Source organism: Triticum urartu, chromosome 7A (assembly GCF_056163025.1).
Source record: "Triticum urartu cultivar PI428250 chromosome 7A, HENAU_Tu73, whole genome shotgun sequence".
NCBI classification, from domain to species: Eukaryota; Viridiplantae; Streptophyta; class Magnoliopsida; order Poales; family Poaceae; genus Triticum; species Triticum urartu.
Window position 1 is genome coordinate 561,662,364 of NC_141879.1, and position 72,089 is coordinate 561,734,452.

Below are 72,089 nucleotides of genomic sequence, written 5' to 3' on the forward strand. Positions count from 1 at the left end.
ATGATAGTGGATACCAACATCATAATACTTTACCAATTCCAACCAGCGTCGTTGCCGTAAGTTTATTTCTGGCTGTGTGAAAATATATTTGAGACTTTTATGGTCCGTGTATATTTCACATCGATTTCCAAGGTAAGAAATGCCTCCATTCCTTGAGTGCATGAATGACTGCTGCCATTTCTAAGTCATGAGTGGGATAATTTTCTTCATGCTTGCGAAGTTGCCTCGATGCGTACGCGACAACTTTGCCTTCTTGCATCAATACGCATCCGAGACCCCTTCGGGATGCGTCACAATACACTTCAAAATTTTTGTGTATGTCTGGCACAATTAGTACTGGTGTTGTCGTTAATTTCCGTTTTAGCTCTTGGAAACTTTTCTCGCAGGCTTCTGTCCATTCAAACTTCTTGTCCTTCTTGAGTAACTGCGTCATTGGCTTGGCTATGGTGGAGAATCCTTCAATAAATCTGCGGTAATATCCTGCCATTCCCAAGAAGCTTCGTATGTCTGTTACGCTGGCTGGTGACTTCCAGCCAAGTACGGCCCTGACTTTCTCCGGGTCCACTGCGATACCGTGTTGGGTTAGTACGTGGCCTAGAAAACCTAGTTGTTTTAGCCAAAATTCACACTTGCTGAACTTGGCGTACAATTGATGTTTCCTGAGTTCTCCTAGCACAATTCTGAGATGTTCCGCGTGCTCTTCTAGTGTCTTGGAGTATATCAGAATATTGTCGATGAATACCACAACAAACTTCTCCATAAACTTCATAAATACTTTGTTCATGAGGTGAACAAAATATGCGGGGGCGTTCGTTAGTCCAAATGGCATTACTGTGAACTCATACAGTCCGTATCTGGAGGTGAAGGCTGTCTTGGGGATATCCTCTGTTCGTACTTTTAACTGATGGTATCCCGACCTTAAGTCAATATTTGAGAATACCTTGGCCTGAGCGAGTTGATCAAATAAATCATTTATCCGGGGCATCGGGTATTTGTTCTTGATTGTGACCATGTTAAGTGCTCGATAGTCTATACACAATCTCAGTGTTCGATCCTTCTTTTTGGCAAATAAAATTGGTGAACCCCAAGGTGAGGAGCTGGCTCGAATATATCCTTTGTCCAGTAATTCTTTTATTTGCTTATTCAACTCAACCAACTCGGATGGTGCCATTCGGTACGGTTTCTTGTATATGGGAGTGGTTCCTGGTGCTAGCTCAATGCTGAATTCTATCTCTCGGTCTGGTGGCATGCCTGGTAGTTCTTCGGGGAATACGTCTGGAAATTCACACTACCGGAACCTTGTTTAGCTCAGAAACGTCCACCTTATTCAATCTCGGTTGCCGGGGTATTTTTCTTTCTTTGGCTGACACTCTTATTGTCTTCCCGTGGTGGTGTGTGAGAATTACGGTCCGGTTGAAACAGTCAATAAAACCTTTGTTGGTGGTTAACCAGTCCATCCCTAGGATGACATCCAGTCCTTTATTTTCCAATACAATAAGATTGGCGTGAAACTTCAATCCTTCGAACTCAATTACCACATCTTGACAGTAACTCTGAGTAACTTGCTCAATCCCAGGGGACTTGATGATCATGGATTTTTCCAAGGGAAACATCGAAAAATTATTTTGCAAAGCAAAACTTTTCGAGATGAATGAGTGAGAAGCTCTAGAATCAAACAAAACCATGGCAGGTATTGTGTTGACAGGAAACATACCGAGTACGATATCCGGGGCGTTCTGTGCTTCTTCTTTGGTCACGTGGTTCAGATGACCCTTCCTGTGGTTGTTGTTGGGGTTGAAATTGTTTCGCTTGGGTGCTGAATTATTGCCACCGTTGTTCGGCTTTGGGGTCGAGTTCCTTGGCTTGGGGCACTGCTTGGCATAGTGCCCTTCCTCTCCACAAGCGTAGCAAGTAACGCCTGGGCAATATGTGAACTCCTTGTCCCTTGCATGGAAATTCTTGGTTGGGCGTGAGACGTTTGTCGTAGGTTTGTGTGTCCCACCTTTCTGAAAATCTGTCTTGCTTCGGTGGTTGCGCGCAAGAGTAGTCTGGTCTCTTTTTCGCTTGCGGAAATCCTCCAAGCTACGTCTCTCATTTTCCAGAGTAATGGCTTTCTCCACTAGTGTCTTAAAATCTGGAAAAGTGTGCACGACCAGTTGGCATTTAAGCGCGGGCGCCAGACCATCAAGGAGTTTCTCCATCTTCTTGCTTCAGTCATACGCTCTTCATTGGCGTAGCGAGACAATAGAGTAAATTGACCGTTGTAATCTGACACTGTCATGTTCCTTTGTTTGAGGTCATCGAACTCTCTCTTCTTGATTTTCATAATACTCTTAGGAATGTGTGCACCACGGAAACCTTCCTTGAAAGCATCCCAGGTTATATCATTTTCGTTGGGGTGCATGTGCAGAAAATTCTCCCACCATGATGCAGCTGCTCCTGTGAGATAGTGCGGGGCATATAGTACCTTCTCGGGGTCTGAACATTTTGCAATAATTAATTTTCTCTGCATATCTCGAAGCCAATCCTCAGCTTCAAGAGGCTTGTCAGTATGAGAAAATGTTTGGGGACGTGTCTTCTGTAGCTCAGATAACTTGGAATGCTGCTGATACTATCCATGGTGATTTCCCATGTTGATGACTTAGTTCACCATTTCCCGATGTTGTTGCTGACTCTGCTCATAAAGGCGGCACATTTGGGAAAGTTCCGTTTCACTGACTGGTTGACTCGGCTGCTCTTGTGCGAAATTGTTGCCCGGTCGAGTGCCATAATTTTCCTCTGGTGGAGTTGGCATGGAGCGAGTCCAAGGACGAGACATTTTTCACTCTGGGGATATATTTTGTAAAACCCATAAGAAAAGGGAAAAGGGTCGCAAAAACAATTCCATAAATGCACAAGGCTGGAAATAAATTAAATAGCCAAAATTACTTAAAGAAAACAAATCGAGTGCACACGGAGAAGAACTGCTCATTACGCATCTTACACGCGGGTGGTAATTATACAATACATCACTCAGGATATGCGCACATAATCCTGACATGTTATTTAGGCTAGTGCACTTCTCCCAGTTCCTACATGATGCGCAAACAAGCTACTTCCCATATCTTACACGGCGGTACATCGCATGACGGCTAAGCGTACTTAGTCGGAGATGTTGATGATTTCCTTGGCCCTGCCAAGGGTGAGGCGTAGCGAGCCTGGGGACTCAACTTCCTCCTCACTAATAGGCTCCATACGAGTAGCGCTGCGCCGAGTAGATGTAGCGGGTGCCAGGGGCGGAACCACACGAATTAACTCTTATGCTAATAACCGATTAGCGATCGCACCTAGTGGCTTCCTACAGTCAGCCTGGCTCTGATACCAAGCTTGTCACGACTGGTTTTCCAATAAAAATGTTTATTGAGAAACCAATCTTTTGATTCCAGTATGAGAAAAATCCTCCTTACTGGTAGACAAATTCTTGATACAATAAGCCAGTAGCATAAAATATATTACAAGGTCGAGCTACGGTTGCTCAACCAAATTATTACAAGCACGCCAATGATTATACATAATGGCGGATATGACACAGTGGTGTGGAGGCATACTACTGACTCGAGGATAGGGTGGTGGTGGAAAATCATAGCGGGGAGTGAGATACATGACTCTAAAACTGGCATCTCATCGAGCGTCGAGGTGAGGCTCGATGAATTTATTTGGTAGCGGAAGCAGATATAATACAGTGACCAAATCTAGGGTCGCACGAGACTGACTGGGATTCCTCTAGGCGTCGGACTCGCTATCAAATTCTTCATCCATGAGGTCGCCTTCGTCAGCATCTGGCCAAATCAACAAGCCAGGTGAGTACTTTGAAAGTACTCGCAAGACAGTTCGGACGTAAGATATAACAAATGCATGCATGGATGCGTCATGATTAATTTACCAATGCACATTCAAAATTTAGCAAGCAAGGTAAGTAAAAAGGGAATCGGCGGTAGTCCCCCTGAAAACCCAACAAAAAGAAATAATAGGAAACCAATCGGGTGTCTGAAGCGATGCCTCGAAGGGTGAACAAATAAATAAAGATCATGCCGCAGTCGGGCGTCTAAGCGACACCACGTAAAGGGCTTAAACTGAAAATAAAAGACATGCGTGCCACAGTCGGACGTCGGGGCGACATCACAGAAAGGGCATATATTGAAAGTAAATAACCGCCGCAGTCGGACGTCTGAGCGACATCGCAGAAAGGGCTTTTATTGAAAGTAAATAATAACAATGCCACAGTCGGACGTCTGAGCGACATCGCAGAAAGGGATTTTATTGAAAGTAAATAATAACAATGCCACAGTCGGACGTCTGAGCGACATCGCAGAAAGGGCTTTTATTGAAAGTAAATAATAACAATGCCACAGTCGGACGTCTGAGCGACATCGCAGAACGGGCTTTTACTCACAAGTAAATAGTACTCATAATAAATATTCAATTCATGATAATAAACGGGTTAGTCCATCCACAGGAATAAACATTTAACCGGACTTAGCACTCATGTGATTCACCGGAGTCTCTGTCATCAAAACTGACATTTGTCAGGATAAGATAATACCGAACTTGGTCATGGAATAGATGATTCAAAGGAATATATGACTCTGCAGAGTTTGTACGAAAATTTTTCCCACAGCCAACGGATTTCCGTAGTCACGAAGGACTAGTTCCGTTTACGGTATTTCGAAAGAAAACACAGCTAACCAGTACACACCCATCCTACCTCTCGATGCCAGGAATCACCCTAGACATCGTCCAAGAAAAACTTTTGAGACAGGGAGATCACAATCTCGAATAGCATGGGATCAAATTTATATACGCGCGCTCTAAGGGGTGCCCCCCTCTCGGTCCCAATCGGAAACACCCATGCCCCCTGACCGGATGACTAGCTTTAATCCAGGGCCATGGAACCATCATCACGGCCTCTGCTTTTGGTGTGTACCGAGAAAGCGGTTTGCAACTTACTAAGCCATATTCCTTGCGGAAAACATGTGGTAGTACAGGGAAGGAAAAATGGAAGGAACTGGACCGATATGGGTTGACACTGAAGTCATATAGTCTGGCATAAGACTGGCATGCTACAACACTGCCATCTTACCCATCCTCATGCCAACACATGGCCATGCATACTCACATCCATCCACTTATGGATTTTCAAAACTCACTTGCCTCATCGTTGCATGAAACATGACATTCGTCGGTATGTTCATCAACATGCCATGAAACTACCTAATTTCAAACATGCCAAAACAATCATCATATCAAAAGTTCAAACATGCTTGCCTGGTTCAGAGTAGTCGGAGCCTAGCTCGGTGAAGTTCGCGGTCCCGTCACCTCCTTCGGTATCTACGGTATAAAGAAAATATATGCGCTATCGTGAATACCGTGAGGTGCACAAAAATTATTCCAAATATTTTTCAAATAAATCTGATAAAAAACTAGACAAAATTTCAAAGAGAACAGAAAAAGAATCAATCAAAAATACTCTTTTGTTTAAAAGTTATTAGTGTTTTTGTCCAGGGACCTTTCTGTAATGAAACAGAAACTTTCCAGGGTTTAACTTATAAAAACAGAAAACACTTCAGTCCCGAATACGTCAGTCCAGTGGGGAAGACGTACTTTGCCCAAAGGCGTTTCCAGAAAACGATTCAAAAAGAATAAAAAGCTGACGGGGCGGACCCACCCGTCGGGTTTGAAAATGAAAACAGAGAGTTGACGCCAGAGGGCCGCGGCGATCCACGGCGAGGCAGGTGGATCGGAGGGTACCTCCGTGTTCAGGGCATCATTCCGCGTCGGTTGGTGGTGGTGGTGGTCGTTGGTGAACACCACGTCGGCGGCAGCCCTTGCTCCGGCGGACGGTGGTTCGAGCGTGGATGGAGCTCGCCGGGGAGTGCTGCGAAGGTCAAATCGAAGAGGGGGTTAGCTCACTGGATGCCCTAGGAGGCTACGGACGAGGTTTGGGCGCCGGGAATAACCTCACCGTAGTGAATCGAGTAGGTGGCCGAGGCGGAATGAGGCGGCCGGAGTTGGGGAAGAAGGGCCCCTCGAGGCTCTTCTCGTGACTGAGCAGGGTCTGGTGAGGTGGTGGAGGTGTGCGGGGTCGAGAGCGAGCTCGGGGGTGCTATATATAGCCGGCCCAAGGCGGTTGCCGCGAACGGGATAAGTCCGGCGAGTGATTACGGCGGTGTAGTGGCTGGACGGATGGTTTAGGGCTTGAGCAGCGACTAGGTCGAGTACTTACTCCATCCTGGTGCCTAACTCTGCATGGTAGGGGCGGTTACAGCCTGTCCTCAACGGAATGGCCGTGCGGCACGTCGGCAGCAGAGAGCGCGCCCTGTGCTTGTCGGGCCACGGCGACGGTGCAGCGGGGCTGCGCTGGCATGCATGAGCCACGCGTAGGGCTAGGGAGCAAAGGGCCGCGCGGAACGGCGTTGCAATGCTGTTGCTGCCACTGTTGGCCGCTACGGGTGGCGTGGCCACCGCAGAAGCCGCTAGCTTCGGCGATGCTCGCCGCCTCCGATGCCGGGAACCAGCCAAGTGCGTGTGCGGCGCTCTGGACAGCAAGGAGGGGCTGCGCGCATCGCGCCACAGCGCACTGTCGACGCGTGACTGAACCCTGACGAAGAGAAACGACACTGAACTCTGAAACTCTGAATTTTTCTAGAAGTGTATAGAAACTATGCAGGCCAGGTGTTCGACAGAATGATTTTGGTATGTAGGGATTTCTCCTTGAGTTGAAACTTGGTGGGGTGGCCTCTCATTGCACCAGGGGGCTGCCTGGATTTTTGTGGAATTTTTGGAGCAGAGGAGATATGAATTTCACCAAATTTGGCAAATCTAGTCCAAACTTGCAGAGACTGAAATTTGAAAATTTTGAAATGAGGGAGAGTGGATCAAGATGGTTCTGGGTTGTGGATGCTAAGGACAATCCAGAGGAGTTGGTTTGAGATAAAAACTCAAAGGCAATATGGCACTTGCTTTGAAAATCACTTAGGCTCAGAATAAATGACAGAATTGATTTGGGAGATAAAATAATTGAATTAAAATCCAAAAATGGTTTGGACTAGTTGAGACAGAGAATTTAGATTGTTCAAAGGTGGAGGGAGGGATTTTGAGAAGATTTACTATAGGAGACATGGTAAAACCATGGGTGGTTTTCAAGATAAGAAAAACCTAAAAATTCATAGAGTTCTTTTTATAAGAAAAAGAATAATTTCCAAAAATATACTTTGAGAAGGGAACCATCAGAGAAAGAGTTTTAAATGATCAAACACCATAGTTTGAAGAAGATACAAAAATAAAAATCCTTGCCAAAGAAGTTTTTACGAGGAAGGTTTTCTGGAAAAAAATTAAATGGCCTCTTTTCAAAAACCAACAAAGTTTTTGCTGAAAACCAAATAAAAATTTTGGAGTGTCACACAATAATAAAGTTATTATTTATATTTCCTTATATCATGATAAATGTTTATTATTCATGCTAGAATTGTATTAACCGGAAACTTAGTACACGTGTGAATAGATAGACAAACAGAGTGTCACTAGTATGCCTCTACTTAACTAGCTCGTTAATCAAAGATGCTTAAAGTTTCCTAACCATAGACATGAGTTGTCATTTGATAAACGGGATCACATCATTAGAGAATGATGTGATTGACATGACCCATCCGTTAGCTTAGCACTATGATCATTTAGTTTATTGCTATTGCTTTTTTCATAACGTATACATGTTCCTATGACTATGAGATTATACAACTCCCGAATATCGGAGGGACACCTTGTGTGCTATCAAACGTCACAACGTAACTGGGTGATTATAAAGATGCTCTACATGTGTCTCCAATGGTGTTTGTTGAGTTGGCGTGGATCGAGATTAGGATTTGTCACTCCGATTGTCAGAGAGGTATCTTTGGGCCCTCTCGGTAATGCACATCACTATAAGCCTTGCAAGCAATGTGACTAATGAGGTAGTTGTGGGATGATGCATTACGGAACGAGTAAAGAGACTTGCCGGTAATGAGATTGAACTAGGTATGAGGATACCGACGATCGAATCTCGGGCAAGTAACATATCGATGACAAAGGGAACAACGTATATTGTTATGCGGTTTGACCGATAAAGATCTTCGTAGAATATGTATGAGCCAACATGAGCATCCAAGTTCTGCTATTGGTTATTGACCGGAGATGTTTCTCGGTCATGTCTACATAGTTCTCGAACCCGTAGGGTCCGCATGCTTAATGTTCGATGATGATTTGTATTATGAGTTATGTGATTTGATGTATCGAAGGTTGTTCGGAGTCCCGGATGAGATAACGGACATGCCGAGGAGTTCAGCTCGGTGACATCCTTCGAACTCTAGATCGAGCTGAGGCCGAGGGAGAGTTTCGTCAGCATGACCGAGTGGTGACGGTGATGATGAAGTTACCGACGCAGGGCTTTGCCTAAGCACTACGACAATATGACCGAGGTGGAAAACTGTGGAGGGGGGCAACACACACGGCTAAGAAATCAACTTGTGTGTCTATGGGTGCCCCCCTTCCCACGTATATAAAGGAGGGAGGAAGATGAGGCTGGCCAAGGAGGGGCGCGCCTATAGGGGGAGTCCAACTAGGATTGGGAATCCTAGTTGGAGTCCCCTTCCTTTTTCCAAGAGAGGAGAGAGGGAAGGAGTAGGAGAGGGAGAAGGAAGAAAGAGAGGGGGGCGCCGCCCCCTCCCTAGTCCAATTCGGACTTGCCATGGGGGGGCACGGCCACCCCTTGAGGCCCTTCTCTCCTTTCCTGTATGGCCCATTAAGGCCCACTACTTCCCCCAGCGAATTCCCATAACTCTCCGGTACTCCGAAAAATACCCGAATCACTCAGAACCTTTCCAATCTCCGAATATAGCCTTCCAATATATCAATCTTTATGTCTCGACCATTTCAAGACCGCAGATTGCGGAGGTGCCGTGCGTTCGGTACTTGATCGGTTGGATTGTGAAGACGTTCGACTACATCAACCGTGTTACTAAACCTTCCGCTTTCGGTCTACGAGGGTACGTGGACACACTCTCCCGCTCGTTGCTATGCTTCTCCTAGATAGATCTTGCGTGATCGTAGGAATTTTTTTGAAATACTATGTTCCCCAACAAAACCTCAGAAAAATATTTTCCCAACAGAAAAGTTACCTTGGTCTGGTGCATGACAGTGAGCTCTTCATGACCCAAACGGAATGAGTATATGGTTGTGGACGAAGTGTCATCGGTAGTTCCAACTTCTCCACCATCTCGATGCTTGCGGCATTAATCAAAGTCATGTGGGAGATTGTCATGGCACATGATCTCTCTTGTACCACAACACGAGTATGAAAATGTCCATCCCATCGGCCTTCCTCCTCCAACTGAAATCCATAACTTAGCCTCCATGATAATCCAGTCATCTTCTGCATAGTGTCGTGAACAACCTTGCTCTCACTACCACCTGATGTAGACCAAACCTCGATTGCGAGATCCAATCTGTTGTTATGGCCCGATCTTTCACGACACTCCACCTTCAGTAGTAGAAACCTCTGGCCCGCGCACGCGATGTACATGAAGTAGACGGTTTGAACCTTACGGCTCAGCACGAGAAAACCAATGTCAATGACGGTACTCACGCACAAGACAATTTCCACGAAGAGAAATCGCAACACAGAGGTTTTCTGAAGCTTCCTCTAAAACTTAGGGATTTTTAGGCAGCTTCCTCCAAAACACATTGTGTCTATCATAAAAATATAACCTGCTTTCACAATGACCGCACTATGGATATTGTAAGTGCATCTAGTGCCACCCCTAGTTGGTTTTGGAGTATTGACGACAAACCTAGTTGAGGGACTAATGTGTTTGTGAGAATTGCAGGATAACACAGGTAGAAGTCCCTCATTGATTCGGTTTTCCTACCAGAGATGACCCCTAAAAATGTATGAAGACATTGAAGTCAAAGGTGGTATGTGAAGACATTCACATTGAAGACTATGACAAGAGAAGACATCGCGTGAAGACTATGGAGCTTGAAGACTTAGCAGTTTCGTCGTTCTGTGTTTTTGTTTGTTGAGTCATAGGAACCACCGTACTGTTAAGTGGGGTCCAAGAGAACCAGTCAGAATGACTGAAGTGATGCTTAACCAAAATCCTATGTCTTCGAGTGAAGACTATGAGAGCAACTCTTGTCCAGAGTTGGATAAGTCAGCTTTGCTTGTAGCCCAAGTAAAGTTGCCGTGTGTGTTTGAAATCTGACCGTTGGAACACGTGTCAGTTCCTTAGTGACCCAGGGTCATTTCGGACAAATCAGGTCGGGTTGCCTAGTGGCTATAAATAGCCCACCCCCTACAACCATAAACGGTTGGCTGCTCAGAGTTAGAGTACGGCTTTTGTCGTTTGAGAGCAACCCACATCGAAGCCATTGAGAGAGAATTCCTTGTGAGGATAAAGCCCTAAACACCCAGAGCCAAAGAGTGTTAGGCATCACTTAAGTCTTCCTATCTGTGTGATCTGAAGACTTATTACACTTGAGGACTGTGAATCCTCTAGCCGGTTAGGCATCGTGTTCTGAGCATCCAAGAGTCATTGTGGATCGCCGGTGAACGAAGTCTGTGAAGGTTTGGAAGTCTACCTTGAAGACTTACCAGAGTGATTGGGCGAGGACTGGGTGTCCTTAGCTCAAGGGGAATAAGGTAAAGACGAGGTCTTCTGAGTTGAATCTCAGCCTCCCCAACCAGACGTACAGTTGTCACAGCAACTGGAACTGGTCCAACAAATCATTGTCTTCAACGAGTCACTGGTTTCATCCTTCCCTTCCCTTTGCTTACTGTTGGTCCTTGTGAAGTCATTGTATGATTGCATTATCTTTTGTCTTCACTGAGTGACTACCTGTTCTGTTCGGCTTCACAATATCTTCCTACCTGATCTTACTGCCTAGCTGTTATTAGTCATTATGCTTTCACTTCATTGAATACTTGACTAAGGTTTGCCTAGTGTAGTCTACCTTCCGCTGCATGGTAATAGGTTTATTTCTATCGTTTGTCTTCAAAACTTCCATGTTTTGAAGACTTTCACAAAAATCGCCTATTCACCCCCGTCTAGTCGATCACTAGCACTTTCAATTGGTATCAGAGCAAGGTACTCCCTTGTTCTGTGTGATTCGGTTTAACCACCTGGAGTTTTAGCTATGTCGACTGCAGGGATAATTAAGGTCTCCGCTGCTTGCCCCGTCTTCGATGGAACTGAATATCCCTACTGGAAGAATAAGATGCGCATGCATCTTGAAGCCATTGATGTCGACCTATGGTATGTCGTCAAGAATGGCGTTCCCAAGGCTGGTGAAGGTGTCACCGCTGCTGATGTCAAGAAGTTCGTTCAACTGGACTCCACTGCCAAGAACATCATCTGTGGTCATCTGACCAAAGGACAGTATGGCCGCGTGAGTGCTTTGGAAACATCTAAGCTAGTCTGGGACTGGCTCTCCAAGGTCAATGAAGGCGTCTCAACTCAGAGAGATCAGAGAATCAGTGTCCTTCGCAACCTCTTCAACCGCTTCAAGAGAAATGATAATGAGAACGTCCAGCTCATGTTTGATCGACTCACTGACATCACTAATGAGCTTCAAGCTCTCGGCGCCACTAAGATCACCAAGCATGAGGTCGTCAAGACACTCCTGAGATCACTCGACAGCTCGTTTCACACCGTAGCCCTGATGAGTTTGACATACTTGATTTCAAGACACTCAATCCGTCTGACATACTTGAGAGGCTCAACACACATGAGTTTCAGCTTTCTGAGAAAAGAGACATCTACGGTCCCAACTATGGGCGAACTCGTGCCTTGAAGGCAAAAGTTGTCTCCTCATCTGAAGAAGAATCTGACAGCAGTTCTGATGATCCTGAAGACATTGGAAAGGAGCTTGCTATGCTTGTGAAGAAGTTCCAAAAATTCACCAAGAAGAAAGGCTTCAGAAAGTCTTCTCGATCAAGCTCAAGAAATGATGAAGCTTCTGCTCATGAATACAAGAAGAGAACATGCCACAAGTGCAAGAAACCTGTCCACTACATCTCTAAGTGTCCGCAGTGGGACAATGAGAACAAGAAGAAGAAGAGCAAGGAATATGACTCTGACGACAAGAAGAAGAAGAAATACTCAAAGTCTTCTTCCAATTCTTCCTCGAAGTCTTCATCACACAAGAAGAGCTCATCTGGCAAGGCACGTGCGTTTGTTGCCAAGGAAATGGATCCAGAGGAGGAGTCCGCTTCTGAGGAGGCGGAGGTGGAGTCTGAGGAGGAGTCCGATTCTGGCGTTGCGAGTCTGGCTATAGCATACGTTGCCAAGTCCATCTTCAACATTGAAGACAATGACTTCATCTCCAACACCGATGCAAATGACAAGGACTACTCCGCTCCTACCTACTGCTTCATGGCACGCGGTGCCAAGGTAAACACACGCACTGCTCACTATCAAACTTCTAGTGAAGATGACTTTGAGTGTGGTTCCAAACCCAGCTACAAAACACTTGCTAAAATTGCAACTGAACAACAGAAAGCCATGGAACATATTCAAAAACTGTTAGACAAAAGCGATGATCTGTTAGACGCTAAAATGACTCGATCTCAGTCCTTAATTGAAGACATAAAAAATCTTCACATTAAGTATGAGGAACTTGAAAGTCATCATGAAACGCTCTCAACAACTCATGAAAAGCTTTCCTATGATTATCTTCAAAGGAAGCAAGATCTTGAGAAATTGAGAGCGGCTCATGAAGATCTTCAAAAGGAAAACGAGTCACTTCACGCCGAACAGATCAGTTCCGCCCAGGAAGGATTTGAACCACCATGTCTTAAATGCATTGAGCGTGATAACGCTACTTCTGTTGCTGAGTGTTCTACTGCTGCTACTGTTGCAATATCTTCAACTGTTGATGTGGTAACTAACCCCTCTGCTGAGGATACCACTGCTATTGCTGATGAGAATGCTAGGTTGAAGACATTGCTTGAAACAGGGATGTACAAAAGTCTCAAAGGGCATCAGACACTATGTGATGTCCTCAAAAGGCAGATCCTGAATCGAAACCCTAGGAAAGATGGTGTTGGGTTCAAAAGGAAAATGAATGCTGATGGCTCTTACTGGAAACCTGAGCAGTACCCCAAAACCACATGGGTTGCTGCAAAGGAACCTTCAGCGGATCCATCCACCCTATCTGGCTTCACTTGTGCTAATCCCATTGTTATTGATGAATCCTTTGATGCAAACTATAAACTGTTTAAGAATCAGAATGGTGATGTGTTTGCCAGGTATATTGGTACTAACTACAGGAATGGACCGCCTATGAAGAAGATCTGGGTGCCGAAAAGGTGTTTGGAGAATCTTCCTGTGAATGTCGTCATGACACCACAGGTGAAGAAGACAAACCCCAGACCACAGGCTTCATACGGTCCAAAGGCTTCATACACACAGAGGACTCACCTGAGTCGCACTAACGCAAATGTTTTGCAGGGATACCATACTCAGGCCTGTGAATATGAGCGCATTTCATCAAACCGCCATGTTCATAAGACCAAGAACTATTCTGCTTATTCTTATGAGTACTATTGTCCACCTGCAAGACTTTTTGCTAGGGCTCCAAAGCCAAAGTTCTCAGATGCTGCACTTAGACTCATTGCTTCGAAGCCACCCTTGAAGATGTGGGTGGCTAAGAAAGCTTAACTCTCTTTTGCAGGGAAAGGTCTCCAGCCGAAAACCAAAATCATCGGACGCTATTGTTGGGGACCTTAAACATCTTGTAGGGCGCAAGATCAAATGCCCAAATGGTCTTATTATGTACTTTGTTCCTGAATCGCTTGCTACCCGCCCTATCAGTCCAAATCTCGATCTAAGCTTTCATAATCCACTGGTTCGTCAAATGTTTTTGCTTCAAAATTCTCTTCGTGAAGCCTATCCCCCTACCTGCACTGTAGGGTACGACACCAGCTGCTTCAGAATGGATTATTGATAGTGGGTGTACCAATCACATGACTGGCAAGCGAAGCCTTCTTATGGACTCAACACTACGTCCATCTGACAAAAGTCATATCACATTTGCTGACACTGGTAAAAGCAAGGTATTGGGTCTAGGTAGAGTTGCAATCTCAAAGGATCAACACATGGATAAAGTCATGCTTGTTGAATCCCTTGGTTTCAACTTAATGTTTGTTTCAATGCTTTGCGATTTAAACATGATTGTGATGTTTGGAAAATATCGTTGCCTTGTACTAATGGAATCTGACAAGTCTCTAGTGTTTGAAGGGTATCGGAAAGATGATTTGTACATGGTAGATTTCTCAACAGGACCACAACTTGCACTATGTCTTCTAGCAAAAGCTTCTGAATGCTGGCTCTGGCATCGGAGGCTAGGACATGCTGGCATGAGGAACCTCCACACCCTTGCAAGGAAGAAGCATGTCATAGGCATCGAGGGCGTCAAGTTCAAGAAGGATCACTTATGCGGTGCCTGTGAAGCAGGAAAGATGACGAGGGCCAAGCATCCCTCGAAGACAATCATGACAACGACTCAACCCTTCGAACTGCTCCACATGGATCTTTTCGGTCCCACTCATTACTCAACTCTTACTACTATTGCTTGTCTCTACGGCTTTGTAATTCTTGATGATTATTCAAGATATACTTGGGTGCATATAATCCTCTACAAGACCGAAGTGTCGGATGTCTTCAGACGCTTCGCCAATCGAGCCATGAGCAACTATGGCGTCAAGATCAAGCACATCAGAAGTGACAATGGCACTGAATTCAAGAACACTGGTCTAGACACTTATCTTGATACTTTTGGCATTACACATGAATTCTCAGCTCCGTACACACCACAGCAGAATGGCGTCGTGGAACGCAAGAACAGAACACTTATTGAGATGGCCCAGACGATGCTTGATGAATACAAGACTCCAAGAAAGTTCTGGCATGAGGCTATTGATACTGCATGCCATATCATCAACCGTGTTTATCTTCACAAGCTTCTCAAAAAGACATCCTATGAGTTCCTTACTGGCAAAAAGCCAAATGTCAGTTACTTTAGAGTATTTGGTGCCAGGTGCTGGATCAAGGATCCACATCACACTTCAAAATTTGCACCAAAAGCTCATGAAGGTTTTATGCTTGGATATGGAAAGGATTCGCACTCCTACAGAGTCTTCAACCTCTTTCATTATAAAGTGGTTGAAACAGTGGATGTGCGGTTCGATGAGACTAACGGTTCACAAAGAGAGAACCTGCCAAATGTGCTAGATGAAGTTCCATCTAGTGAATCAATCAAACTTATGGGAACTGGAGAAATCATACCTTCTGAAGCTCAGCCTGAAGAGGAACTTATCATTCCGCACCTGATCGACCTGAAGACAATGATCAAACTAAAGACAATGCTCAGCCTGAAGACAATCCTTCTAACGATGACAATGATCAACAAGAGCAAAATCTTCGTCCTGTACATCCGCGTGTTGCAAATGAAGTACAGATTGAGAAGATAATTGATAGTATCAATGCACCAGGTCCACTCACTCGTTCAAGGGCAACACAGCTAGCAAATTTCTGTGGGGACTTCGCATTCGTCTCAATATCTGAACCCAAGAAAGTTGAAGAAGCCTTCATGGAACCTGAATGGATTCAAGGTATGCAAGAAGAGCTTTAACAGTTTGAGCTGAATAATGTATGGGAACTGGTTAAGCGTCCTGATCCCCGCAAGCACAATATAATAGGCACCAAATGGATATGTCGCAACAAGCAAGATGAGCATGGTCAAGTTGTCAGAAACAAAGCTCGTCTCGTTGCTCAAGGGTACACTCAAGTTGAAGGGATTGACTTCGATGAAACCTTTGCTCCTGTGGCCAGACTTGAAGCCATACGCATACTGCTGGCCTATGCAAATCATCATAATATTCTTCTGTATCAAATGGATGTGAAGAGCGCTTTTCTCAATGGCAAGATTGAAGAAGAAGTGTATGTTTCACAACCGCCTGGCTTTGAAGATCCAAAACATCCTGACATGGTGTACAAGATCAACAAGGCACTGTATGGCCTCAAACAAGCCCCTCGGGCTTGGTATGACACACTCAAAGACTTCCTGAAGAGCAAAGGCTTCAAACCTGGTTCCCTTGACCCCACTCTCTTCATGAAGACATATGATGGTGAACTGTTTGTGTGCCAAATATATGTGGATGACATTATCTTCGGATGCACCAATCAAAAATACACTGAAGAGTTTGGATATATGATGCAAGAGCAATATCAGATGTCCATGATGGGTGAGCTGAAGTTCTTCCTTGGTCTTCAAATACGTCAGCAACGCAACGACATCTTCATATCTCAAGAGAAGTACCTCAAAGATTGCCTGAAGAAATTTGGGATGCAAGACTGCAAAGGCTTCACGACTCCAATGCCAGCCAAACATCATCTTGGTCCCGACGACAATGGTAAAGAGTTTGATCAAAAGGTATACCGCTCCATGACTGGTTCTTTACTTTATCTATGTGCATCTAGGCCAGATATTATGCTTAGTGTTTGCATGTGTGCTCGATTCCATGCGGCACCAAAGGAATCGCATCACTTAGCTGTGAAGCGAATTCTTCGATATTTGGCTCACACCCCAACACTAGGATTATGGTATCCAAAGGGCTTAGAATTTGATCTGGTTGGATTCTCGGATGCTGATTATGCTGGTGACAAGGTGGATCTCAAGTCTACATCAGGCACATGTCATTTTCTGGGACGATCACTTGTATGTTGGTCTTTAAACAAGTAGAACTGTGTATCTCTCCACTGCTGAATCTGAATACATTGCTGCTGGATCTTGCTGTGCTCAGCTTCTGTGGATGAAGCAAACACTCAAAGATTATGGCATTCATCTGAAGCAAGTGCCACTCTACTGCGACAACGAAAGCGCCATCAAGATTGCCAACAACCCAGTTCAGCACTCGAAGACAAAGCACATTGAAATTCGTTATCACTTTCTCAGAGATCATGTTGTGAAGGAAGACATTGATATCATACATGTCAACACAGAAGAGCAATTGGCAGATATCTTCACCAAGCCCTTGCATGAGAAGAGGTTTTGCAAGTTACGGTGTGAGCTAAATATCTTGGAATCCTCAAATGTCCTGTGATCAGGCACACATCCTAACACTTATGCTTATTGATGACATAGATGTGCAACACACGAAGTAAAGTATATCTTCAATCAATGAAGACTTACATTCTGAGTGTGAATATATTAATGTGGAATTTGACTTCGGAGCGCCACGATAATTGTGCGTCGTGTCTGAGTCTAATACTTCCTATATGGTGGGTAACGCCACCACCAAATTTTTCTGTTTGAAGTGTTTCGCTCATGGCGTTACGTTTGGTATGTCCTCACATTTGGTTTGGCTTCAATCTCAACTTGCCTTCATGATTATCTTCACTATGTTGATTTTATGGTATGTCTAATCTATATATATATACTAGTGTTCTGTCCTCTATAGCATTCACTTATAGCTATGTCTTCTTGTTGAATCTTTTGAACTAAGCGAATGTGATCGGACCCTAACCTCTCTATGCTTTCTAACTCAAACTCTATCTCTCCAAATCATATGCATTCTATTGAAACTGTCGAATATCTTCTCTCCGTCCTTGTCAGCAGAAGATACAGAGACAAACATTAAGTCCGTTTTCAATGCTAATTCCTTCACCTGAAACCCGGAGAAGTGGGAACGACCACCCGACAAACTAGGCGTACGTGGGAACGTGGGACAACTCCAAGTATGTTGCATGTTTGCCACGTGTTCCTCAGATGTGAACCGCCAGGGGCACCTGCGTGATTGCGCTGTGCCGCACACTTCCTTATAAATACATGTACCCTGCGGTCAAGAAAACCTTCTTCCACCTCTCCACCTCATCAAACCCTAGCGCCCCCGCTAGCTCTCGACGACGCCGGCGACGAAGCACTTAGCTGCCGCGACTTCTCCGATGCCGTCCTCACACTGGCCGCGGACATCGTCTTCTCTGCTGTCGCCGTAGGTGTTCTCCGTCGCCAAGATAGGGAACGATGGATTGAACTCCTCGGTCTCCTACTCTTCCCACTTAGCAGTTCTTCGTGTGGTAAATATAACTCTATTTTTACCATCTTTTTTATCCTCAAAGATTCATCCTGTTTGCCAAAATAAGTTTTTGCCTATACAATGTTAGATCTATCCTGTCTGCATCTCATACTGCCTAGAGTATTCAATTAAGCTTCATATCTAGTTAGATTCCTCACTTGTACTTATTCGCGGATTCGTACAAATCTGGAACCAACTCTCAACATATAAGTGAATGTCTTCGCACGATGAGGTCAATGTCTCCTAAACTGATTTATCTTCAAAATCTTCTGAGAATGCATATGACCTCTTCCCCTTCCCTCGCATCTCTAATGCTGTCACAGGTACATGTCTGTGGGAGAATCCCTTGGTTCTCATAGTCTGCATTCATTTGCAGAATTCTTACAGCATCACATTAACTCTCCCGAAGCTAGTTCCTGTTTGTCCAGCAAGCGAAAGCCTTTGAAGCCTTTGAACATGTTGAAGCCATTCAGTTTGAAGTTCATGGCTGCAGAGAAATCAGTAAGGAAGGGTGGCAGACAGCGTTGTGGGGGAATGTCAAGAGATTTGCCTGATGACCTCTCAGAGCTTTACAAGACAGATCCTGAAGAGGATTACAATCAGCGCAAGACCCGAATCCAATGGATTCGAAGATATTGGGCAGAACAATGGTTCAAGTATAGATTTGTGACCCAGGAATATGCTGAGAAAAATGCCATCAAAAGAAGCCTAAAGCTTCAAAGCCTGCCTCAGCACCAAAAATCTCTCGAGCGAAGCCACTGGCTACTGCACCTCCTGAAGACAGTGTGCAGTCTGAAGATTTGTCATGCATCTCCAAGCCCTCGAAAGTAAAGATGCCTTTGCAACACACCAGCCAAGAACTGACTACTGCTGCTATTCTGTGCAACGACGCCATTGATCTGTCCAGCGATGAAGATCTTGCAGATGACGCTCTTGAGCAGCTGATCAAGAGCAAAGAAGAAGCAGAAATCTTCAATGATTTGCCTCTCTTTGATGTGGAAATCATCCATAACTTCATTGATGAGTGGTTTGACACGCCCAACCTCAGCTTTGAAGATCTGCAACTTCCAATTGGCCTCAATGTCGCCTTCACTGGCGCCATTGCTTCTGAGCTAACTCTAGCTCAGCGCATCGTTGAACTGAAGCAAAAGATCGACTATGAGAAAGCTTAGTTCAAGAAGCACATGGCCAAGCTCAGCGTGCAAGATGTCAAAAACTTCCAGATCATGCTGCACGAGCTCAAGGAAGCCTTTCTCAAGAAGCGTGAAGAAGCTAAAGGCTCTCGTGAGCGCATGAAGAGCCTGTCAAACACGTGTGTGCAAGCCTACAATGAGGCTGAGAAGCGCAAGTCTCTTGGTCGTCCTGGCATCGATCCCAGGATGGCTGCAAAGAAGAAGAAGAAGCCAGTTGTGGCCGAACCCGAAGAACCAAGGAAGGAAGCACATCCCATTGTCTTCCCAGCCAGCATGACTGGCTCGAAGCCAATGGTCAGGTCATCCGCTTCAGAACTAAAGAAGACGAGGACTACTGAGGCTGAAGCCAGAAAGAGGAAACATCCTGAAGCCTCTGATGCTGCTCCCTCCAAGAAGAAGTGCAAAACCAAGAAGGATCGGGCTGCTCCCACAGAGCCCTTAGTTGTTGAACCTATCTCAATGGTTCACCCTGCATCTGCACACCAAGAGCGCCAACTGATTGTCCATGAGCCTGCTTCCACAGAGGCTCATGAAGCTGAAGACATTCCAACAGTTGATCCCACCGCTGCTGAAGACATTGGTCACCATGACAATGTCGAAGATGATGTAGTTCTTCCTCAGATCGAGCACAACTTGGTATCATCGCCTGTTCTCACGAACAGTGAACTCATCAGCATTGGTCATCCTCTGACGCCAATTGCTCAGGATGCATCGTGGGCTGATCACCCACAACAACAAGAAACTCCGAGTACTCAACAACAACAAGTCACACCACCCCGACGAGAAGAGAAAGATGACTTTGAGGCCCAGCAAACTCCATCTCCAAAGGCGTCGCCAGCATTGCGCAGGCTTTGTAAAGGACCAAGGCCTCAAGTCCCTCTATCGAGTGTTCCAGAAGGAGAAGTGCACCACCAATCTGTTGCATGTGAAGTGTTTCCAGATGCCACTCCTACTATGACTGAATCCGAAGCCAAACTAGCTGACAATGTTCCGGCTGCATCAGTCGATGAAGAAGAAGCCCCAAGAGTTGCTACACCCCCGTCTCACCAAGATGTTGTTCTCAAGGAGAACGTGACCAACCCTCTAGCTTCTGAAGTGGAGGTTAAGATTCCTGAGGCTGCCACCACCAACACCACTGAAGCCAATGACGTAGTCATGGCCGAAGCAAATGTGGAGCCTGCACCTAAAGTCAATGTGGCCCCTGAAGCCCATGAAGACAATGCTAATGCCCCTGTTCCCCCTCCAAGACCTCACACAATGGAGCTGTCATTTGATCATGGTCAGCAAGTTATGGTTCGATGGCCCATTCTGACTCCTCCGCCTGCTGCTGGTCCACAATTTGAGTACCATGTCGAGCACAGGCCTCATGTCCAAAAGCTCATCTGCAGCAAAGCTTGAAGGAGCAATGAAGACTTTGGTTTTCTATATCTTCAATGGCATCAGCTTCAATGCTCAAGACTTCTTCATCAGGCAGTTGGCTGCGTCTGGCTCCGACATCTTTGGCTTGAAATTCTATGCTCCATGGGTCATGCGTCTGATCAAGCGTCACTCAGCCTTCAACTATCAGCCGCCTGCACGCAATCATCTTATATTCTTGCCCGAGGTTGATCTGTTAGTTGAAGCCATTTACCCAGAGCCTGCTAAGGATCCCATTTATCTTCATAATGCCGATCACCAAAGCTTCACCCAGCCCATTGTAGGAATTCCAGCAGTGTCTCGTGTTTATCCCCTTGATGGAAACACACGTGCCTCGCGTGCTCAAACTGACGCCACTGGTAGCACTATTGCGCAAAGGCCTCAAAGACGATCTCGTGTCCTCAATGACCGAGAACTTCTTATCGCGCTGCATCAGAAACAAGATAAGCATCATGACTGGCTTAAGCGTCAGATGCAAAGCCTCTTGGTGGATGTCAACCGCATTCGCAATCTTGCCACCAAGAATGCCTTTGTTGCCCATGAAACCTGTCAGCGTACATGGAAAGGGCTGACGCTTATGTGTTCTGAAGATGATCTTCAAGAGGATGGCTTCTCTGAACGCTTTAAGTTTGACTCCACACCTCCAAGAAGGACTGTGCTGCGACGAACTCCGTCTCTTGAAGACTCTGAGTTCTCTTCCTCCGTGGAAACTGTGAATGCCAGAGTGATCGATGACAAAGACGATGCTACTTCACCGCCCCTACTTCTGCACGCATCGACACTGCACCGAGTTCGTCTGCACCGCCTAACAACACCGACGACCTTGCTGCTTCACCTACTCCTCATGGGAACGAGTAGATGCTCTATGTCTTCAAACCTTTTTGGTCCTTACTGACAAAAGGGGGAGAAGCATATGAGTTTGATAGTCTTCAAGCGGGTCCATATGGGCGGTTCCTTTACATTTTGCCTAGTGTTTACAACTCTCGTTTTGATACATTTGGTTCTTTGAGATGTAACACTTAAAACTCGATGGTCGTCTGCTACTTATTTGCTATACTGCGATGCGATGATAAATTCCGCATGTGCGACGATAAATTCCGCACTTAGATCATTTTGCAGGCGTCCATTTTTCGTTATGCATGCCATTATCTTCACATACTTTTTCATCCATGATGAATTGTCATCATAAGTTGAAGAGGATCTCCACAAGTACAACCTGCCATGTGCATTTGCATACCAAAAGCAAATTACTTATATGCACATCTTCAGGAGGAGCCTTTGCCACTTATGAAGACAATAACCTATCCTTTACAATTTCACATATTTTATTCCCCGTTGAAAACTTCAACTAGTTTGTCATCAATCACCAAAAAGGGGGAGATTGTAAGTGCATCTAGTGCCACCCCTAGTTGGTTTTGGAGTATTGACGACAAACCTAGTTGAGGGACTAATGTGTTTGTGAGAATTGCAGGATAACACAGGTAGAAGTCCCTCATTGATTGGGTTTTCCTACCAGAGATGACCCCTAAAAATGTATGAAGACATTGAAGTCAAAGGTGGTATGTGAAGACATTCACATTGAAGACTATGACAAGAGATGACATCGCGTGAAGACTATGGAGCGCGAAGACTTAGCAGTTTCGTCGTTCTGTGTTTTTCTTTGTTGAGTCATAGGAACCACCGTACTGTTAAGTGGGGTCTAAGAGAACCAGTCAGAATGACTGAAGTGATGCTTAACCAAAATCCTATGTCTTCGAGTGAAGACTATGAGAGCAAATCTTGTCCAGAGTTGGATAGGTCAGCTTTGCTTGTAGCCCAAGTAAAGTTGTCGTGTGTGTTTGAAATCTGACCGTTGGAACACGTGTCAGTTCCTTAGTGACCCAGGGTCATTTTGGACAAATCAGGTCGGGTTGCCTAGTGGCTATAAATAGCCCACCCCCTACAACCATAAACGGTTGGCTGCTCAGAGTTAGAGTATGGCTTTTGTCGTTTGAGAGCAACCCACCTCGAAGACTTTGAGAGAGAATTCCTTGCGAGGATAAAGCCCTAAACACCCAGAGCCAAAGAGTGTTAGGCATCACTTAAGTCTTCCTATCTGTGTGATCTGAAGACTTATTACACTTGAGGACTGTGAATCCTCCAGCCGGTTAGGCGTCGCGTTCTGAGCATCCAAGAGTCATTGTGGATCGTCAGTGAACAAAGTCTGTGAAGGTTTGGAAGTCTACCTTGAAGACTTACCAGAGTGATTGGGCGAGGACTGGGTGTCCTTAGCTCAAGGGGAATAAGGTGAAGACGAGGACTTCTGAGTTGAATCTCAGCCTCCCCAACCAGACGTACAGTTGTCACAGCAACTGGAACTGGTCCAACAAATCATTGTCTTCAACGAGTCACTGGTTTCATCCTTCCCTTCCCTTTGCTTACTGTTGGTCCTTGTGAAGTCATTGTATGATTGCATTATCTTTTTTCTTCACTGAGTGACTACCTGTTCTGTTCGGCTTCACAATATCTTCCTACCTGATCTTACTGCCTAGCTGTTATTAGTCATTATGTTTTCACTTCATTGAATACTTGACTAAGGTTTGCCTAGTGTAGTCTACCTTCCGCTGCATGGTAATAGGTTTATTTCTATCGTTTTCTTCGAAACTTCCATGTTTTGAAGACTTTCATAAAAATCGCCTATTCACCCCCCCTCTAGTCGATCACTAGCACTTTCAGATATTTATACTAGTACAACAAGCCGATGCAAACTTTGTTTGACCAACACACTGGCTACACAACAAATTGGAAATAAAGACTACCTGCCTAAAAACAACAACCGACTGAAACAAACTACTAGCTGAGATAAATATGGACTCTATCTGAACGCCATCTTAAAGTGCCTCCCGTACTGCTGGTGGACCCCATCCAACTTCTTTCAAGGATAGTTGGGCACGTACACAACTTCTTTGGCAAGGAGCTTGTTCCTTGTGTGGCTGGAAGAGAAATAAATATCTGCCAGTTATCTTCTTGACGGATACCAACGAATCAGCAAATATACTTTCTCTTTTATTATATCCTAACACCTTGCATGCATACGTTACTCCATAAAATTTAGAGTCCCAGGTTGCATGTCCACTGAGATTATCAAAACAATCACATGCACGTGCTGGTTCTGAACGCGCTTGTTTTCCTTTTACCAGACCGGATTTGTATTTCTTTCCATAGTATTCTTTAGCCGAACAATACCCATCTTCATTAGTATATCTCCATCTTGGAAAACGTCTGTAGTATATTCAATACTAGGTGTAGACGTTATTATTATCATCAGCTATCATCTTAGTTAAAATACATGCGGTCATATCAATAAGTTAACACACATGAAGTATATATCCCTTTGTAAATGTGTATTCTTTTGAAACTTCTATAGTTTTTAGGAAAATTTCAAGCTCGAAGCTCGCGTGGGACCACAAAATCCTCACTCTCAACACACACCATTATTGACGGAAATTCACAGGGGCACGTGGGTGCGGGGGAACATACCTACCAATCCCTGCCCGCCCATTCGATTGCCTCACGATTCATGAAGTAGTTGGGTCCCACATGAGGGCACAATAAGTTTTAAGTTTTTATTGTTGAAACTTACGATTTTTCGTCTGACAATTCTGATTTTCTCGGTTGCGAGTATCAAGTTTCAGAGTTGAAACTTTAAGTGTTGTTTTGTTGGTAGTAGCCTCGTGGGCACTAAAGTCATGATTTTATTGGTCATTTGTTCTATTACCAAGATTCTTCAGAACGTAATCAAAATGGATCTTATTTGAAATCCCTCGTCTAAAAAATACGCATATGAAAACATAATTTAATTTGGACTTACTATCCAAAAGGTATGAAAGTTTGAAAATTAAAAGTCAAAGAAAAAAGCACGTGCGAGCGTCTTGGTGCCCCCGCACCTGCGTGCCCCAAATCATCTCCCCTATTGTTGACCGAAACAATGTAATAGCATCGACAACGCCTCGAGCTTGTCATGTTTTCCGACAAATAGTGGATTTTATTGACATAAAATAAAGCATTAAGGGAATACAAACACAATGGGCATGCATCCGGACTCTGCATAACTAAGATGGACACAACCAACACCAATGCACACACATAAATAAACATGTCGGTAAAGAGCAAAGTCATACAAGACAAAAACTCCAAAACTATGCCTAAGGGGGAAACGAGGAAAAAATTGAAGTGCTCAAAATAGTGACTGACAAACTACTGCAATGACCATATTTCCACCAATCATCTCTTAACACCATCAGGACAATGAGAAAGGTTCTTCAAGAGTAGCGTGTACATGAAGGGAACAACACTCAAGTGTTGCCGTCGCCGAATCCATCCACCAATTCTACACTTTCACCATGAAGAACATGTCCAAGCATATCCGTGCAATGCCTTCAACAATGTAACGATGCAAAAACATTATCATTGCCAGGTATAACAAACGCGGGCAGAACTAGGGTTTCATCTTGAAAATCAAGACCGGGTACTCGAGAAGCCCACCAAAATGAAGTCAATCATGTGTTGGGGCTACCACTTTCCGCGATCACATCAACTACCTGCGCTGGGCTATAAATCACACAGCCACCAATCAGAACCATACCATCTGTGTCAAAGCCGTCGTCCATAGATTGCATCTTACTGGTGAAGGCAAATAGGTTGAAGTTGATGAGTCCCTTTAGTGATCCGGTAAATAGATAGCAAAAAGGATTCTCATCTTTTTCCCCATAGATGACCCCGAGTTATCGAACCCATGAGAGGATCGTGCACCTTGAAGACATGGGTTTCTAACAAGCTTTTGTAGGAGTATTAAATTCTATTTTTTTGGTCGGAACATAATCAAGTTGCAACAGAGAACACTTATAATAGAAATAGACACGAGTATGAGGACTTAGATCTACAACCATATACTTGCAAACGGGATCATTGTGATATTAATTTGTGCCCTCGAAGACACCCAGCAAGATATGCTTGCAACATATGGAAGTGGGGATGTGTCCAAATTACATCTTGGCCGGAAAGCCCCATGCATCAAAAGTCAGTTGTCCAACTGAAGGCCCTATCCGTCATGTGGGGTTGCCTTGATAATTAAGATAGAATTAGACAAAAGCATTGGGCATTTAATGACTACACCTCTTGTAGCCGCGGAGATAGGATTCACGCTACCTTACTAGACCTTTTTGTCACTGGTGTTTAGAATAGTGCTTCACGGTCTCTCTGCTCTTACCCTCCTCGTGGCTCGAACTCCATGATCCTGGGTACCCGCGGTATCGAAGAACGCACGAGAGATAAGAGACAACTATGATGCAATTTTATTTCCCACATATGAGACGTTAGTGTGAAATCATTCCATCGATTGCTTCAACAAATCCATAGGGTTGCAAGGATATCCCATGACCTTACTGAATTACTCCCACATGGTGATCGAACACAAGAATAAATCATTGAAGAACACATCAAGACGAATGCTTCATTGATAATATGTCTTACAATGGTTGCTGGACACGATACATGATTACAAGGTATGGGTAGCTTGGGGATGAATGTTGCGGTGGTGGTGATGGTAGTGGCTATGGAGATCGGAAATGGTGACGGCTAGAGTTTCTGGATGCTACTAATGACGAAGATGGAGGTTTCGGTGATGCTCTAATCCGATTCTTGTGTTGGCCTTTAATAAAAGTTAAGAGTGTTGGACGCCACGGTGCCGTGTGCGCCTGGTATGAGTGACGGTACGAGCGAGTGTGCTGATAACAGACACCGTCTTGTGCTCTGGACTGCTTCTTGTGCCTCCAGCTTGATCTCTTTTATCTCCTCATTGCTCCTTTTCATATACTAGATGACCTATTGCGCTAATTGGCGTAGAGACCAAACTACATCCTGAAAGTTAATTGAATTATTTGAAACTGCATGCTGCTGAGCTTGGCCAATTGGTCTGATCATCTCAGTTTGCGGTCCTTTCGTACTTCCTTATCCGTTTGGTATAAGTATTGTTTTACATGTCATTCGGTGTAAGGTTGCTCCTTTAACACCAATTCAACATGTGTAATAGTTGTAATGTTGATCATCCAATCATTATTATGACTCTCTCATAATAAACACAAGCTAGGGAGTATTTTGTTGGCATTGTTCGTAACTACCAAATCTGATGATCAACAAACTCTCAACAACAAATCCATAAGTTCTGCCTGGCCATCCAGACATCTCCCACACTCCATGGTACATGACGACAACAGCTCGCAGCCGCCAGATCAGCCGGTAGGCAACGCAGGGTACCGATGAATCAGGGCGCAACTGCAGTTCTCAAGATGATAAATACGCACCTGACTTTAAGTGTTCATATGTGTGACGTTTGCACCAACTGAACCTTACTCCGCATAGCCGGATGGACGACCCTCCAGACAGGCGGGTGCATGGCGACTAACCCAGGCGCCACAACCCATAGTTTGAACCCTGAATAAATTTTCAATCTCCTTCTTTTCCTCACTTTCAATTCCTAGTTCAGATTTATTTGCAGGCGCAAATTTGACTTTTCTTTTCCCACGACAATTTTACCTTTACTACCATGGCAAATTTACCTGCATTGCCATGGCAAATTTACTTTAACATAGATGGCAAAAAAGTTCTTTTTATTGTTTGCATTGGCAATTTTTAGAATTTTTTTTTGGTAGGTAAATTTGTATTCATTGACATGGCATTATTAGTTTTTGTTTGCCATGCCAATTTTTCATTCACTTGACATGGCAAATTTACCTTTATTGCCATCGCACATTATTTTAGCATACATTGTAAAAATTTCCTTTCTATTTTTGCTAGGGCAATTTTTACTTTTGTTTGCCATGGCAAACTTGCATTCATTGACATGAGTCAAATGTATGTTATTTCTTTTTTTCTCTAACATGGAAAACTTACTACATGCACCATGGACAAACTTATTTTTTGTACTTTGGCAAGTTTAATTCAAGTATCATGGCAAAACTTAATTTATGAACCATGACAAGCATAATTCAAGTACCATGTCAAATTTATTTATCCATATCATGGATTTTTTTTCATGTTTTTTAATAAGCCACTAACAAGTTCTAGTACATTTAGCATATAATGGAATATTCGCACAACAAATGTATGATAATTTGATCTTCGTACCATTTTTATCTTTAGAGAACATGGCAATTTTACTTCTTTGTATCATGGTTAATTTACTTTCATTGCCACGACAAGTTTTATTTTCTTTTTGCCCTCACAAACTTTACTTTTTCTTTTCAGATGGAAATTTTACATTTACCACCATCGAAAATTTATCTTTATTGCCATGAAAAATTTACTTTAACATATATGGCAAAATTTTCCTTTTTTATTTTTTCCATGGCAATTCTTACTTTTGTTTTGACATGGCATTTTTACGTTTTGTTTGCCTTGGCAATTTTTCATTCATTCTACATGCCAAATTAGCTTTATTGCCATGGCAAATTTACTTCAACATACATGGCAACATTTTCCTATCTATTTTTTGCCATGGTAATTTCATTTTTCGTTTTCCATGGCAAATTTGCTTTCATTGACATGACAAATTTACTTCAAAGTACATGGCAAACTTTATTTCTTACTTTTGCGATGACATCTTCACCTTCATCGTCATGGAGAATTTAACTTTATTTGACATGGGAAATAAAGCTTCATTTTTGCCATGGCATTTTTGACTTCAACATACACTGCTAAGGAACTACTTTTTTGTACGTATCGTTTGGTAATCTTTCTTATCGTTTTAGTGCAATGGAAATTTAATGGTAATTTCGTTTCTTATAATTTTGGGATTTTGTTTCTGTTTTTGATAATTGAAAATTTTGCAACCCGGCAAATTTTTAGCTTTTGATAATGGCAAGCATATTTGTAAATATAAAAAAAATTCTTGGGGTCCAAAATATTTGCCTAGCGCAGCGTTGAAAGCATATTTTAGTTTATACTCCACACAAGATAATCACCCTGCAATGATGCCGAAATAAGAGGAGCGCGACAAAGGGGCTGCAAGTCAGCCCGAACCCGGCGCAATCGTGCAGCAAGGAAGCGACGCCCCCATGTGCAGCAGTAAAAGCTTGCGACCACACCGGCCAGCGGCCACTGCTGCTGCGTCGGTTGTCAGCCTACCGCTGCATGCTACAGCAAGCCACTGCGCCTCTGCGAAGGTCCTTCCATTGCTGATGCGGCCTCTGCTGCGTGTCTCTGCACCCTACCCCCGGTCGCCAAGCCGTTCTTCTGATTACTATTAGTGTTGCATTGCATTACTCCTCCCATTCCCATTCTCGCTATAAATACCAGCGTCCAGCCATTGGAGGCCCCATTCCATTCTGTTTAGCTAATACTCCTCCTACTCACCTCACCCCCTCCGGCCCCAGCTTTGCTTCTTTTCTTCTCCACCTACTGTGCCGCGCAAGCCCAATGGAGGTAAGTGTCAAGTGCGTATGTGTGAATCAGGAACCATCCAACAAGGATCGATCGGTCATCGGAGTAGCCGAGTAGGAGTAGTTTGAAGTTTCTAACTCAGCTGACTAAGCATTTGGTGGTTTCGGTTTTGCAGAAGGCGAGGAGGCGGCAGGTGCCGGCGTTCGGGGAGTGGAACTACTGCCACGGCAACGACGAGCCGCCGGCCGAGCGCTACGCCCCGGAGCCGGAGGACCGCAGCGACGTGTGGTTCAAGTACTCGCCGCCTCCGCACAAGCCGGCGCCCAAGAAGACGAGGAGCGACGTGGCTCGGGAGAAGCAGGGGAGGCGCGCGAGGGCGCCGGAAGGCGGCGGCCTGGCGCGCGCCACGTCCAGAGCCGCCTCCGCGTCCAGGGTGGTGCGGCCGGTCGACGAGGACCTGTACCAGGTGCCTCCGCCGGAGCTCGCCTCCCGCCGGTACCGGCCAAGACGGGTACGTACCAACGGCACGGCCACAAACTTGAATTGGCTCAGTATGGTTCGAAGCGGAGCTGACTTTCTCTTTGGTCGGATGACGCGTTTCTGCAGAAGAGGAGCCTGTGGATGGAGTGCCTGGGCCTCAACTCGTGCGTCGCCTGAACACTTGTGGATGGGGTGCTTTGCCGCATGCTCGTCCTTGACAATTAAGGAGTAGACCGATCGGCCGGTCGAATGCTAGCTGTGTGTTTTGTTTTGTTTTGTGATCTCTACGGCTGATTATGGCTTGTAATGCTTTCTACTAGCTACTAGTTTTTGTTTCCAGCGCAAGTTGTACTCCAAGGCCAGCAGCAGGTCTGGTCTCGTGCCTAGGCTGGGCTTGGTCGATGTGTGGAGAGTATAGATTAAGACTGACGTTCTTTGAGGTTGTTCGTGGCAAGTAATCTGGGGCCTTTTGTTTACAGAAGAAATCAAACAATCGATTATAGTGGAAATAATCGGTCCATATGAACGTGATAGCTAGAGAGCTTAAGTACGAACGACCAAACATCTTATAGACGGCCTATCCTTTGTACTCTTACCGTCAAAGTAGCACACACATGTGAAGATGGATACCCACAAATGAAAGATGAAGATAAAATTATAGTCTTCATCTCAAGCCCATTTTTCTTAGGACTACATAAGATAAACTGCCGCACCTGTTCAGCAGAAACCGTGCAACCAGCCAGGCGAATCCATATTTAACGGATAGCTTATGCTCAGAAATTAGATACATATAGGTTACTTCTATCACCAATTAAACAGACAGAACTAAAGGGAAAAGGTGATCAAACGCATAGATTAAAGCAAATTGGACACAAATTCATGCTGTTCACATTTAGAAATGATAGCAACGACATCAAAGTTGACAAATGATAAAGACAACGGTTCATCATAAATGGCTACCACACAGACAATCAATTAGGGAAAGGGTCGATTACAAAAGAGACTTAGGATGCGACTTTTTTGCATCTAAACTTGGACATAAGCATATGCTGGCCGAAGGTGACAATAGGGTGCTTCCCAATCTCCCATGGTCTTATCCTAAACCATGGAGCAAAAAGTTCAGAGTAATGAAAAGATTATCAATCTCAGACTGAACATCCAAATTGCGAAGGCTTACCCTTTGTCCCGATACACAGGGGATTTGAATCCCTCAGAAAAATTCGTCACAGATGGGCATGTCATCAAAGTTCCAAAGGTCCATGTTGTCGACGACATCGTTCTCCATAACAGGAGGCACCATTGAGTTGTAGGTGTTACTGTGAACAGGCGCACATTCTGCTCCTTCAGCAATAGTGGAAACGGGAGCCATGGATGATATATATGGAGTCTTGATGTCATACTCCCAGCCCAAGTCAGACCAGCCAAAAATGTTGCTTCCCTCGCCAAAGTACATGTTCATAGCAAGAGCTTCAACAGGGGCAACATAGTTCATCGTAGGAACAAATGGCACGTTATCAAGCTGAATAAGTGGTTGGTTTGATGCAAAGTCAGCAGATGGGTACATGAAAGCATTTGTGTTGGCAGGGTTGTTGACTGCTGGTGTGACGGTAGGTTCCTGTGTTGCGCTTGGCTTGGGTGCTTTAGGTTCCTGAACTGCCGGTTCCTCTGGAAAGTTAACCTTGGCCTTCTTGCCATGGATCCTGAGTGCTTGAACATCATAAGCTCTTGCGGCTTCTTCAGCACTGTTGAAAGTACCAAGCCAAACACGGACACCCTTGCTAGGATCTCTGATTTCAGCAGCCCACTTACCCGAGGGGCGTTGGCGGATACCCTTGAATTGGTTCTTTCTCTTCCTTTTTGCTGGCCTTTCTGAAGGACCATCAAAACAAGTCATACTCATGGTGCTTAAGTAATCTGCAATGGAAGATCAATGTCAATGGTAAGAGGGATCAATATAGACAAACTTCTCTCACAAAAAGTAAATAATTTCATCATGGACATAAATTTATATGTAAAATATATTGATCGTAATGAACACTGAAACATGATGGGTCAATTCAGGTGAACGCATCATCAGTCACCCACAAATAAAATAAAAATCACAACTAAATAAAAATCCAGGGTACTGATAAACAAAACTCATGTTATACACCTTTGACATCATTCTGCAATTATTAATCTACAAATTGCATTATAGACGATGCAGAATCAAGGATATATTTTTAATTCGGATTCAACGATTAGTAGAATAATCCTTTAGACTGATAAAAGAACCAAGTCTAGAACAATCCTCACACGCACCTACAACCATTTAACAAGGAAACAGTTCAAGAGGCCAAGGCCACCAAGCAAAACGGAGAAATTTAACCCTTTATGCGGATTTTCTACCCCTTTTGACTAAATGGTGAACTTATGGATCACCATCAAAGATTACGGGTATAAATCACAAGATCGTCAACCTATCAACAAAAGTCGCTTCTCCAAAAGAAAGGAACGGTGTCGGAAACAACTTACCAACCGAACACAACACGGAATGAAAAAAAGCCTAACCCTGCACCGAAATCACTCCATGATAGCACATCCAATCCAAAATCTCAAAAAAAACATGAGTAACGCGGCCGAAACATAGCCTTCCAACAACACTCCTTACTTCTACTACCTTCGTCCTAGTAACTACTCCCCCTCGTATTTTGGGTCATTTTTTATCATGATTTTAATTAATAAAATAATACTAGTTAATTATGTGGTCAAACTTTTACCCAACATACGAGGAGGCTAATAAACTCATACGAGGGTAGAGAACAGTCAATCGCTAAAAGTAAGGATACGTAGATTAAAAATTAGTCCAAGTGACCCGGGGTCGATACCATGGGAGAGGGGCCTCTTGATGGTGGCAAAGGGCTTGATCTCGACGACCTCCTCCTCGTCATCCTTCTCGGCGACCCCACCGGGCCCCAGCTCCAAGTCGGAGTCCCCGGAGTTGGCCTCAAACTCCTTGAACTCGGCATCAAAGTCCTCCTTGTCGTCGTCCAGCCTGAGTCGCCTGCGCCCACCGAGCCCTGTGAAGTGCCGCCCCACACCGTCGCTCCGTCGGGGCTTCTTCTTCTCGGTCCACAGCGTTGCCGCCATCACCTTCCGCGTCACCGCGGGAACCTTGGCGTCCGCAAGTTGCCGTCCGCCGCACATGGTGGCTGCTAGTACCTTGTCGCAGTCGTCGCCGGGGAAGGGGCCTCGCCGGAATATGTAAATGGGCAGACGTTTTAATAAAGCGGGGTGTCAAGGGTGGGTTTGGAGGGGGCAATGCCAGTCCCCTATATAGGTGGTGGCCGCGTGACTGTGCAAGGGGGCGTGCGATGGGGACCACGCGTCGGTGAGGGGCCGCGTGGCAGGCGGAAGGCACGACGAAGGTTCCTAAAGCGAACATTTCTACTTGGGGGAATCTTTATTTCCTCCGGGGAATGAACAGATGGGTGTACTTTGACTTTCTTTCTTTGGAGCCAAGTCAATATTTATTAGGTAAAGTTGTTGTACTACAAACCTATAGTATGACTGTACTACTACTGTCATATACTCTTCGTCCGGGTTTATTGGATGGGTTCAACCAACCAAACAATTAACCAAAAATCTTCTCATAAATAATTATGTGTAATGCTAAGATCTTTGCAAATCACTCATAGCTAGTTACGCCATTTTTAAGTCAAGATTATACTACAAACCTTTAGTCTGACTGTACTACTACTATCGTACTCCCGTGTCCGAGTTTATTTGATCGATTCATCTAACCAAACATTTAACCAATATCTTCTCATAAATGATCATATATAATTTTAAGATCCTGCAAATAACTCACGGCTAGTTATTTCATTTGTTAGCTCAAGATTTTGTACTACACACCTGTAGTACGATTGTACTACTACTATCGTACACTCTTTGTCCGGGCGGGTTCAACCAACCAAACATTTAACCAAAAATCTTCTCAATAAATGATTTTGTGTAATACTAAGATCTTTGCAAATCACTCATATCTAGATACGCCATTTATTAGCTCAATATTATACTACACACCTGTAGTATGATTGTACTATTACTATCGTATGGGTTCATCCAACCAAACATTTGTACAATATCTTCTCAAAAATGGTTGTATGTAATTTTAAGATCCTTGCAAATAACTCATAGCTAGTTATTTTGTTCATTAGCTCAAGATTGTAGTCCACACCTGTAGTGTGACTATATTATTAATGTTGTGCACTCTCCATGCATCCGGGTTTATTGAACGGGTCCATCCAACCGAATGTTTAACCAAATATCTTCTCATAAATGATTGTGTGTAATACCGAACGTTTAACCCAAAATCTTATCATAAATGATTGTGTGTAATGCTAAGATCTTTGCAAATCATTCGTAATTAGTTATGCGATTTATTAGCTTAAGGTTATACTACACACCTGTACTATGACTGTACACAACTATTGTACTCCCCCATCCGAGTTTGTTGGTCAGGTTCATCTAACCAAACGTTTAAGCAATATCTTATCATAAATGATTGTATGTATTTTAAGATCCTTGCAAATAACTCATAGCTAGTTACTTATTTTATTAGCTCAAGGTTGTACTACACACCTATAGTACAACTTCATTACTCTGTCATACTCCCTCCATCTAGGTTTATTGGACGGGTTCATCCAACCAAATGTTTAACGAATATCTTCTCATAAATGATTGTGTGTAACTCTAATATTCTTGTAAATCACTCATAGCTACTTACTCCATTGTTCTCAAGTAAAAAGAAAGTTCCTTCGTTGAGTTACTAGCATGTAAGTTGTGTGCAATCATTAGCATTATTATGCGGCAGTTATATGAATTATAAGTTAGCATTGCAAAATTCTCATCAAATTCTTGATCTAACCATGTATATTGAGATTTAGTATTTCTTTTAACCTAACATAACATCGACCTTCTTAATATTCAACCAATATCTCCTTATAAATGACTTTGTAAATCTATAAATCACACATATCTACCTACCCTCATTATGTATGTTCGATCATTAGCATTACCATACGGTTAGTTCATGAAATCAGATGAATATTGCAACTTTTTTCTAATGTGTTCATGATCTAACCCTGTATAAAGATTCTTTTAAATGCAAAGTAACATGGAAATGTTGATTCACGACTTTGTGTGTCTTACTTGACATCGAGAAGAAATAATTTTAGAGTAGTTTTGTTTCTTTGTGAGGATGTGATTGGACGATGCATGAATGAAGCATCAACTGTCGGCCAAAACATAGAATTTGCATAGAAAATCTACATCTGAGTTGTTTATACTAAAATAGCATAAAATTGTGTAAACCATACATAGACAAGTTTAATAGTATCCAAGAACTTCCAACATATTACGTGGCTACAACAATGTATGCTAGCTAACAATGGCAAAAAGTAACTTATCTAAACATATATTGAAAGCTTACCAACAAAAGCAAATATTTAACCCCCTCAAAAATTAACCATAGGCGGCTATAAAATTTTGTGCCCTACCTAAGAAATGAGAAAAAAATGCGATTCTACAGTATCTTCTACAATAGACAAGGACAAAAAATAATCCTAATACATGGACTAAAACCACTTCCAGCGACATGGGGCCAATACCTTCGAGAGGGACCTCCCGACGATGGTGAATGGATTGATCTTGACGACCTCCCGTCATCATCATCCTCAGCCACCCCACCATGCCCGAGATCCAAGACAGAATCCATGGAGTCGACCTCCTCCTCAAAGTCCACGTCATCTTCCTCCACCCCGAGCTCGACACCAAACCCATTAAGCCTCGTGGAGCGCAGGCCTCCGCCTCTATCCCATCGAGCCTTCTTCTTCTCAGGCCACAGTGTTGCTTAGGTCATCCTCCGTGTTACCACGAGCATATTGAGGTCCATGAAGATCACGCCGTCGCACATGGAAGCTAGTACCTCGTCATAGTCACCGGGGGAAGGAGTCTCGCCTAAATTGATAAATAGGTAGAGTTTTTAATGAAGCGGTGGAGCAGGTGTGGAGGTTAGCAGGTGGAGATGAGGACAATCCCCTATATACACGATGGTCGCGCGACAGAGGCCCTTTGGGTAAGGGGGCGTGGTAGGGACCATGCGTCAATGAGGGGCTGAGCGGCGGGCCGAAGGCACGAGGTATGTTCTGAAAGAGAGTGTTTCCATTGAGGGGAATCTTGCATGTTCGCCCCTTGAAAGAAGTGGTATTTCTAATATTGGCCCTCAAAAATGAATGGATGGACAGTTGACTTTCTTTCTTTGGTACCAAGCCGTTTTTTCGATCAAGATTGTATGACACCCCCCCTGAGAAAAAGGTTGTACGACACTCTTGTACTACCATACTATACTCGTATTGTTCTCACTAGCACCATCTAATCAAGACACTCAAGGAAGATCTCTAACTCATCATTGCAAATCACTCATGGCCACTACTCCATTGAGTGTTTTTAACAACTCTACTCCATTGAGTTAGTAGAATGTATGAGCAATCATTAGCATTAGAATTATATATGGCATTTATATGAACTAGACTATGATTGCGCATGTTGCTGCGCCCGCTAATTTTTCCAGTCAAAGGGTAGAGACTTTAAATAAACATATAAAACATGGGAGATAACATAATATAGGAGATGAAAAATATTGGTTCCAACTTCAGACCGAAGTGTTGGAAGAAATCTAAAAATTTCTAGTACAATGACATTGCTATAACTTAGGCTGGCTAGTAATGAGAAGGTAAATAATATTTGCCATAAACTCGTATAAAATATGTAGTTGAAGGAGATTTAATGGTAACATAAGATCGAACTCAATATCATAATCCGTTGATAGCGTGTAATAAGAGGTGCATTGGTCTATACATCCCCCTATTATGGATGTTCCTACAAGATGATACAAGGATCTGCTTAATAAAGTTAGATGTATATTGATAAGACAAATGTAAGTTGTTTAATAAGGGAGGAAGTGTGACAACAAAGATGAAAAGGAGGTGCGATGACAAACCCTATTAGCGAAGGCACATATTACAAAACTTGGCTGAGCGTATGAAAGACAGCTCAATTCTGTGTCAAAAACTCAAAATTGCAAGACTCACTTTTGTGTCAAGTGCAAAACATACGATAAATCTGACCATCTTGCTCCTCTGTCACCAAGTTTAGGATCTCCCATTATCAAACTATAAGAAAGGAACTAAAACCATTGAGAAGGTGTCCAAATCTCAACTGCTGGATGGTTCACAGGTATATAAAAAGTATAATTTGATGTAAATCAGAAATATTCATGGAGCGTTATTGGGTCATCGTCAACTTCATCTAGTGAAATTGATTAACTATTCATAAACAGTTGTTTTTACATGGAGCCTTGATAGATACATGCAGTAGGAAGAAAATGACAATAGGAATTTAGAAAGGCCTACCACAACCCTTTTTTGGTTGCATCTGTCCTTTTTTGTGTACTCCCCATCCAGTTATTTTTGCTTTCCCCGCCTCAATCCTTCAAGCAGACAGTATGTACAAGCTTGAAGCTTCATTTCATACAACATGACAACATTATCAAAACTTTAATAGCACCTAGATAAGAATCAAGTCCAACCCTATTGAACAGTAATAGATCTAATTATCAGTTTTGGCTGAAGGTGTAGATTACCCTTATTGGCCATTGGTGTCACGTATCTGGGCATGGACAACACCAACTTTGATCTGAAGAGTTTTCAGATGGTGATCCTGGTGTAGACTCTGAACATGTCCTATCTCCTAGGGATCAACCACCCTGCAAAACTTGTCGGCGTTTTAGGAACGGGGGTACCCAGACTTGCCTGCCTGCGGCCCACGGCATGGCTCCACCAATGGCCCGGTACGGCCCACCTTTAGCATTAAGAACTCAAGACCCTCACGAGGGTCCAAGCCTCGCGAGGCGGATGACACCAAGACCTCCAGAAGGAGCGGCCTCCTCAGGCTGGCTCCTGACGAGCGGAGATCTCTATGCAAGCCTCACCTTGCGAGGTTCAGGTGACATGAGCCATGACGACCAAGGCCAGGCGGGCGCCAGCGGGCATAGGGCAGAAGTTTCCTATTTGGTGCTAAGGAGGCAAGCGCAGACGCGGAGTTCCGAGGAATCAGCCAAAGGTTTCCATTCCCGCGCAACAAGACCAAGACCGCGAGGACGGCAAGACGGAGGTCATCGTCGAGTCCACCGCGGCGTCATGACTAGAAGCTTTGCAGGCGAAGACTAATTTTATCATGATAACATGTACTAGTTGTCTCCCTTCGAATTTGGCCGTTGTGGGATCCCTTCCCGCCTTCATTTGGGAAGAGAACCAAGGCCACTATAAATAGGGCCTAGCCACCACTGTAGAGGTGGATCCAGATCCGAGGGATCATCCTCCCCCCACCAGCTCAAGAACACACCTCCTGAGGTTGTTCTCCACCGTACTAGTTCATCCTCAGCCCCTCGAGGCCAATCCACCACAAAGCAGGAGTAGGGTTTAACACCGCAAGGTGGCCCGAACTTGGGTAAATTGTTGTGTCCCATTTCCTTCCAGTTCATCGAGCTAGGCCGTGAGATTGGCGAGTTGGCAAACTGGAGAGGTTGAGTTCTTCGCACGCAGCCCAGAGTTCGAACCTCTCAAGGTTCTGCCGAGCCTGAAATCCGACAAAACTCTTGTCTACCTTTGATGGAATAGTAAGTTCACCTGCTAGTACTACCTAAATTCAGAGTCTCAAACTCAAGTAAATATATTTTTCAATACACATGCATAAATTGTTTTTATAGGACAAACTTGACCTATAAAACAGGATTTTAAGAAAAAGTTTAGTTATTTTAATGGGTTAAGAAAATCAATACCTATCAAGAGCAGTGTTACGAGAAGGATGAGCTGGGTTAGTAAGTACTGGAATATATACAATCGGACCATACGACAAAAAAGTAGAAAACTATACAGATCACCTTCTTCAGAACATAAAGGGTGTTACGAAAGTACAAATCCTACTATTAAGAATGTATCATTGCAATATATTCTACACTGCGGGATGTAAAATAATTATGATTTGCTTGATAATCAGCTGGCCATGAGGTAACTTCAGAAAAATATATAGAAAATAGCACTAATAAAGATGGCTTGTTGACTGAAATATTCAAATGATTGTGTAGGTACTGTAACTAATACAATCATTTGTCTATTGAGTTTTTTCTTACCAGCAAGCTGTGTATATTTCTATGCTAACTTTAGTCCCTGCTAAGCTACTTCAATGTCCTGCAAATAGGGCTGGTGCATGTCAGCGGATTCACAAACACCATGAGGCATGATTGAAACAAAAATCCAGGCCCTACTCGATCCCTCTCCTCGTCGTGGGCGCTACTTTCATTGAAGGGTTAGCCCTCTTCCAGCTGCGGTCCATCGCTCGTCTAGCGCCCGATGCAGCAGGACCAAGCTTGTCTCGCGCCCGGTGCTGCAGGACGGGTCGATGGAGGCTCGTTTTTCCGGCCTATTAGGTCTCGATGCCGGGGTCCGCACAGGGGTGCGAAAGGCGGGGCCTTTCCACTCGTCTCTTTGGTTGTGGTAGCGGCGGGTCTCAGGTGTGGTGGTGTCAAGATTTTGGATAGTGGGGCAGAGGCCCTGGTGGTGGTAACGCGGTGCTCATGGGTAGAGACTTTGGCTCGGTGTTGTCTGGTGGCCATGGCCATGTGGGCGGCGTGGTCGCCAGGGTGTGGCATTCAGTGGCAATGAGTGTTGGCCAGAATGAAAACCTGTTCTATCTTCGGGCGAATCAGCAGCACGAAGCTCTTTCCCTTCTTGAAGGCGTCGTCATGACTCTCATTGCCCGTCATGTTGCTCTAGGGGAAACTCTGATCCACGGATCGGGTAGTGGTGGCGTTCCGGTGTCGTAACCTTCTTGAAGACGCCGCCTTGGAGCCTACTGTTCGTCGTATGCGGCTTCATCTCTTTGCGGTGGCGTCTTCATGGTTGAAGCCCCCGGTTGCTCTTGTAGTGCTAGGGGTGGTGTTGCTGCGCTCAGCGCCTTTATATCCTGCCTTGGGTATGTGCATGAGTTGTGGTGGCATGCGTTTGTATCGGGTGGTTGATGATCGTTGCTTTATATATAAAGCGAGGCAAAAGCCTTTTTCGATAAACAAAAATCCAGGGGAGGAAACGGGCAGAGGGATAAGAGGTACCTTCTTTGAGGGAGGGGAGGGGGTGTAGGATGAAGTTGCACATGAACTCACCAGCATGGGTTGCTGAGCACCGCCGATGGGAGGAGAAAAGATAGCTGCTGATAACCTGACCTGCTTCTGACTCCTTCAACTCCGACCTGGCTCCTGATAGAGAAATATGGAAGTGAAACATGGAGTATGATGAAGAAAAGTGATAAATTTGTATGCAACTATTCTAGACCGAGCGGGTGTTGCTATGGACATGATAGTCCATTCTTTGCACGATGCTTCACATCCTGCCATCAAATCAGAGAATAGAGTGCAACACATCCATCAGATTCTCAGTCGTGCACGAATCATGCATGAGTATCGGCTATGAAGTAGTTTCGTTCTAGTCCCAACCCTTGCATCATATAACACTTCAAACTAAAAAAATGAAGTACACCACTCTTAATCAGATAAAAAATATATATATGAAGAAGCAACCTAATCGGAACCACATATGTAAAGCTTCAGGTAATGTTTGACCATGAACTTTAAAGTGTATAGAAATATCACAATATTGCTTTAATCATACTAGGAAAATTGCCAATGCATTGCAACAGGATACATATTATTGCGATGATCAAAATGGTTGAAGATCAACAATGACCAAATCTCAAAAAAAGTTGTTTCGAACACAATAAGATCAAAACAATAGAGAACTTTTTCACACACAGAATGTGTTCGGAAAAAAAATATTAAAGGTTAATAGTCCACAGTGCCCATATAATATGTCTATCGGTTATAACAACTGGGTGCCTTCATCAACAAAGGAAAAAATAACTAAAAAGTCGAGGCTGTGAAACTTCACTTATACAGAGAACATAGTCTGATAGTAGTAGTCAATGAATTTCTACTTAAATTGAAGCTATAATTTAGGAAATCTACTTCCTAATACACATAACATTTCTAAGTGGTACAAATTCAGAAAAATGTTACTCTCCAGCTTCACTCTTGTTGTACTTAAGCATGTGCACTAATAATTGTTTTCTTAGTTCCCATCCATCATGATTCCTGCATGAGAATATATGTCATTATGAGCACAAAACAATCTAGTAATTTGTCGCTTCAAACAATTACATGTTCCATAAATCGGTCCAAATTGTGCAATCGGTCTAATATTTTCCTAGCACTGCCCCATCTCGTCTCCAGCAATTCAATGGGTAAGAAGTTTTAAATGCCTTTGTCATAGTATAAGTATAAATCATCCAAAATTGATTCTAACAGAAAACTTATTTAAAAATATTGTACAACGAAATTCCCAGTTAAATTGTAATTGAGCAAAGAGTGTTACATTGCTTTGATGAACCAAATAAATACATGGTCATCTAAATATGTGTCAAATTTCTATTGCATAGTTCATATACAACATGTAAAATAACATCATCCTTGCGGTGGTTTTTGGAAAGGAAAAGAATTACAATGTATATGTGACAAACTGCTAACTACCTAAAAGGAATATCATGTGATTTGACACAAAATTACAATACTGGATAACCTAAATTGGAATTTACAAGAGGAAAAATGCATCTAATTAAAATTTCAACAGTTCTATGTCCCTAGAAAATGCATCTAATTTAAAAATGAATAGTAGTATGTCTCTCACCAAAAACTTAGCAGTCATGGTCTTAGAACAAATATAAATCTAGCTAGGAGACCAATTAATGATGTCGGATTCACACTGGTAGAAAAAGGGCCTATAGTCCCGGTTCGTAAGGGCCTTTAGTCCCGGTTCCGGAACCGGGACTAAAGTGTCGGTACTAATACCTCCCCCCTTTAGTCCCGGTTCAATCCAGAACCGGGACTAAAGGCCCTCCACGTGGGCAGTGCGCAGAGCCCGGTCAGGAGACCCTTTGGTCCCGGTTGGTGGCACCAACCGGGACCAATAGGCATCCACGCGTCAGCATTTCTGTGGCTGGGGTTTTTGTTTTTTTGAAAGGGGGGGAGGGTTGGGGGTTTTGGGGGGTTAATTTAGGTGTTTCATATATTGTGTTAGCTAGCTATAATTAATAGAGAGAAGTGTCCTCTCTTATGTCCGTGCTTGGTCGACGCTACGTACTATACATACGTATAGAGAGGACTAGACACGCTGGCTAGCTAGTAAGCAAACGAAGGAAACAGAAGATCGTCATGAACATATATGCATATAGAGAGAAGTGATATCGACCACCTCTCCTTCTCCGAGAGATTGGTCGAACAACAAGTTCTCGTATATCTATCTGACACTATCGGCTACATATATACAATAATTATCTCTTACAAATATAATCATACGGACTCAGGGTCCACATAGAATTCTCCGTCTTTAGGGATCACGTGGTCAAGAAAGAATGCCGCCAATTCCTCTTGAATTGCTTGCATGCGAGCTGGTGCTAGGAGTTCATCCCGCTTCCGAAACATCTAATTTGAAGAAGGGGGTCAATACATATATATATGAATGAATGAAACTCAACACAAATGATGGTAATAAAATAAAATTGTGAATGTTGTTATTTACGTACTTCATATTGTTCGTTAGAGTACCGACCCCGCTCACAGGTCGTGTGGCGGATGGACTCGCAGATGTAGTATCCATAGAAATCATTCCCTTGTTCCTGCCACAACCACTTTACAAGAAATAGAGGTCAATCAAACTGATAAGCAAGAATGCTAAATGGTATTGATGAAACTAGAGCTTGAATCACTAGGAGATGCGCGGAACATGCTACTATAGTACTTACTTTCGGGTGTCTAAATTCCAGCTCCTTCGGCAGTCCCGGAACTGTTTTGGTGAATTTTCTCCAAACCCTGCCGGCCAAAGAAAACAATTACTTGATATCAGGAAATGAACAAAGTTGCTGATATGGTGGATAATGATCGATTTAACTTACTTCTGGAGTATTTGAGTCATGTCTGCATAGTCCTGGGGATCTTTTCGTTTAGAGTCTAAGACGGTTACTACTCCCTGCTCAAGCTTAATCTCTAGGAGAATATAGTGGAAACTGCACACACATGCATAACTCATCAATTACATCACTATAACCTTGACTAATATATAAGGGAAACCGAATACGCACAAGACAGTAACACTCACCTGAAGTTGTAAGGAAAAAGTATTATATCTTTGTTTTGATTTATTACGAACGATCGTAGCAAGTTGGCCTCGGTAGCTGCGGCATGAAGTTTAACCTCAGTTGCATCTATGAGATATGTGTTAATGAACCCAATATCACCGACTTGTCTTTTCTTCAATTCGGCGATCTTCAATCTGCATAATATAGTGAGGATGATTATAAATACATGCAATGAAAGAGCTAAGCTATATAGAGAAACTTAATGACAGAAGTAGTACTACTTACAGACAGTAGCAGGCGACCGTTGTTTTATCGAGGGCCAATTGATTGAAAAACTGATAGAACTCCTCAAATGGAACAGGCAACAGATCAATTCCAACGAGGTCATGCTCCTTTTTAACTTTTAGATACAAAGTACTCCTCCCCCAAGAGTATCTGCAGATTTTTAAGTACCAATCATGCAATCTTCGCAGCATCGTTGATAGAGATCTTTCATCTTTGACGAGAGGCTTCCCGTACTCGTATCTTTGTATCTGCACGTCCATGGGTTCATAATGTACTTCGTCGGGCAGGTAATCTGCAAGATTGCTATAACCGGGCACCATCCTTGGATCATTAGCGAGGGGCACGATTGCTTCGCTTGTTCGCCGAGCTGGCCAATTTGTTTCCCAGCTCGTCGTTCTTTCAGCCTTTGATCACTGACAGTACTTCCCGACCGCTCCGCTTCGGCAAATTCCTTTCCAATAATGCGGTCATAGTTTCCTTTCGGCGGATCAGACTTCGGTGGTTTTGTCAGGGCAGCCAGAGTGCGCTTCACTTTCACCCGATCTACCTTCTCCTCCGAAGGTGGATGTTTCTTTGCTTTCACCCCTTCAAAGAATTTCTTCACTTCTTCTCGCGCGATCTTGGCGTTCTCCTCCTGGGTCCTCTCGTATGGTAACTTCTCTGGAGTCTTCAGATAAGGACCGAATCTGTATGTCCTCCCGCCTCTGGTTGTACTGCTAGACGCCGACCGAGCAGACGTAGCGGTTGTCTTCTTTACTTGCTTAATAGGCGGAGGAGAAGGACTACGACGCGCCGGAGCAGCTGGAGCGGCGGCAGGTCTCTTCTGCCCTTGCTGACGAGGCGGAGAAGGAGGAGGCTGGCTGCTCGGGCGCGTCGGCGCAGGCGGAGAAGGAGGCGGAGTGCCGCCACGCGCCGGAGAAGGAGCCGGCCGAGGGCCCTGATCGTCACTCGCCGGAGGAGGAGGCGGTGGAGGCGGAGTGCCCTGACTCACCGGAGGAGGAGGAGGAGGCGGTGGCGTCCAGTTCGGAAGGTTGATGAGCTCCTTCCGCCATAGGCATGGAGTCTTCAGAGCAGACCCCAGCCGAGTCTCCCCTTCACCGGTAGGGTGGTCAAGCTGGAGGTCCTCAAATCCCTCCGTTATCTCATCCACCATCACCCTAACATATCCTTCTGGAATCGGCCGGCAGTGAAAAGTTGCGCCGGGTTCAGTAGGATAAACAGAGCCAACAGCCGCCTTGACCTTCAAATTCATATATTGCGTCATAAGGTGGCAATTTTGAGACTCCATTATAGCATCCACGGGATAGCTGGCAGGAGCCGTCAAGGCATGCTCTGGCTGAAGCAGCTCGGTGGAAGCCACGCTGCTTCTGCGCTGAGATGGCGGGGTAGCTTCGGGGGAGGCTTCGGCAGTACATTTGCTGCAATTTGCTTCTCGTTCCTATATCGCGTCTACCCTTGCTTGCAGCGCCTGCATTTGGGTCTGCTGCACTTTTTTCCTCCTCTCATGGGATTTGTAACCGCCTGCGTCCGGAAACCCAACCTTCCACGGAATGGAGCCTGGCGTGCCTCGTGTCCGTCCAGGGTGCTCAGGATTCCCGAGGGCCATTGTGAGCTCGTCGTTCTCTCTGTCTGGAAAGAATGTCCCTTCCTGCACTGCTTTGATATACTGCTTAAGCTTACTGACTGGTATGTCCATTTGATCGTTCGTCCAAATGCACTTCCCTGTTACAGGGTCTAGGGTTCCGCCAGCCCCGAAGAACCAAGTCCGGCAATGGTCTGGCCAGTTAATTGTCTCTGGTTCGATCCCTTTATGAACCAGATCATTCTCAGTCTTGGACCACTTAGGCCGGGCTACGAGGTAGCCACCTGACCCCGTGCAATGGTGAAGCTTCTTTTTTGCAGCATTTTGCATGTTTGTCGCCGACATCTTCTGACTCTTTTCCGATGTCTTGTGGGCCACAAATGCGGGCCAGTGATCTCTGATCTTCTCATATCTGCCCTTGAATTCTGGTGTCTCATTATTTTCGACAAACTTATTCAGCTCTTTCTTCCACCTCCTGAATAGTTCTGCCATCCTCTTCAGAGCAAAAGACTTGATTAATTTCTCTTTAACTGGGTTCTCTGGATTATCCTCAGGCGGTAGGGTGAAATTTGACTTCAGCTCAGTCCAAAGATCATTTTTCTGCATATCATTGACATAAGAGACCTCAGGGTCTTCTGTAGCCGGCTTAAACCATTGCTGGATGCTTATCGGGATCTTGTCCCTAACCAGAACCCCGCACTGAGCAACAAATGCGCTCTTTGTCCGGAGGGGTTCAATAGGTTGGCCGTCGGGCGCGATTGCTATGATCTCAAACTTTTCATCCGAGCTCAACTTTTTCTTCGGGCCTCGTCTCTTTACCGAAGTTGTGCTCGATCCGGAGGGCTAGAAAAAAGAACAAAGACTTAATTAATATGTGTACATACCAAAACAATGAATGCATCAATCAGCTAGTCAGCATAGGCTTAACTAATATATATACCTGGCCGGACTCGGTTCGGTCACCGGAGCCGTCATCACGGTCTCCTTCTTGCACCAGCATTGGGTCACCGGAGCCGTCCTCATGTTCTTCTTCTTGCACCGGCATTAGGTCATCGTAGCCAGCTTGTTCACCCTCTCCTTCCAAACCATCGGTTTCGTTGAGAAACAACGAGATGGCATCACTTCCTTCTGCGATTATGTCCCTCAACAACGCTTCTTTTTCTTCGTCTAGGGCGGTGTCCATAGTTTCTACAAATATTTACAACATGGCAATTATTATTCAAACATGACAGATGGATATATTAGTGCCAAACGTAGAACTAGCTACCTAATCATAGTAAGCTATCGGGAGGGGGTATATATCGACAACGATGACACTACATCTATGTCCCTCGACGACCCTCGTTCCCGATAAAAAAAAGAGGAAGAAGAAGAAAAAAGAGAGGAGAAGAAAGAATAGAGGAGAAGAACCCTCGACCCCTAGATGACCCTCTTCTTCCTCTCATGTTCAAGAGGATCGCCGAGGGGTCGGGAGGTTGCCTAGTGTCAAAGGATTCAACAAAACCATGTCTTCATCATTAGGCGAAAGTAACATGTGCATGATGGTACAAAGCTCTTTAAAGTTGTTCTGGAACGGAGTCCCAGATAGGATAATTCGCTTTTTGGTACAAAGTTCAGAAAGAGCCTTCCGAATATCGCTATTTGGAAGGCCTTTGCTGAATTCGTACCAAAAGGCGGATTATTCTATCTGGGACTCCATTCCAGAACAACTTTGTAGAACTTCGTACCAACATGCCCTGGTTACTTCCGGCTAATGATGAAGGCATGGATTTCTTCAATACTTTGACACTAGGAAACCTCTCTCGACCCCTCAGTGATCCTCAACCCCTCGAACCCTCGACGACCCTGGAACCCTCGCCCCCTAGACGACCCTCTTCTTCCTCTCATTGTTCTTTTTTCTAGCCCTCCGAATCGAGCACAACTTCGGTAAAGAGACGAGGCCCGAAGAAAAAGTTGAGCTCGGATGAAAAGTTTGAGATCATAGCAATCGCGCCCGACGGCCAACCTATTGAACCCCTCCGGACAAAGAGCGCATTTGTTGCTAAGTGCGGGGTTCTGGTTAGGGACAAGATCCTGATAAGCATCCAGCAATGGTTTAAGCCAGCTACAGAAGACCTTGAGGTGTCTTATGTCAATGATATGCAGAAAAATGATCTTTGGACTGAGCTGAAGTCAAATTTCACCCTACCGCCTGAGGATAATCCAGAGAACCCAGTTAAAGAAAAATTAATCAAGTCTTTTGCTCTGAAGAGGATGGCAGAACTATTCAGGAGGTGGAAGAAAGAGCTGAATAAGTTTGTCGAAAATAATGAGACACCAGAATTCAAGGGCAGATATGAGAAGATCAGAGATCACTGGCCCGCATTTGTGGCCCACAAGACATCAGAAAAGAGTAAGAAGATGTCGGCGACAAACAAGCAAAATGCTGCAAAGAAGAAGCTTCACCATCGCACGGGGTCAGGTGGCTACCTCGTAGCCCGGCCTAAGTGGTCCAAGACTGAGAATGATCTGGTTCATAAAGGGATCGAACCAGAGACAATTAACTTGCCAGACCGTTGCCGGACTTGGTTCTTCGGGGCTGGCGGAACACTGGACCCTGTAACAGGGAAGTGCATTTGGACGAACGATCAAATGGACATACCAGTCAGTAAGCTAAAGCAGTATATCAAAGCAGCGCAGGAAGGGACGTTCTTTCCAGACAGAGAGAACGACGAGCTCACAATGGCCCTCGGGAATCCTGAGCACCCTGGACGGACACGAGGCACGCCAGGCTCCATTCCGTGGAAGGTTGGTTTTCCAGACGCAGGCGGTTACAAATCCCATGAGAGGAGGAAAAAAGTGCAGCAGACCCAAATACAGGCGCTGCAAGCAAGGGTAGACGCGATAGAGGAACAAGAAGCAAATCGCAGCAAACATACTGCCAAAGCCTCCCCCGAAGCTACCCCGCCATCTCAGCGCAGAAGCAGCGTGGCTTCCACCGAGCTGCTTCAGCTGGAGCATGCCTTGACGGCTCCTGCCAGTTGTCCCGTGGATGCTATAACGGAGTCTCAAAACTGCCACCTTATGACGCAATGGATGAATTTGAAGGTCAAGGCGGCTGTTGGCTCTGTTTATCCTACTGAACCCGGCGCAACTTTTCACTGCCGGCCGATTCCAGAAGGATATGCTAGGGTGATGGTGGATGAGATAACAGAGGGATTTGAGGACCTCCAGCTTGACCACCCTACCGGTGAAGGGGAGACTCGGCTGGGGTCTACTCTGAAGATTCCATGCCTATGGCGGAAGGAGCTCATCAACCTTCCGAACTGGACGCCACCGCCTCCTCCTCCTCCTCCGGCGAGTCAGGGCACTCCGCCTCCACCGCCTCCTCCTCTGGCGAGTGACGATCAGGGCCCTCGGCCGGCTCCTTCTCCGGCGCGTGGCGGCACTCCGCCTCCTTCTCCGCATGCGCCGACGCGCCCGAGCAGCCAGCCTCCTCCTTCTCCGCCTCGTCAGCAAGGGCGGAAGAGACCTGCTGCCGCTCCAGCTGCTCCGGCGCGTCGTAGTCCTTCTCCTCCGCCGCTTAAGCAAGTAAAGAAGACAACCACTCCGTCTGCTCGGTCAGCGTCTAGCAGTACAACCAGAGGTGGGAGGACATACAGATTCGATCCTTCTCTGAAGACTCCAGAGAAGTTACCATATGAGAGGACCCTGGAGGAGAATGCCGAGATCGCGTGAGAAGAAGTGAGGAACTTCTTTGAAGGGGTGAAATCAAAGAAACATCCACCTCCGGAGGAGAAGGTAGATCGGGTGAAAGTGAAGCGCACTCTGGCTGCCCTGACAAAACCACCGAAGTCTGATCCGCCGAAAGGAAACTATGACCGCATTATTGCAAAGGAATTTGCCGAAGGGGAGCAGTCGGGAAGTACTGTCAGTGATCAAAGGCTGAAAGAACGACGAGCTGGGAAACAAATTGCCCAGCTCGGCAAACAAGCGAAGCAATCGTGCCCCCCGCTCAAGGTGCCTAGCCACAACGTCGATAATGATCCGAGGATGGTGCCCGGTTATAGCAATCTTGCAGATTACCTGCCCGACGAAGTACATTATGAACCCATGGAGGTGCAGATACAAAGATACGAGTACGGGAAGCCTCTCGTCAAAGATGAAAGATCTCTATCAACGATGATGCGAAGATTGCATGATTGGTACTTGAAAATCTGCAAAGACTCTGGGGGAGGAGTACTTTGTATGCGAGAGTTAAACCGGAGCATGACCTTGTTGGAATTGATCTGTTGCCTGTTCCATTTGAGGAGTTCTATCAGTTTTTCAATCAATTGGCCCTCGATAAAACAACGGTCGCCTGCTACTGTCTGTAAGTAGTACTACTTCTGTCATTAAGTTTCTCTATATAGCTTAGCTCTTTCATTGCATGTATTCATAATCATCCTCACTATATTATGCAGATTAAAGATCGCCGAATTGAAGAAAAGACAAGTCGGTGATATTGGGTTCATTAACACATATCTCATAGATGCAACTGAGGTTAAACTTCATGCCGCAGCTACCGAGGCCAACTTGCTACGATCGTTCGTAATAAATCAAAACAAAGATATAATACTCTTTCCTTACAACTTCAGGTGAGTGTTACTGTCTTGTGCGTATTCGGTTTCCCTTATATATTAGTCAAGGTTATAGTAATGTAATTGATGAGTTATGCATGTGTGTGCAGTTACCACTATATTCTCCTAGAGATTAAGCTTGAGCAGGGAGTAGTAACCGTCTTGGACTCTAAACGAAAAGATCCCAAGGAGTATGCGGACATGACTGAAATCCTCAAGAAGTAAGTTAAATCGATCATTATCCACCATATCAGCAACTTTGTTCATTTCCTGATATCAAGTAATTGTTTTCTTTGTCCGGCAGGGTTTGGAGAAAATTCACCAAAACAGTTCCGGGACTGCCGAAGGAGCTGGAATTTAGACACCCGAAAGTAAGTACTATAGTAGCATGTTCCGCGCATCTCCTAGTGATTCAAGCGCTAGTTTCATCAATACCATTTAGCATTCTTGCTTATCAGTTTGATTGACCTCTATTTCTTGTAAAGTGGTTGTGGCAGGAACAAGGGAATGATTTCTGTGGATACTACATCTGCGAGTCCATCCGCCACACGACCTGTGAGCGGGGCGGGTACTCTAACGAACAATATGAAGTACGTAAATAACAACATTCACAATTTTATTTTATTACCATCATTTGTGTTGAGTTTCATTCATTTATATATATATATATATATATATATGTATTGACCCCCTTCTTCAAATTAGATGTTTCGGAAGCGGGATGAACTCCTAGCACCAGCTCGCATGCGAGCAATTCAAGAGGAATTGGCGGCGTTCTTTCTTGACCACGTGATCCCTGAAGATGGAGAATTCTATGTGGACCCTGAGTCCGTATGATTATATTTGTAAGAGATAATTATTGTATATATGTAGCCGGTAGTGTCAGATAGATATACGAGAACTTGTTGATCGACCAATCTCTCGGAGAAGGAGAGGCGGTCGATATCACTTCTCTCTGTATATATGCATATATGTTCATGACGATCTTCTGTTTCCTTCGTTTGCTTACTAGCTAGCTAGCGTGTCTAGTCCTCTCTATATACGTATGTATAGTACGTAGCGTCGACCAAGCACGGACATAAGAGAGGACACTTCTCTCTATTAATGATAACTAGATAACACAATATATGAAACACCTAAATTAACCCCGCAAAACCCCCAACCCCCCCCCTTTCAAAAAAAAAACAAAAACCCCAGCCATAGAAGTGCTGACGCGTGGATGCCTATTGGTCCCGGTTGGTGCCACCAACCGGGACCCAAGGGTCTCCTGACTGGGCTCTGCGCACTGCCCACGTGGAGGGCCTTTAGTCCCGGTTCTGGATTGAACCGGGACTAAAGGGGGGAGGTATTAGTACCGACACTTTAGTCCCGGTTCTGGAACCGGGACTAAAGGCCCTTACGAACCGGGACTAAAGGCCCTTTTTCTACCAGTGTTATTCTATCCGGGACTCCATTCTAGAACAACTTTGCAGAACTTCGTACCAACATGCCCTGGTTACTTCTGGCTAATGATGAAGGCATGGATTTCTTCAATACTTTGACACTAGGAAACCTCTCTCGACCCCTCAGCGATCCTCGACCCCTCGAACCCCCGATAAAAATTAAGAAGAAGAAGAAGAAGAAGAAGAAGAAGAAAAAAAGAGGAGAAGAAGAAAGGAATAGTTAGAGGAGAAGAAGAACTGACAAAGTCTTCTCCTCTATTACTTCTTCTTCTCCTCTTTTTTTTCTTCTTCTTCCTCTTTTTTTCCTTTTCTTTTTTTCTCCTCTTCTTCCTCTTCTCTTCTTCTCCTTCTTCGGGTAAGCCCTAGTTTCCCGACCCTCGACCGCTCGACGACACTCTCGACATGCCCTCGTTCCCGATAAAAAAAAGAAGAGGAAGAATAAGAATAAAAAGAGGAGAAGAAAGATTAGAGGAGAAGAAGTTATTCTCATCTATTCTTTCTTCTCCTCTTTTTATTCTTCTTCTTCCTCTATTTTTTTCCTCTTCTTCCTCTCCTCTTCTTCTCCCTCTTCCCCGCCTGTCTCATGAATGTTCGCTGTCCCCCCCCCCTCGACCCCTCGACGACCCTCGTTCCCGATAAAAAAAGAAGAGGAAGAAGAAGAAGAAAAAAGAAGAGAAGAAAGAATAGAGGAGAAGAACTTCTTCTCCTCTATTCTTTCTTCTCCTCTTTTTATTCTTCTTCCTCTTCTTCTCCCTCTTCTTCCCCTTCTTCCCCGCCTCTCTCCTCATTTGATCATCTATCATCTATGAACAAAAATATTCCTACATACATAAAAAAATTCTACTAATGAAAATAACCTAAAAAATCATATATATTTAGCAAATTCTAGCCACATACATCACATACACATATACATTATAGCCACATACACATATACATCACATATGAACAAAAAAAATAAACTAATAAAAATAAAAAAACATATTGCAACATATGAAAAAAAACATGGTGGCGCCAGCAGGGCAGAGGGGCATGGCGGCAGGTGCTCACAGAGGGGAGCGGCGCCGGCGTCGGGGCAGATGGCGTCGAGGGCGGCGGCGACGGCGTCGGGGTGGCGCGGGGCAGCGACGGCGTCGGGGCGACGCGGGGCGCGGGCGGCGACGGGGTGACGACGACGGGCGCGGGCGACGGCGACGAGGAGCAGGGCGTCGGGGCAGATGGCGTCGAGGGCGGCGGCGACGGCGTCGGGGCGACACGGGGCGCGGGCGGCGACGGGGCGACGACGACGAGGAGCAGGGCGTCGGGGCAGAGGGTGGCGTCGGCGGCGGGGAGTTGAGGAACTGAATGAAAATTTTGACAAGTGTTGTATATATAGCCAGGCCTTTGGTCCCGGTTCGTGGCACCAACCGGGACTAATGCACCCCTTTAGTCCCGGTTGGTGCCACCAACCGGGACCAAAGGCCAATTTTCAGCAGCCCAAAGGGCGGGAAGCGAAGGCCATTGGTCCCGGTTGGTGGCACCAACCGGGACTAAAGGGGTGCATTAGTCCCGGTTGGTGCCATGAACCGGGACCAATGCCGCCTTTAGTCCCGGTTGGTGCTACCAACCGGGACCAATGGCCTTTGCTGCCTCACACCCAAAAGTTTAGTCCCACATCGCTAGCTGAAGGGCGCCGGCACTGGTTTTATAAGTGCTGCTGTGCCTCCCCATTCGAGCTCCTCTCTAATGCAGGCTTTCGGGCCTAAACTTGTTACTGCCTGTGGGCCTATTGGGCCTCTGCGGGCCTGAATCCTGGCCCATGTAGGGTTTCTAGTCGTATTCAGGCCGTGGAGGCCCAGTAGGTGGCATTTTTTTGGTTTTTTCTTTTTTATTTCTACATTTTTTTGGTTTTTTATTTTTTATTTCTACTTAAATTTTGAATAGTTTAAATTTGAATAGTTTAAATTTGAATTTTTAAAAATTTGTGTGAATCACTAGTTTATGAATAACTTTACTATAAAACTAGAATTTTTTTTCTATTTATTTTTTATTTATACTTACAACTAAATACTTATAGTTTTTTAGTGATTTCTTTTTGATTTTAGGTCACAAAAATTATAAACTTTCTGTTAGTCCCATTAGTTTTAAATTTTGAATAGTTTAAATTTGAATTTTTAAAAATTTGTGTGAATCACTAGTTTATGAATAACTTTACTATAAAAATAGAATTTTTTTTCTTCTTTGCTATTTATTTTTTATTTATACTTACAATTAAATACTTATAGTTTGATTTTAGGTCACAAAAATTATATTCTTTTTGCTATTGAAGAATATTATAGTTTTATTTTAGTTGATCATAACATAATATTTTAATTGATTGTTTTTATTTTCATAAAAGTTTTGTAGTTCATTCTGTTTGCTATTAATTCATTCTTTGAGCTAAATGACTCTGAAATTGGAAAGCATTTCAAAATGAACTCTGAAAAGGTTGAAAGTTGGCATGGTATCATCATTTCACCCACATAGCATGTTCCAAAAAGTAGAGAGGGTTATGACAAAAACTTGATGCACTTCGTGTACAAAATGGACAATCACTTTCGAAGTATCAAAGTTTCGAACCATAAGACATGAAAGCATTTCAAATGAACTCTGAAAAAGTTGAAAGTTGGGATGGTATCATAATTTCACCCACATAGCATGTGCATGTACAAAATGGACAATGGTAGCATGTTCGTCTGTTACAAATTTGGCATGGTATCATCATAATAGTTGCGGGAGAAAGTCTTCACTTTTTCTTCACTTGTTTCATTTGCTTATTGCGCCGTAACCATGGATAATCTTCATTGTTTATCACGATGCTTGGGTCAGCCTTGACATTGAAGGGAGGAATTTCATGAAAATTTTCATAATCTTCAGACATGTCTGTCTTGCCGTCCACTCCCAGGATGTCCCTTTTTCCTGAAAGAACTATGTTGCGCTTTGGCTCATCGTATGATGTATTCGCTTCCTTATCTTTTCTTTTTCTCGGTTTGGTAGACATGTCCTTCACATAGATAACCTGTGCCACATCATTGGCTAGGACGAACGGTTCGTCAGTGTACCCAAGATTTTTCAGATCCACTTTTGTCATTCCGTACTGTGAGTCTACCTGTACCCCGCCGCCTAACAGATTGACCCATTTGCACTTAAACAAAGGGACCTTAAAATCAGGTCCGTAGTCAAGTTCCCATATGTCCACTATGTAACCATAATATGTAACCATAATATGTGTCCTTTCCGCTCTCGGTTGCTGCATCAAAGCAGACACCGCTGTTTTGGTTGGTGCTCTTTTGATCTTGGGCGATCGTGTAAAATGTATTCCCATTTATCTCGTATCCTTTGTAAGTCAATACAGTCAAAGATGGTCCCCTGGACAACAAGTACAACTCATCACAAATAGTGTTTTCACCTCTGAGACGTGTTTCCAACCAACTGCTGAAAGTCCTGATGTGTTCACATGTAATCCAGTCGTCGCACTGCTCCGGGTGTTTGGAGCGCAAACTGTTCTTGTGTTCATCGACATACGGGGTCACCAAGGTAGAGTTCTGTAGAACTGTGTAGTGTGCTTGAGACCAAGAATATCCGTCCCTGCATATTATTGAGTCTCTTCCAAGAGTGCCTTTTCCAGTCAGTCTCCCCTCATACCGCGATTTAGGGAGACCTATCTTGTTAAGGCCAGGAATGAAGTCAACACAAAACCCGATAACATCCTCTGTTTGATGGCCCATGGAGATGCTTCCTTCTTGCCTAGCGCGGTTACGGACATATTTCTTTAGGACTCCCATGAACCTCTCAAAGGGGAACATATTGTGTAGAAATACGGGCCCCAGGATGACAATCTCGTCGACTAGATGAACTAGGACGTGCGTCATGATATTGAAGAAGGATGGTGGGAACACCAGCTCGAAACTGACAAGACATTGCGCCACATCACTCCTTCGCCTTGGTACGATTTCTGGATCGATCACCTTCTGAGAGATTGCATTGAGGAATGCACATAGCTTCACAATGGCTAATCGGACGTTTTCCGGTAGAAGCCCCCTCAATGCAACCGGAAGCAGTTGCGTCATAATAACGTGGCAGTCATGAGACTTTAGGTTCTGAAACTTTTTCTCTGGCATATTTATTATTCCCTTTATATTCGACGAGAAGCCAGTCGTGACCTTCATACTGAGAAGGCATTCAAAGAATATTTCTTTCTCTTCTTTCGTAAGAGCATAGCTGGCAGGACCTTTATACTGCTTCGGAGGCATGCCATATTTTTCGTGCAAACGTTGCAGGTCCTCTCATGCCTCGGGTGTATCTTTTGTCTTCCCATACACGCCCAAGAAGCCTAGCAGGTTCACGCAAAGGTTCTTCATCACGTGCATCACGTCGATTGAGGAGCGGACCTCTAGGTCTTTCCAGTAGGGTAGGTCCCAAAATATAGATTTCTTCTTCCACATGGGTGCGTGTCCCTTAGCGTCATTCGGAACAGCTAGTCCACCGGGACCCTTTCCAAAGATTACGTAGTGTAAATCATTAACCATAGCAAGCATGTGATCACCGGTGTGCATGGCGGGCTTCTTCCGGTGATCTGCCTCGCCTTTGAAATGCTTGCCTTTCTTTCGACATTGATGGTTGGTTGGAAGAAATCGACGATGGCCCAGGTACACATTCTTCCTGCATTTGTCCAGGTATATACTTTCAGTGTCATCTAAACAGTGCGTGCATGCGTGGTATCCTTTGTTTGTCTATCCTGAAAGGTTACTGAGAGCGGGCCAATCGTTGATGGTCACGAACAGCAACGCCTTAAGGTTAAATTCCTCCTGTCTGTGCTCATCCCACGTACGTACACCGTTTCCATTCCACAGCTATAAAAGTTCTTCAACAAATGGCCTTAGGTACACATCAATTTCGTTGCCGGGTTGCTTAGGGCCTTGGATGAGAACTGGCATCATAATGAACTTCCGCTTCATGCACATCCAAGGAGGAAGGTTATACATACATAGAGTCATGGGCCAGGTGCTGTGATTGCTGCTCTGCTCCCCGAAAGGATTAATGCCATCCGCGCTTAAAGCAAACCATACATTCCTTGGGTCCTTTGCAAACTCATCCCAGTACTTTCTCTCGATTTTTCTCCACTGCGACCCGTCAGCGGGCGCTCTCAGCTTCCCATCTTTCTTTCGGTTCTCACTGTGCCATCGCATCAACTTGGCATGCTCTTCGTTTCTGAACAGACGTTTCAACCCTGGTATTATAGGAGCATACCACATCACCTTCGCAGGAACCCTCTTCCTGAGGGGCTCGCCGTCAACATCACCAGGGTCATCTCGTCTGATCTTATACCGCAATGCACCGCATACTGGGCATGCGTTCAGATCCTTGTATGCACCGCGGTAGAGGATGCAGTCATTAGGGCATGCATGTATCTTCTCCACCTCTAATCCTAGAGGGCATACAACCTTCTTTGCTGCGTATGTACTGTCAGGCAATTCGTTATCCTTTGGAAGCTTCTTCTTCAATATTTTCAGTAGCTTCTCAAATCCTTTGTCAGCCACAGCATTCTCTGCCTTCCACTGCAGCAATTCTAGTACGGTACCGAGCTTTGTGTTGCCATCTTCGCAGTTGGGGTATAACCCTTTTTTGTGATCCTCTAACATGCGATCGAACTTCAGCTTCTCCTTTTGACTAATGCATTGCGTCCTTGCATCGACAATGACCCGGCGGAGATCATCATCATCGGGCACATCGTCTGGTTCCTCTTGATCTTCAGCAGCTTCACCCATGGAAGCATCATTGGGCACATCGTCTGGTTCCTCTTGATCTTCACCAGTTCCCCCCGTTGCAGCATCACCGTATTCAGGGGGCACATAGTTGTCATCGTACTCTTCTTCTTCGCCGTCTTCCATCATAACCCCTATTTCTCCATGCCTCGTCCAAACATTATAGTGTGGCATGAAACCCTTGTAAAGCAGGTGGGAGTGAAGGATTTTCCGGTTAGAGTAAGACCTCGTATTCCCACATTCAGTGCATGGACAACACATAAAACCATTCTGCTTGTTTGCCTTAGCCGCATCGAGAAACTCATGCACGCCCTTAATGTACTCGCGGGTGTGTCTGTCACCGTACATCCATTGCCGGTTCATCTGCGTGCATTATATATAATTAAGTGTCCAAATTAATAGAAGTTCATCATCACATTAAAACCAAAGTGCATACATAGTTCTCATCTAACAACATATAGCTCCAGAGCATCTAATTAATTAAACCATACATTGAAACTATGTAAAACATTTCAATGCGAAAACAAATGCGATCATAATCGCAACCAAGGTAACAATTGATCCAACGGCATAATGATACCAAGCCTCGGTATGAATGGCATATTGTATAATCTTTCTAATCTTCAAGCGCATTGCATCCATCTTGATCTTGTGATCATCGACGACATCCGCAACATGCAACTCCAATATCATCTTCTCCTCCTCAATTTTTTTATTTTTTCCTTCAACAAATTGTTTTCTTCTTCAACTAAATTTAACCTCTCGACAATAGGGTCGGTTGGCATTTCCGATTCACATACATCCTAGATAAATAAAATCTATGTCACGTTGGTCGGCATAATTTTCATAAACAATAAATGAACAAATAGTTATAAAGATAATATACATACCAAATCCGAATCATAGACAGGATGAGGGCCGACGGGGGCGGATACCAAAACCATCGCACTATATAAGATGCAATAATAAATGTAAGAAAATGATACAAGTATCTATCTAAACATACAAGTAAGAATATTTTTCCTTTCAGAAAGAAGATAAGAACAAGAGGCTCACCACGGTGGTGTGTCGGTGATGAGATCGGCGCGGGTGATCGACGGCGGTGAAGACGGGGACGGGGCGTGACGGACTGCTAAATCTAGACAAATCTCGAGGAAAATGGAGCTTGGAGGTCGAGCTTCGAGAGGAGAAAGCTTAAGTAGTGTGGCTCGGGCATTCCATCGAACACCTCATGTGCATAGGAGGTGAGCTAGAGCACCACAAAGCGCTCTCCCCCTCGGCCAGAAAAAACAGAGCACTGAGCTCTGCTCTTGCGCGAGGGGGTATATATAGGCACCTCATTGGTCCCGGTTGATGACATGAACCGGGACTAAAGGGAAGCCTTTTGTCCCAGTTCAAGACACCAACCGGGACCAATGGTGGTGGGCCAGGAGCGAGGCCCATTGGTCCCGGTTCGTCCCACCAACCGGGACCAAAAGGTCCAGACGAACCGGGACCAATGGCCCACGTGGCCCGGCCGGCCCCCTGGGCTCACCAACCGGGACCAATGCCCACATTGGTCCCGGTTCTAGACTGAACTGGGACTAATGGGCTGAGCCGGCCTGGACCATAGCCCTGTTTTATACTAGTGTTAGAGGAGACATGCATGTGGATACTGGGAACTTTATGTACGTGTGCGGAAACCAATTGACGAGGCTGGATTGAGCACGGACATGGATGGATGCTGTAAAGGCTTACATAACTTTTTATGTTATGATCAAGTAACTTTATGCATACATGTCGGTTAATAACTTAATATTACTCTTACTTCATGTATCCTTCAGATTCAGATATGGATAGAAGGGCACCGGTGCAAATAGTCAGGAAGCATCAGCTATTGACATAAGGTTAACATGAATTTGCATAAAAAATAAGAAAAACTAAATTATATATTTCAACAACATTCACAAGTTATGAGCCCTGTACCATAGACCTCAAAAATCACATGGAGCAGATGACCTAGCATTGCAACAGGAGAGAAAAATTCACATCTTATGACAAAATGAGAGCGCAAGAATATAAACTTTGTTCATACATAAGATACTATATAATTAGCTGTGATGGAAAGGTGGGATATTTATTTCCGAGTTTTGGAGCAGATTATGTTAAAAGATACTACATATATCTATACAAAGAACATAAGATAAATACAGAAATAGAAGCAGGGTAGCAGTAGTATATTCTCAGTTATGCTGGACGGAACCAAGTGAAAAATAATTTATGTAGATGAACTACCTTTATATGCCTTCCACTTTTAAAATACTTTGCTCTGTTGAGTTTATTCACCTTTGGGGCTATAAGAGATGACTCATGGATAAGCCTGCACATAACGGAACTCAGAAGAGTATCTATAAAGTAATATTTGGGCACTGTTATTAAAAACATGTCATGTCTGAAGAAGATTTATTTTCCATGAGATGATCAAGAGAAAATTTTGTTACAAAAATTAGAATACCTTACTTAGCACGCTGTAGCAACCTTGTAAGTGACTCAATGGGACAAGCGCACGAAACATTTCAAAACATGTAGTGAAGATCTGCCAATGGCAGTAATTTTCTAATTGGACATACTATTAGTTGGAAAAGAAAATTGATTTTGTGCCAGCGAATGAATGCACATCATCTCGTCCGCTTATTCTGCATAGCCAGAAATACGCAACCCATGCACCTGCCAGTTGACAACAATGGCTGAAGCAAGTTTATATAGATACATAGCAATGAACATAAAAAAATGATAAGGAACTAAAGCTAAGAGTACCCTGTTTCTTCAGTTTTGTCAGATTCCCCATCTGCAACATTTTGTCCATATTTTTTCAAGTAGTCATCATGCCTAAGCCTAGTTCTGTTGTTGGCTTGGCTGCTCCATGCCACAACCATTATATCAAATTAGAGCAAACAGAAGTAGTCCCTAATTAGTCTAGTGAAAAAATAGAGATAACACATACCAGAAGTCCAACCACAATATCATGGCAAGCGGAGAGCAAAAGAACACGAACCACAAACAGAGACTCGCACTAGTAGAAAAAGGGCCATTTGTCCTGGTTCGTAAGGGCCATTTGTCCTGGTTGTTGAACCGGAAATAAAGGGTCGTTACTAAAGCCCTAGGCCTTTAGTCCCGGTTCTTACACGAATCGGGACAGATGGGCCTCCACGTGGCCGGTGCGGCGAGCCCAGGCAGGAGGCCGTTTGGTTCTGGTTGGTGGCATCAACCGGAACCAATAGACATCCATGCGTCAGTAGCTCGCAGGAGCTGAGGTTTTTTTAAGGGGTGGGTTTAGTTGGTTTTGGGGGGTTAATTTAGGTGTTTCATATATTGTGTTAGTTAGCTAATTAATATAAAGAAGTGTCCTCTCTTATCTCTGTGCTTGGTCGACGCTACGTACTATACGTATAGAGAGGACTCGACACGCTAGCTAGTAAGCAAAAATGAAGGAAACAGAAGATCGTCATGAACATATGCATACAGAGAGAAGTGATATCGACCTCTCCTTCTCCGAGAGATTGGTCGAACAACAAGTTTTCGTATATCTATCCGACGCTACTGGCTACATATATACAATATAAGATCTCTTACAATATAATCCCCTAAATATATATGAACTCAGGGTCCACATGGTATTCTTCGTCTTTATCGATCACGTGGTCAAGAAAGAATGCCGCCAATTCCTCTTGAATTGCTCGCATGCGATCTGGTGCTAGGAGTTCATCCCGCATCCGAAACATCTAATTTGAAGAAGAGGGTTAATACATATATATGAATGAATTAAACTCAACACAAATGATGGTAATAAAATAAAATTCTGAATATTATTGCTCACGCACTTCATATTGTTTTTAGTGTAGCCCCGCTCACAGGTCGTGTGGCGGATGGACTCCAAAACGTAGTATCCACAGTAATTATTCCCGGCTTCCTGCCACAACCACTTTACAAGAAATAGAGGTCAATCAAACTGATAAGCAAGCATGCTAAATGGTATTGATGAAACTAGCGCTTGAATCACTAGGAGATGCGTGGAACATGCTAGTAGTACTTACTTTCGGGTGTTTAAATTGCAGCTTCTTCGGCAGTCCCAGAGCTTTTGAGGTGAATTTTTTCCAAACCCTACCAGACAAACAAAACAATCACTTGATATCAGGAAGTGAACAAAGTTGCCGATATGGTGCGATAATGATCGATTTAACTTACTTCTCGAGCATTTGAGTCATGTCCGCATACTCCTGGGGATCTTTTCATCTCGAGTATAAGACGGTTACTAGTCCTTGCTCAAGCTTAATCTCTAGGAGAATATAGTGGAACCTGCGCACGCATGCATAACTCATCAATTACATTACTATAACCTTGACTAATTACTATAACCTTGACTAATAAGGGAAACCGAACATGCACAGGAAAGTAACACTCACTTGAAGTTGTAAGGAAAGAGTATTATAGCTTTGTTTTGATTTAATACCAACGATCATAGCATGTTGGCCTCGGTATATTTTTCCTGAAATTCAACCGAATATGCATCTATGAGATTTGTGTTAATGAACCCAATATCACAGATTTGTCTTTGCTTCAATTCGGCGATCTTCAATCTGTATAATATAGTGAGGATAATTATAAATACATGCAATGAAAGAGCTGACCTATATATAAAGACTTAATGACAGAAGTAGTACTTACAGACAGTAGCAAATGACCGTTAATTTATCGAGGGCCTTCTGATTGAAAAACTGGAAGAACTCCTCAAATGGAACATTCAACAGATCAGTTCCAACGAGGTCATGCTCCTCTTTAACTCTCAGCGTCAAAATATTCCTCCCCCAGACTCTCTGCAGGTTTTCATGTACCAATCATGGAATCTTTGCATCATCGTTTTTAGAGATCTTTCATCTTCGACGAGAGGCTTCCCATACTCGTATCTGTGTTCGTCCACCTCCAAGAAATCATAATGTACATCATCGGGCAGGTAATCTCCAAGATTGGTATAACTGGGCACCATCCTCGGATCTTGAGCGGCGATATTTCTAGACACCTTGAGCGGGGGGGGGGGGGGAGCATGATTGGTTCGCTTGTTCGCCGAGCTGGGAAATTTTTTCCCAGCTCGTCGTTCCGCTAACCTTTGATCACTGACAGTACTTCCCGACCGCTCCGCTTCGATAAATGACCTTTCAATAATGCGCTCATAGTTGCCTTTCGGCTGAGACTTTGGTGGTTTCTTCAGGGCATTCACAGTGTGCTTCGCTTTCACAGGATCTATCTTCTCCTTCGGAGGTGGATGTTTCTTTGCTTTCACCCATTCAAAGAAGTTCGTCACTTCGGCTCGCACGATCTTCGCGTTTTCCTCCAGGGTTCTCTCGTATGGTAACTTCTCTAGAGTCTTTAGAGAAGGACCGAATCTGTATTGCCTCCCGCCTCTGGCTGTACTACTAGACGCCGGAGCAGATGGAGCGGTTGCGGCTGTCTTCTTTCCTTGCTTACACTACAAAAAAAAAGACACATCCGTGACATTTTCGGCCGAACGAAATTTTTTTCTGTCATACTTATGACACTTCTATGACGATAATTGTAACAAAACCCGGTATCATCATAGATGTGGTGGGGTCCTACTTCTATGACAAAAATCATGACATAAAATGGGTTTTTTGTCTTGGGCGGGCCGGAGACACAGCTGCATGACATTCTTTGGGCCGTCCATGACGGAAAAAACCGTGGTAGAAGCGAGGGCGAGGAAAATATCGGGGTGTTCCCGGTTACGGTGGGTGGTCGGTTTGAGCGATGCGCGTTTCTCTCGTACACGCACGCGCATGGGTGCGAGGCGTTGGGCTCTAACTGAACCCGAGCGATTGCACTGCAGGCTACGCGTTACTGAACCCGAGCGATTGACCGATGGATGTTAACTTAACCTGATCAAGCGATTCCTTCACTACTGCTGCTAACTTAAGCCGATCGATGCTACCTTTGGATGAACAGTGAGCATTGCTGGGGGGTTTGAATGAACAGTTCCCCGTGGGGGTGGATGAACAAGACCCTGTGGTGTTGCCTCTGAATGAACAGGACCCCGTGGAGGGCAGGATGAACAGGACCACCCCGTGGATGGCTGGATGAATAGTAGACAGTGGAGGGCTGGATGAACAATAGCCCGTGGAGGGGTGGTTGAACAGGAGCCCGTGGAGAGGGCTGGTTGAACAGTAGCCGGTGGAGTAGCACGCGGTGGAGGCTGGATGAACAGGAGCCCGTGGATGAACAGTCGCAGGTGGAGGCTGGAGGAGGTCGACGGTGGATGAACAGTAGCCCGTGGAGGCTGGAGGGGGTCGACGGTGGCGATGAACAGTATCCCGTGGATTCCCATTTTGCGGTACGCCACACCCCTCCCGATGAATAGGACCCCTGTTTCGACCATAGCGCTCCAACACAAGTCCGTTTCCTCCGTTTTGTGATACGCCACACCCCTCCCAATCAACAGGACCCCCGTTTCGACCGTAGGAGGTATGTTTCCTCCGTTTTGCGGTAAGCCAGACCCCTCCCAATCTCGGTGTCAAAACCGGTGGATCTCTGGTAGGGGGTCCCGAACTGTGCGTCTAGGATCGATGGTAACATGAGGCGGGGGACACAATGTTTACCCAGGTTCAGGCCCTCTCTACGGAGGTAAAACCCTACGTCCTGCTTGATTGATATTGATGAATATGAGTGTTACAAGAGTGGATCTACCACGAAATCGTAATGGCTAAACCCTAGAAGTCTAGCCTACGTGGGTATGGTAATCAGTACATATGATATCCTTTCTGGACTACCCCCTTCGGTTTATATAGACACCGAGGGGATCTAGGGTTTACATGGAGTCGGTTACATAAGAAGGAATCTTCGGTCGCCAAGCTTGCCTTCCATGCCAAGTAGAGTCCAATCCGGACACGGTGCAGTCTTCGGCCTTCGTGTCTTCACAGCCCATTAGTCTGACCCATGGATAACAGGCCGGACACCCGAGGACCCCTTAGTCCAGGACTCCCTCAGTAGCCCTCGAACCAGTCTTCAATAACGAGGTGCTCGGCACACATACTGTCTTCGGCATTGGAAGGCGGGTTCTCCCTTCGACAATCTCCAAGTATGTATTCGGCCATTGATCCAATGTCGCCTCCTTGGCTTCCGCGCGTTGAATATTCTTTGTCCTCCACGTGTCGAGTGAATGTGGAAAGTCAGGGTATTTTTGCGAATAACACCCCCTTCATGCGAGGAAGAGCACCTATTTAAAGAGATTGGACCCCAAATCCATTCAGCGCTACGCAGAAGAAATCCTCAGAGACTGCTTTAGGAGAAACCACTCTGGCATGGCTAATGCTGCCAGCTCCTCCGCTCGTCCCGGCCCAGAGAAAGGCGAGTGGGAGAGGTGTTCCGTGTCTCATAGCTGTTTGACGAAGTTGCAAACGCAGGGTGTTGGGGATATTACTGCTGGGCGTAAACCGGCCTATCTGGGCCGGGTCAACTTCATTAGTAGTTCTAGAAGTGATAAAGCCCAAGAAGGCAGATGAGGGCCTAAGGCCCGTAGCCGGTTCAAGACTTGTAGTTGTAAACCAGAAGTTGTATATAAACTTGTATTGTAAGTTAGGAATAAGGAGAGACCAATCCGGATACGAATATCGACCGGCGTTGGGACTCTGTGAACCGACGGGCGTCACCCGTGTATATAAGGGGACGACCCGGCGGCAGTTCAAGGACAACAGACAACAACTCGAGACATAGGCGAAGCTTATTTGCTCCCTAGTCATCAAACGCCATCAGTTCCATCACAACTAAACGTAGGCTTTTACCTTCATTGAAGGGGCCGAACTAGTATAAACTCTCTTGCGTCCCTGTGTCCGCTTTAACCCCTTCAAGCTAACCCGTCACGATGTCTCCACGACTAAGTCCTTTCTCTAGGACATCTGCCGTGACAAAACCACGACAGTTGGCGCCCACCGTGTGGCAATCGCACGATGGTTTCCGGTTCTTGGAGGGCCGCTTTGAAGGACTCGAGGGCTACGCTGTAGGCCGGATGACTAAGAGTCGTCGCGGCAAGCTCTACATCGACGACGCAGGCTGGGGCCCCGAGGCCGGCTCAATTGAGTACGGGTACCGGGTCCCCTTTGGTAGCATTCACGTTTTCATTGGCAAGATCGGTGAACCGGGCCCTGATCCGGACATCTGCACCGACGTCGTCGAGACGGCTCAGTGTTCGCGATCCGCCCGGGTTAAACCGGCCATGAAGCATGCCTTCATGGGAGTCATCCATGGAGGAAGTTATGAGGACGGATCGGAATTTCGCGGCGCGACCGTCGTTTGTTCCGGTGACGAATCTTCGATCGGAGAAACCGAATCTCTTTATCAGCTACAAGATGGCCCGATTGGGAGCTGTTCCGATGGCGACAGTATTCCGGACCCCTCTGATCTGCCCAACCGGGTTCGAATATTCATGGCCGGAACACAAGCAGCGCTTCATTCTTCGACAGCTACGGCAACGATCTCCGGTTCAGCAGCGGCGACGGTTGCCGGGGAAGGAGGCCTTGTGCGCCCGCCGGCTCAGGTTCTATCAGAACTATTTGATGCGTTGGCTGTGCTTATGGCGGAAGTTAATCCGCCGGATCAGGACGTTCACAACGCGGAGATTGCAAAGGTAAAGGAACAGATCACCCAGGCTAAGGCGGATCTGGCGGCTGAGGACACCAGGATGGCCGTAGAGCGGGCCGCTTTAGATGCACAGGCCTACAGGCTTATGTTGGACCAGAGCGCGTCGCATGAAGTCATGAGGAGGAAGCACCGATCCCGCTTACCTTCGGTTTTCGAGGCCAGAGACCTTTTCAACACTCCAGGACCAAGAGCCGGCAATCCGCTGGAGGGAAACCGGGCAGAAGCCCCTGGGACCGGTGCACCGGTTTAGCCTCGCCAGATGGACCCGCCTCGTCAAAACACCGTTATACCTCAGGCTGCTTTAATACCTCTGGGTCACTACTCCAACCCAATGGACAATCTTGTTGCCGCTGCTGCACGGCTGGAGGCCATTCCAATTGAAGGTGACTCGCCGCAGGCAGTAGAGAGGCGACGGGTCAAGGAACTTCTGAGGACAGCTTTGGCCCAACAGGAAGCGTACTTGTATAGCCGCGACCGGATCCACTCGACACCCCGTCCAAGCCGGAGCTATAGCAGACATATTGATGAACCAGCAGTGTCGAGTAATGAACAATGTGGGGCACCCCGTGACAACAACCCGGCGGGTGGTTCTAATAACGCTCAGGGAGTGGTGGACCAGGCCCGCGCGCGCAGGGAGGCCGAGTTAGCCACACAGCATCAGGCTCAGCAGCTCACGCCGGTTCGTCCAACCACCTTGACTGAACCTGGTGTTACTTCTAGTTCTTTGGGGGTGCCTTGCCTTATCCCCACTTTACGCAACGTGCGCCTGCCCAAGGATTTCAAAGGCCTACGCAACGTACCAAATTACACGGCGGATCAACCTCCAGAGACATGGGTGGAGAGCTATGAGATGGCCATGGAGATGCTTGATGTGGATGATGCGGCGTGTGCTTAATACTTCACCATGATGCTTGAAGGAACGACCCGTACTTGGTTAAAAAGCTTGTCGGCTAATTCTATCAGTTCATGGGCCCAATTATGAGTCCGGTTTATCAGCAATTTCAAGGATACCTGTAAACAGCCTATGTGGATAGTGGACTTAGCTGCATGCATCCAGGAGGAAGGAGAATCAACGACTCATTGGGTGCGCCGGGTGTCACAAGTGTTGCACTCCTCAGACCGCATCAACGCTGACACCGTAGTATTAACCCTAGAAGGCAACTGCCGTTTTGGGCCCCTAAAGCTGAAGTTGGGACGGATGAAGCGTCATTGCACCGACATGGGGACCCTCATGGCCGCTTTGGTGAAATATGCTGATTCTGATAGTACCAAGGATCTCGAATTTGATGATGACAAGACAGGGAAAGGGAAGAAGAACAGCAGCTCCAAAGGTCAGCAGCATCACTGGGCAGGCAATGGTGGTGGAGGCAGGCGTAAAGCGGATGGTAACATGGACTTTGTGGCTAATACCAACGCACAGGACAATGGCCAGTGACGCAAGGGTAGACCGAAAAATTGTAATGGAGCACCCAACCCTAACCCAAACCGCCTAAACTATCTGCTAAGCCAGCCCTATCCAAGACATGGGACGAAGGAGGCGCCAGCAAACCACCTTTGGAAGGATTGCTTTATTATGCAAGAATTCAAGAATTCTAATAATTTCCGGTATGATCACGAATCTGGCGGTGGCTCAGGATCCAGGCCGGGTTATGGTGGAGGAAGTTACGGTTCAGGATTCAATGGTAATCCGGGCGGACATAATGGTCAAAATAGTCAGAACAACCAGGGTGGTTACAACCAACAGCTGCAATAGTCAGGTTACCAGAGCAACCCAAAGCAGTTGAGTAGTGGGCAGTACCATGTCTTCACCACTAGCTTGGACAAGTGAGACCGGAAGGTTCAGAGGCGGGCGGTCAACTCTGTTGAACCGGCCATACCCCGTTATCTACGTTGGTCTAAACAACCAATCATATGGAGCAGAGAGGATCACCCTCCCCAGGTCGATAATCCGGGTCAGTTGGCTCTAGTGGTGGCGCCTCAGGTGGGAGGTTATAAGTTCACCAAGGTGCTCATGGACAGAGGGAGCAGCATTAACATCCTGTATTATGAGACCTTCCGTCGTATGGGACTAACAGATAAAAATCTCAAACCGTCTAATACAGTGTTCCACGGCGTAGTGCCAGGAAGATCAGCGTATCCCGTTGGTAAGATAGCTCTGGAAGTGGCCTTTGGGGATGACCATGATTCTAGGTCGGAGACATTGATGTTTGAAGTGGTGAAAATCCAGAGTCCATATCATGCCCTGTTTGGGCGACCGGCTTACGCCAAGTTTATGGCACGACCCTGTTATGTGTATTTGCAGCTCAAGATGCCGGGTCATAGGGGGACAATAACGGTTCACGGAAGCCGCAAAATCGCTTTGGAATGCGAGTAAGGAGATGCGGCTTATGCAGAGTCGGTTTGTGCCACCGAGGAGTTGAAGTACTATAAAGACAATGTTGATCCAGTGGACATGACTCCGTTGAAGAAGCCAACTACGGAGCATGATCCGGCCCTGAAGTTCAAATCGGTAGCAGAAACTAAGCTTGTTGACTTCGCACCTGGCGATTCATCCAAGCAGTTCAGCATCAGTGCCAACTTGGATCCGAAATAGGAAAGCATGCTCATCGAGTTCATCCATGAGAATCAGGACATTTTTGCATGGAAGCCCTCTGACATGCCAGGTGTACCGAGGCAACTCGCTGAGCACACACTTAACATGGATCCTAAATATAAACCGGTGAAACAGTTCCTCCGCCGGTTTAACGAAGAAAGACGCAAGGCGATTGGAGAAGAGGTAGCCAGGCTATTAGCAGCTGGCTTTATTGTTGAAGTTTTTCACCCTGAGTGGCTAGCCAATCCGGTGCTGGTCCTCAAGAAAAACGGCACCTGGCGCATGTGTGTGGATTACACAGATCTTAATAAGGCTTGTCCAGCAGATCCTTTTGCCCTCCCCCGTATTGATCAAATTATTGATGCTACGGCGGGTTGTGAGCGTTTAAGTTTTTTGGATGTGTATTCTGGCTATCATCAGATCAAAATGGCAGTTAAGGACCAGGAGAAGACAGCATTTATAACTCTCTTTGGAGCCTTCTACTATGTGTCTATGCCCTTCGGGCTCAAGAGTGCCCAGGCAACTTACCAATGGTGTGTACAAAATTGTCTTCACAAGCAGATTGGCCGTAATGTACATGCTTACGTGGATGATATCGTGGTTAAGTCCAGGGATAAGGAGACTCTGATTGATGATTTGAAGGAAACCTTTGATAACCTGAGAACATACAAGATGATGCTTAATCCGAACAAGTGTGTCTTTGGTGTACTGGCGGGCAAGCTATTGGGTTTTCTGGTGTCCAACAGGGGAATTGAGGCTAATCCGGAGAAGATCACGGCTATCACCTCCCTAGCTAAACCGAAGTGTATCAACGATGTTCAACGCCTGGCAGGCCGGATTGCCGCGTTAAGCCGGTTTTCAGTCATCTTGGTGAGAAGGCAATCCCTTTGTATCAGATGTTGAAAAAAACGGATCAGTTTGTTTGGAGCTCCGCCGCTAATGAAGCATTTGAGGACTTAAAGCGGCAGTTGGCCAATCCACCTGTGCTCGCCGCTCCCATTGACAAGGAACCGTTACTGCTATATGTTGCTGCTAATGCTCGGGCGGTCAGCGTGGTTATTGTGGTGGAGCGAGAGGAGGCAGGCAAGGAGCATCCGGTTCAACGACCGGTCTATTATATCAGCGAGGTGCTAATCGAGTCCAAGCAAAGGTATCCGCATTGGCAGAAGCTAGTGTATTGAGTTTTTATGGCAAGCTGGAAGCTTAAACAATATTTCCAAGGGCACCCAATTACGGTGGTCAGTTCTGCTCCTTTGGGAGATATCATCCAGAACCAGGAAGCAACTGGCCGGATTGCAAAGTGGGCCATAGAGCTAGGGCCGTACGGTTTGAAGTATGTGCCTCGGAGAGCGGTTAAGTCTCAAGAACTTGTTGATTTCATCAATGATTGGACGGAAATGCAAGCACATGAAGAAAAGCCGGATCACACGTATTGGACCATCCATTTTGACGGATCCAGGCAGTTGGAAGGCTCGGGGGCTGGAGTCGTATTAAGTTCCCCACGAGGTGATAAGTTTTGTTATGTTCTCCGCTTAATGTTCCCTTGTACTAACAATGCAGCTGAGTATGAAGCCTTGCTCCATGGTCTCCGGATGGCTAAGGAGATGAATCTAAGTTGAGTTAAGTGCTTCGGTGACTCGGACCTTGTGGCTCAGCAAGTGTCTGGCACTTGGGACTCCAAGGACCCACTCATGGCAGCGTATCGTCGAGAGGTGGATACTGTTGCAAGTTATTTCAAAGGCTATCACGTGGACCACGTGGACCGGCGGAAAAATGAAGCGGCGGACGCTTTAAGCCGGCTGGGCTCTCAGCCCAAACCAATCCCGCCCAATGTTTTTCTGGATGTGCTGCACAACCCGCCGGTCAAGATCCCTGGTGAAGAGGATTTGGCTATTCCTGATCCGGAGGCTCAATTGGTGGAGGCTCTTCATGTTATTCCGGATTGGATGCTTCCTTACCTGGCGTACAAGAACCGGGGCGAGTTGCCAGAGGATGAGATTCTGGCCCGGCGGATAATCCGGCGATCCAAGTCCATGGCTATCATCAACGGCGAGTTGCATCATTGCAGTGTATCAGGAGCTTTTCAACGCTGCGTGTCTCCTGAAGAAGGCCGTGAAATTTTGCGTGAGATCCACGAAGGAGATTGTGGTCATCACGCCGGTTCAAAGTCTCTGGTGGCTAAAGCGTTTCGCCATGGCTTCTATTGGTTAACTGCTCATGCTAATGCGGAGGATCTGGTCAGACGATGTGATGGTTGCCAAAGGTTTTCAAGACGTGCTCATGTACCAGCTCAAGAATTGAGAATGATACCAATTACTTGGCCGTTTGCGACTTGGGGGCTGGATATGGTTGGGCCTTTCAAAAGGTCCAAAGATAAGAAGACCCACCTCCTGGTGGCGGTTGACAAGTTTACAAAGTGGGTGGCGGCAGAACCTGTTAGCAAGTGTGATGCGGCCACGGCGGTTCAGTTCATCAAAAAGGTGATTTTCCGGTTTGGCTTTCCGCACAGTATTATCACAGATAATGGTACCAATTTGTCCAAAGGTGCTATGAAGGAGTTCTGCGAACGGGAGCACATCCGGCTCGACGTTTCATCAGTGGCACATCCACAGTCCAATGGTCAAGCAGAAAGAGCTAATCAAGAGATCTTGAGAGGCATCAAGCCTCGGCTCATGGTTCCTTTGCAGAGAACGCCGGGTTGTTGGGTAGAAGAATTACCATCTGTGTTATGGAGCATCAATACAACACCCAACAGATCAACAGGATACACACCGTTCTTCATGGTTTATGGAGCGGAGGCGGTTCTCCCTAGTGATATCCGTCATGATTCATCTCGTGTAACGGCTTATATTGAAGCGGACAACGAGACAGCACGGCAAGATTCTTTGGACCGGTTGGATGAAGAGCATGACATCGCAGCCGCCCGATCGGCGATTTACCAGCAGGATCTTCGTCGTTATCACAGTCGCCGAGTCAGAACCACAACCTTTCAGGAAGGAGATTTGGTGCTTCGGCTCATCCAAGATCAGACTGATATGCATAAGTTATCCCCACCTTGGGAGGGGCCTTTCGTTGTCAGCAAGAATCTGCACAACAGGTCGTACTATCTGATTGATATTCGAGAGCATAAAGACTCACGTACATCAGAGGAGGAGACTAACAGGCCGTGGAACATAGCTCATCTTCGGCCTTACTATACCTGAGCCATTGGCTATACTACGACATGTCTGTACATATTACGACAATGTATATATTATGATTAAATATAATAAACCGGAACCTCAGCTAAAGTGGGGTATCTGTTCTTTTACATCATGTGAGGTTACACGGAGTTGCTCTAAAGCGGCCTCCGGTTTACCCCTTGAGTTCGCTTTTTAAAAGCATCATGTTATATCACTTGGGGGTTTGGTCGTGTCCGAACCAATACCATGCCTCTTGATAGGCGAGAGCCACCAGATGACTTGGGGACTTGGTCATGTCTGAACCAGTCATGCCTCTTGATCGGCTTAAGGCCATAGAATCACTTGGGGGCTTGGTCGAACCCGAACCATGACCATGCCACTTGATCGGCATAAATGCCACTGTTTCATTTGGGGACCTGGCTGACTAGAACCATAGTTACACCTAACGGGAGCTTGGTCGTGTTCGGCCATGGTAACACCATCTGATCAGCTCAAATAAACCTTTTTTGCAATGTTTTGTCATTGCACTTGATTTACACTTTTCTTTGAAGGGGTGTTTTTGCTTTTTATTGCGTTTTTTAAACCGACAAAGTTTTTTAACCAATCAATTGATGGAACATAGTTCACGTCAATCCGGAGACTATTTGCTCAGTTTGATCCTTGTTGTTAACATCCTCTTATGGAGTAACATGGTGTTTATTATAACCCGGCACGGTTTACATGGTAAACCAGCATCATATATATACAGGAGCTGTTATCTCGTCCAACAGTGTGGGTTTGCAAAACTCCGCTTCAAGATTGGCCAAGCCAACTTCATGCTCAACGAGGGCAGGTATTATGTATCACAAAAATTTGGTCATATACTTAAGAATTTTTTTGGATCTTTTGACTTCATATATGCAGACATCATATTCCGCCGGACGGTACAACCGCGGTGGCACTTGAAGAGTTTTTTATTGCAGAAGGTGCTTTGGAAAGTTCATCACCACAGGAAGAACAAATTATG

The 72,089-nt window shown here is 45.2% G+C and overlaps 2 protein-coding genes across 2 annotated transcripts; one reads left to right on the forward strand and one right to left on the reverse strand.

Annotated features, from left to right (window-relative positions):
* Nucleotides 1-29,057: 29,057 nt before the first annotated feature.
* Nucleotides 29,058-30,091, forward strand: LOC125522763 (uncharacterized). Its single transcript, XM_048687797.2, has 3 exons — nt 29,058-29,214; nt 29,348-29,683; nt 29,779-30,091. Exons 1-3 carry the CDS (start codon nt 29,209-29,211, stop codon nt 29,827-29,829), a joined length of 393 nt encoding a protein of 130 aa, XP_048543754.1. The 5' UTR covers nt 29,058-29,208; the 3' UTR covers nt 29,830-30,091.
* A 403-nt stretch (nt 30,092-30,494) lies between these two features.
* On the reverse strand, nt 30,495-32,929 carry LOC125524464 (ethylene-responsive transcription factor 1-like). The gene is made up of 3 exons (XM_048689517.2): nt 32,520-32,929; nt 30,830-31,566; nt 30,495-30,750 (listed from the first exon to the last, which is right to left on the reverse strand). Exons 1-2 carry the CDS (start codon nt 32,836-32,838, stop codon nt 30,863-30,865), a joined length of 1,023 nt encoding a protein of 340 aa, XP_048545474.1. The 5' UTR covers nt 32,839-32,929; the 3' UTR covers nt 30,495-30,750; nt 30,830-30,862.
* Between the last annotated feature and the right edge of the window lie 39,160 nt (nt 32,930-72,089).

What these genes read in the sequence shown, in the direction of transcription:
- LOC125524464 (XM_048689517.2), bottom strand. Translation starts at nt 32,838, where the DNA reads ATGTGCGGCGGACGGCAACTTGCGGACGCCAAGGTTCCCGCGGTGACG. An exon ending in CAAGAGGCCCCTCTCCCATG is followed by an intron (nt 31,567 to 32,519) that starts GTATCGACCCCG and finishes CTTCCATTGCAG; the next exon opens with ATTACTTAAGCACCATGAGT.
- LOC125522763 (XM_048687797.2), top strand. An exon ending in GCCGGTACCGGCCAAGACGG is followed by an intron (nt 29,684 to 29,778) that starts GTACGTACCAAC and finishes GCGTTTCTGCAG; the next exon opens with AAGAGGAGCCTGTGGATGGA.